This window comes from Numenius arquata, chromosome 1 (genome assembly GCF_964106895.1).
Source record: "Numenius arquata chromosome 1, bNumArq3.hap1.1, whole genome shotgun sequence".
In the NCBI taxonomy this organism is placed as follows: Eukaryota; Metazoa; Chordata; class Aves; order Charadriiformes; family Scolopacidae; genus Numenius; species Numenius arquata.
The window spans coordinates 10,442,429-10,493,925 of NC_133576.1; the positions used below are offsets into that span (position 1 = coordinate 10,442,429).

A 51,497-nucleotide genomic window follows, 5' to 3' on the forward strand; every position below is an offset into this window, starting at 1 on the left:
ACGGAGAGGAGGGAGGGGGCTGCCGGCGGAGCAGGGGTCCTGTGGTCGAGGGGCAGCCACGGAGCCCGGGCAGCTCCTCCTTGTTACCGCTGTGCTGCTTTCCTGCTGCTGTCGCCGCTCTCCTTTGGACTTTGGCCGCCGGTGTGCCGTGCTGGTTCCCAAGCTGGTGATGTGATGCCTGGGTCTCCTCCGTCTGTGGAGAAGCGGGGTTGTGAGCCGCCCAGCGGCGTGCGTCCTGCCTGCTCCCGTGCTGGGCCCCCAGCACATCCCCAGTAGCATGGGTGGTCCCCCATCCCGGTCTTCACCCGGGCTGCAAGCAGGGGGTGGCCACACAGCCTGCCCTGCTGCCTTCATCCCCTCACCCCTGGTCCTCCCCACCATCTGTGCTCTCAGGTCTCCCCTTACTTCTTCCCTGCCTGCTTGTTCAAGCCCTCACTGCTGGCCCTCTCACCTCAGAGCCCCTCCAAGACTAACACCCCAAACCACTGAAGGTCCCAATCCGGTCCAGTTTCAGCCCAAAGCAGCCCCTGGGCACTGCCTTCCAGGCCCAATCTCCAGGCAGTGCCCACTTGCGACTGGTGAGGGTCTTGCGCCAGAGAGAGGGACGGGCAGCTCTAGCCCCAGACGGGAGGAAGGGGAGGGTGGAGGAGAGCAACTGAGGGCCAAAGCTGGACCCCTCCTTGGTGTCCTCTTCAGTCGGTGTGGACTCAGGCTCCAGGGGCAGCAACTGGGAAAGGAGCATCTGGGATAAACAGAGAGGAGAGGGGGGTGAGAGCAGAGCTGCCTGTGCTCCTAGCAGTAAGCCTTGTACCCCCTTGTACACCACTCCCCACGCTTTCCTTATGGCTCGGCCAGGACATAAAATGCAGCCTGCAGACAGGCGCTGTGCCTGTGACATTGCATCCAGACACTGGGACAGGCTACACCAGCAGCTCCCGCGGGCTAAAATGATTTTGCTGCCCAAAAGAGCAGACAGGCAGCTGCTGTGAGCCTCTGCTTGCGTGCAGATGGCCCTGCTCTTGTCAAACTGTACTTAGAAGGTAACAGGCTGCAGTCCTTGCTCCTTTTGCTGATGCTGAGCACCTCCATGTGCTCAAGCTGCTGTGCGGCATTTATTTTTTTCCCAGAGGGCTGGTGGGGAGGAACAGACCTGCCCCAAATACCTGCTGCTAAAGATGAGGGGGATGCAGGGGCACAGCAGGTATGAGGAAGGGAGACTCCTCATCTGCTGGGAATTCTCTGGGTTATCTGTGCAGGCAGGCACATGCTGATTGTACTCCCCCGGGACTGCCGTCAGCCTCCGGCTGTAGGGAGACAAGGGTTGGGAGGTGCATTGGGCACAGTGGAGGCATGGCATGGCTGCCCAGGGAAGCAGCCTGCAGTAGCCGTTCCACATGTGTCGCTCACGTGGGTGCTGAGCTAAGGCTGGAGGTGCTTTGTGCAGCTCTTCTTTGGTAGCGAGTTAATTGAAGCGGACACGGGCATCTCCAGCGAGGAGTGAAAGCGGTGAGTCATAGCAGGATGAGTCTTGTGATTGTAGTTCACATCCCAACTACTTCCCTGTAGCTTTCCCAGGGTGACGTGAAGGCAAGGTGTTGGGCCTCAGGTTAGGGTTTGGGTAAGAGGAAGCTGCTATATTTGAAAGCCAAACGTACTATTGCTATAATTGCTGAGGATAAAAGATTCTCCTAAGTGAAGAAGCCCTTAGCTGGGCATCCCGACGGGGGCTCTTGGCCTTAAAGAGGGGCTACTGGGGGGTAGTACTGAGCTTAGGAGTGAAAATCTCAGCCTACCAGGATGCATTTTCCCTCTGAAACATCAGAACCAGGCACTGAACGCGATGAGGGACACGACTGTAATCTCTGCTGGCTGCTGACACAGGGCAGAGTTAGACAGGACCAGTCTCTTTAGCATTAAAAGCCTCCATAGGCAATGTGGGGAGTCCCGCGGGCAGCCTGTCCCAGGCCAGACAGCATGAAAAAGCATTTGTCTGACATCTTGTAATGCTGGTGCTCCTTAGGAGCTGGGTTATAAAGATGCAGTCACCCTAGAGCTGAGACTGTTGGACTGAAGGGGAGGGAGCAGTGAGAATAACGGCAGCCTCCGGTAGCTGGAATTTGGGACCCGCACTCATTCTAGGTTCAAACATGACCTCCCCAAACTGCCCCTCCACTCCTGAAACCTCCCTCAGCTCTCTCCCAGTCCCTCCTACCTGTAGCCTCTGTCCTGGCAAGGACACAGTCTGAACGCTGGCAGAGAGCAGAGCTAGGAAGAGGAAAAGCGAGCAAGGCCATGACTGGAGCCCCAGCATCTTCTTCTTATCCCAGGGCTTGTGGGAGGCGAGGCAGGACCTGCAGCATCCGTGTCAGATGCAGCCCCTAGCCCCTCTTTGCCTTTATAGCTTTGGTTCTGGCAGGCGCCTGGCCCCCAGTTCTCTGCTCCACTACCCCCCCGGAGCTCCTTAACCTTTCAGCCCTTTTGTCCAGGGTGATATATTTCAGGGTGAGCTCAGCGAGACCCCTTCCACTAAAGAAAAAGGACACAAAGGTGTTTACCGAGTGTCTGGGAAGACAAATGTGAGTTGAGCTGCTGCTGGCCAGGACCTGGAGGTATCTATCAGGGTCAGGAACTGGGTGACACTTTGAAACATGTCCCAAAGGCGGCTATTGAAAGCTGCGTGGTATAGTGATATTGAACATACTCCTTGTAGGCAGAGTGCCGTTAATGCAATCGGTGTTGAACTACAGCTCAGCTAGCAGTATGCACAGTGCTGGCTGCATGGGGCTGACACAAATTCAGCTCTGTGACAATACAGGCTTTCATTTTTAATATTTATATCTTGGTGAGCCGGTTGGCCTGGGAATGAAGAGCTCTTGCTGCAGAAGGTGTGTGAATTCCAGCACTAACTCTATGGGATTTGTAGCAGTGACAGGGAGCGTGGGTCTAGTACTCGCAGGCGTATAACAAGCAGGCTGGTTGTCCTGAGTCACCATCTGGAGGGCTGGGCTGAGTTTCCAGAGGAACCAGCACAGAAAAGAGCTCATCAACGCTCAGCTTGCACTTTCTCAAGCTCAGGGGCACAATGGAAGCGGGACGGTAAGGAGCAGATTCCTACCTCCTAAATCTTCTGGCCATTAGTTCCCCCTCCTTTGTTTACCTCTCCCATTTTACTGTAGTTTCTCACCAGTTGAACAAGGCAATGAGGTCACTGTTTGGAGATCAGGGTGCAGAAGTCAGCCTGGGTGTGAAGACAGAAACTAATCAGGAGGGTTTGTCAGAGCACAGGAATGGGGGGACTGTACCCCAGTACAGGATTAGTAGTGGGTGTGCTGGGTGAGTTTAATAACACCTTAAACTTCCCTTTCTTCAGTACTGTTGCACAAAGCAATTGGGTCAAAACTTGACAGGCGGTGTTCTGCTGCCTTGCTTTTGTTTATTTTATTTTAAGGAAAGAAGAAAATTAGAAAAAAAGAGTCTTTTGCAGAGATAACAAAAGTCACAGTTCAGTATTTGCCCTGTCTTTCTTTCCCTTCTTCCTCCCCAGCATTTTGCACTTGCAGATGCAGATTTGTGCTTCCCCGCCCAAGGAGCCAAAAGTTTTACGAACTTTTTTGCATCCAATCCATGAAAAGTGAGTGTGGAGCTTCAGTTTGGAGCACAGACACTGGAAGCAGGAGAGACTTTGCACAGGTGGGGGCACCCAAGTATGTTAGCTTCACCTGATATCTGCAACCCGTGGGTGGTGCTGGTTCCAGAGCAATGCTCTGGTGATCCTGTCTGGCAGTCCTCTGTCACCCTCTCACCTGGGACAGCTATCCAGGGCATGCCAGCAAACGGAAGGGCTCCATCGGCCCTGGATAACGGCCTCCACCTAGACATTTTGTGGGGAACAGGATTACTGTCATACCAGCTTTTTAAACTACAAAGCACAGGTGACTGCTGGAGAGTCACAGGATGTGCTGTTCATGTGGGTGTTCAGATGGGGCGCCTGTGCACAAATGGAGGGTGTGGGGTGGGTGCACACAGCCAGCCCCTCCGTGTGCTGGATGCGGTAGGGTATGGATGAAACTTTGCAGTGTGCAAGTTTCGGAGGGGTGGGAAAGAGAGAAGGGAGGATGGGAATTGAGCACGTGTTCATCCCACATGCAAGATGTCTCAGAGGACGTTGTTCTGTACTTCCTAGTCACATTTGACCATCCAAAAGTAGCTGAGTCAGTCTGCTACAGCATTCATGCTCCCGGCAAGACAGCTGCAGGCAGATGCATCTCAGGTTGAACGCACCAGTTCCAGGAGTCAGCTCTTTCCTGAGGAAAAGGTAAGTATGAAAGCAACAACGCTTTGCTTTTGATACAAAATGTAGCGGCGGTTTGATCTGGCGTCCCTTGAATGTGGTGTCCCCCATACTGCATAGAAGAATGCCAGAAATGTGTTTGCAAGTGCTCCAAATTCCAGCCCACTTGCACGCAGACTGAGCCCTGCAGGGATGACCAGGCTCTGAGCTCTCAAATGATGAGTCTTCTCTGTAGGTCTAGCAAAAGCTGGGGCTAGCGAGAGGGAAGGAGTCATCACTGTCCCATACCAAGCAAGAAACTTCAGAGACTGTAGAAAATTAGCAAATTTTCTTGCAAACTCTTGCAAATTTTCAAATCCAGCAAAGCCTGGATAAATTGCAGGTGCTCCAGTGACTCAGGTGCTGTGAAGTTGCAGCTACTCTGTGTCCCAGATCCTTGCTGGGACTGCAGTAGAACTGAATAGTTGCTCTGACATGTCCTGGCAATGACTGTGAAGTGAAAAGGCTTTGGCAGACAACAGGTCCCCAATTGCCCCAGTTTTTCTCAGACTCAAATAGGTTATTGTCCTTCTTTCCTCTCTGGCACTAACAAGTTTCCTCTATAAAAACCCTTCCCCCTCTGATGCTGGGGCACTGATTCTAGAGCTTGCAAGACCACCAGAAAAGTGGTCTCCTGCTGAATCACAATCAGTCTTTTGGAAAAGGTTGCTTAAGAAGGAAAGGAGCAGGGCAACTGGAGAGTCCTCCCACTAAGTATAAGGAACTAAGTATCCAGGGGGAATGCCCCTTGGCCCATGGTGATGGAAAGGGCTAGTGGTTGCTGCAAGCTCTAGAAGCAAGGACGATAGTCACATCATTCTAGTGGTACGTGTATGAGTTTGGAGCCCACCGTGGTCAGGAGCCCCTCACAGAATGGAAACACTGCTCATTTTGGCATTGAATAATCCCACTGCTTCAGAAGTGAGGGACTGGGATTACTCCTTCAGTAGCAATTCCTGGTCATTGTGGCAACCACTGAAACTCCTGCTTGGGATGAACAGAAGGGCAGCAACCGGCTGCTTAAGGCAGCGGCCACTTTGTAGCTCTTCAAACCCCTCTTGGTTTTTGCTTCATCTTTCTGCAGTAATTCCTCTGTCCATGACAGAGATTGGCAATTCTTCCAGTGCCACGAGAGGCCAGTGAGGAGAGGGGGATGCTCCACCTGTGCAGCCTGCAGAAAGGGACCAACAGGAGCTCCCACTCACTGACCTTCCACTCTCACTTGACCAGGCAGCGCTGTGCCCAGGGAAGAAAAGATGAACCTCAAAGCAGTGCAGGAGCCAACATGTCAGTCCAGTCATTGACTGCCAAACCCTCCTTCCATCTCAGAAAGGGCTGTACGGCTCTCCTGAAGGAAAAAAACGTTTAAACACTTGTAGTGGAAAAGCATGGCCTGGAGGTAAGCCAATGCTTCGGCAGTTTTATGGCCACCTTGCTTCCTCCATCCACCCATTCATATCTCCCACACCGCAGTATTGTCAACGTATTATCTCATACATACGCAAGATTTATTGCACAGACTTGTAAAGCCTTGAGCCTGGGTAGAAATCCATATAGGCTGTCCTTTTTCTTTCATTCCCATTTGTGAGTGACACACCCAGTGGGTGTTTGTGGGGTAATCATGTACAGTATGCATGATGGTGTGTCGTATTACTGTTAATTCTGTAACCGCTGTCTCTGTCAGTGAAGTAGCCTTCACTGTGTATTTTATCAGGGAGGATAAGAGAGAGGGACAATATGGCTGTAGCTTTCTGATCTTTGTATTTCACATGATGTTCTGTTCTTACTGGGGTGCTCTGGAGTTGGGGAGGGTATCTATATTGATATCTGGCTATTATACTAGTGATGGCAAGGGAGCAGATCTTTCCACTGGGTCATAGTGTAGTGTTTGGTCCATGTGTCCCAGCCTAGTAAATACACCTGTCACCCCATCATTCCCTCTACTTGTTTCTACAAGCATCTAACATGTTTATGCTCATTCAGCTATTGGCATAAAAACCCCCATATTCCCAGGTAAATGCAAAGCTATGCAATTTTGAATGCTGCTTTTTTTTTTTAAAATTGGGATCAAAATAAGCTACGGCAGCCTTTTATCGCTACTTATGCAGGCCAGAAGAGAACTGCGCTCTACTTGCTGGCGAGCCCAGGACCATGACAACTGCAGGAATGTGGTAGATCCTGAGAGACGGAGAACGTGGAAGATCTGCAGGAACCTGCTGATAGGAGGACCCTTCCGATTCCTGCCCAGCTAGTGACTAGTCTGCTTTCTAGGCAACTGAGAGGTAGGAGGAAATAATTCTGTACTAAAAACTCTAGGACAGGTGCCAATTTGCCTGTGAGATAGGAAGTTAAAGGTTGGTTATGTGATAAACACAAATTCAAATTTAGGGCACTTCACATTCACAGGGCAGTCCAAGGAGTTGAACACTGATGTGGCCTTCCTGGAAGGAAAGAGCTTAAGTGCCAGCCTTATTTGAAACATAATTGGATTGGCAGCAAATACATTCCAAAAAAGCACAGTGAGACAACCAATGTTACCAGTATACTTGGTAACTTAAGCAAATCTAAAGTTTTTATGTTTGGCGTTTTTTTGTGTGGTTTTGTTTTTTTTTTTAAGAAGTTGTATTTTTTTCCTATCCACTTCACGTATTCTCTGCTGAAGCACTCTAACCATAATCTAAGACAGCCCCTCTCTCTCTCTCCTCATCCCCCCAATCCCTCAACAACTCTTCTTTGATGAGATCTGTACAAGAAAAAGATGCAGGTAACTTCTCCTCAAAGGCCTGCCGGGCTTTGCAGGGCAAGAGCTTCAAAAAGGATCAAACCTAAAATGGCCTAAACCCAGCAAAATCGTATTAGGCCTGTGTTAAGAGAAGCTGAATGGTGTATTTATAACCACATATGAAATGGGAAAGGAATGAGCATTTTGTACTCAGAGGCTCAGTGGTTAGTTTGGCTCTTCTTAGAAAGACTTTCTTCCACATATATTTTTTTAATCAGAGCAGCTTACTTTCATTTGCAAATCCACAGCAAAAACAGTAAAAGCAGCAGCTATGGTCATCACTGTCTGTCTTTGTGAAGATATCAAAAGACAGGATTGGAATTGCTTTAGCCTAGTGTGTAGCTTCCATTTTGTCTGCATTTAAAGCACTGTCATATTATGGGGTAGTTCAGACAAGAGAAGACGACTGCTGCATAAAACAACTTTTATTTTTAGTTAGACAGTGGCAGATGGTTCCCTCAGCGCAGCCGGCGGGTTGAAGATCTGGTGATGGGGGTTGTTTTGGTGGGGGTTTCTTCCTCCTTTAATTCTGCTGATAGGTCTAAGGAGAGTAAAATGTGTCAATAACCAGCACTTCACTGCCTTGAACAGAGAAATCTACAGACAACCTAGGCCGTGCTCTGAAGCCCTACACACCTTCTTGCCCATTACCAAAGGAACATCACTGTGGGGCCAAATCTATAGCCTTTCTCCACTTTCACCTTTTGAGCATACAGGTACAATGCCTTACCATCCTCAGAGCTGTTTTCCTCATCGCTAGAGAAGGTAATAATAGCTTTTTTGGGTGGACGACGCTTTTGGGCATGCTTATGGTTTCGGAGGTTGCGAGGCTGGGGTGTGACAAAACCTTCATCTCTGTTGACTGTGCTCAGGGGATGGCGGCGTGAACCTGCAATGAAAAGAAAACACACAAAAAAAGGGAAAGGTAGCAGTCATTCTGTCTGTTAGGGTGAGGAAAAGTCCCTAGGTGTCTCTGCTGGAGAGAGGGGTCAAGGGGATGGCTGCAGTCTCACAAAAGGAGCGTACTTCCTGTTATTTTCCTCTTGGCGAGCCCTGGCATTGGAGTGCCACTACCTTCCTGGCATGTCTCTGCTGAATCCAGCCCTCGGTTATGGGAGGCAGCCAGCTTCTGCTCCAGCTCTTCAGCCAGCGCCTGATGGAGATGTAACACAGTGGGGGGGGGGAAGACAGGGAGAGAGATGTATTAATTCCGTAGCAGAATTGCCATCAGGTTCTCTGATAAATTGTTGGGGCCAAGGAGCAGCCTGCTTAATATGGAGAACTGCAGGGCTTTCCAATTACTGTGTGTAAAAAGCAGTCATTTTCCTGGCCCGGCCACTTGCCCCCTATCCTTACTTTAACCTCAGGTTTACCACCGGCTCTGCGGAATCGAGCCAGCACAGTTTGGAAACAACTGTAGACAGCTGAGTCTTGGAGCTTGTCTGCAAAGCAGTCAAAGTTGTCCTGAAGCTTGTGAAGGCCCCGTTCCGAGAGGGGGAGCAGAGTAAGGCAGTGGGACAGATCCCGATATTGACGCTCGGTTCTGGGAAAGACAAAGATTGAAATTAGCTCTTACAAAAAGGGACGCGTAAGGATGAGCAACATTGCACCAAAAACTACGGCACAGGAGGATAAAGCGTATCCTGCAGGTGTTTCTGCCCTGCAGAGCATGAGATTCAGGTTGTTCTGTTACAGGTCAGTTACAGAGTGCCATGTCATACCAACCACTTCACAACCGTCAGTGTACTCCATCAGCCACTGACTTAGCGTCTGTCAGAAAAACAGGAAGGCTTCACTGTTAAAGAACACAGCCACTTGTTCAAAAAGTGTCAGAAGTTAATGCCAACTAGGATGAAAAAATACACTCACTGAGGTGAGGGCTTTTCTTGAAGGGCCTTATTTCAACTGAATAATAAAAAAACCCCTGGCTATCTCAAACATGCAAAAACGAGCAGTCTCAAGCAGAAGCTTTATTTGATGTTCTTTGTGTCTCTTTCCTGGCCAGTTACATAAAAGAAGGCCATTTTCATTAAGTTATCAAGTGAACAAATAACAACTGCCATTTCAAAGGAAGACTGCATTCAAATTCCAGCAAAAGTTACTGGAAAAAAAAGGAATAAAAAAAAAAAAACACAAAACAGCAAACTAACATCCTTAATGTCGCTTACTGTGATGGGAGGGGAAAAAAGCTAGGCCAAACGCCCTATTATTTTAGAATCATAGAATGGTTAGAGTTGGAAGGGACCTTAAAGATCATCGAGTTCCAACCCCCCTGCCATGGGCAGGGACACCTCCACTAGAGCAGGTTGTTCAAAGCCCCATCCAGCCTGGCCTTAATATATACAAAACAGAGGGCCAGAAGTCTGTCTTGCATATATCCTCTCAGAATGCACTGTCCAAACACAGGCAGATGGAGAACAAAGCTGCAGCATTCAGGTGCTTCTGTATTTAAAGTCTGAATGATACTTGGCATATTGCTATGTCTAAAAATCCAGAAATCCCGAGGAGGGTGACGGTGACTTCAGAATCTTTTCTGATAAGCTCCTGTTTTAGCCTGGAGTGAAAGTCTTGCTCTAGCATTACTGCCAGCGTGCATTAAACTGATCATCTTTGTGGTACAGAAATATTAGGACATTTTAACAAAGGCTAGATATGGCTCACACACAGATGGTTCTTTACAAACACGAAGAGCTCACCGGTGCTCCTGGGAAGCAATTTTGGAGAGGGGGGCCACTCTCCACTCCAGCTCAGAAAACAAAATCCAAATATTTCTGGGGAACATGCAACTCCCTGAGGCAGCTGAGCAGGTCACATGCCCAGGCACTGTGTACAAATGGCCAAGATAAACAGACACAGCTTAAACCTCAAGGGCAAAGCCACAACGATGGAGAAGGAAAACCACAGGAATGGAGGAAGGCAGGGTGCACCAAAATGAAGATATCACTGAAAGTACATGACAGAGGCAGATAATTTTCTACTATCTTAAGCGGGGGGAAAAGTATACGTCTGTGTCAGTGAAATTACAGCTTGGGGAAAGGAGCAACAAAAAACCCATCCCAAAACCCAGGAAGCAAAATGGTGTCCCAGATTCATGGGATGGGTCCTACACTACATAGTCTGTAACCAGCACCATGAGCAAGGTATACACATCCTGCAGGCAGAGCAGAGCAAAGGCATAAATGTAGAGTGGCACAAGCATTTAAATAAGAGAATGGAGTCCCAGGCATAGAGTTAGTACTGAGCAGCCCATGCACGCAGAACAAGGACAGGCCTATATCAACAAGATAGTTGAGATCACCCCAGACAGGGAGACCCCAACTTCTCAGTTGAACACACCAATTTCTTAGCTGAGATGCAAGGGAATAGCCTTGTGGAGAAGGACCACCAGGGTGCATAAAACCTACACGTGGGATGTTTCCTTGCTAGGCTGTAATGCAGATCTAAATTGTCACAAAACCTTTCTCCTAAGAAAGGAGAGAGGTCAATCACAGGGTAATAAGACCAGAAGCCTTAATTTATAAATATTTATTAATGTATTTTTATGAGGAAGATAGGAAAAAAAAAAAAGGGGGGGTTGAAACCTAATCCAGGTTCTCAGCATTTGTCACTTTGCCACATGAAAAACATGATGGGAACCAGTTACGACCACCATATACAAGCTAGTTCTTGTAACAATTCCTAAGAAGCAGACTTGCTTGTCAGCAAAATTAGGATTACAACCCACCTGGCAGTCCGGAATCGCTGACAAAGTTTCTCTACCAAGCTCTCTGTCTGTTTGTCTTTTGTAATATAGGAGAAGAGATGTCTACAAAGGAAAAAAAATGAGAAAGTTGAGAGGCCAAAGAGGAAACGTGATTTCTGCCTACACCATGGGATGCCTGCATCTATCCTATCCAGTGATCAGCTGGGCAGTCCTCCAAAAGAAGTCAAGATTGCTCTGCATGCCTTCCGTCTTGGTTCAGGAGAAGCTATAAGCATATATATATTTCAAATACTAATCAGTCCCTGTTGGAGGACAGCTGCTATGACATAACATGTAATTAAAACCGCATGTTTGTGTAATAGCATCCACCCAGGATGAGACTAAGAAATTCAGCTAAAGCAAAGACCCTTGTAGGTCTGGGGTAAGAAGTGCTAATGTCTGTGCAGGGTGTCGAAGTAGAGGGACGCTGAGAAGGCTGCAATGTCGACTTCCGACCAGCTCCTTCCATTCAGTTTTAAGAGCATACAACACCTCCAGACAATCTCCTCACTTCACAGATTGCGCTGGCAGACTAGGTGTTTGACAAGCAGACCTTGAGGGGAGAGGGGTGACATGCAGTATTTTTTTTCCCCACTCAAAACCATTCCTGTGACTTTTTCATTATTAGTTTGCCGAAGGTGTGTTGCTATATTTCGGATCAATGTGAAAGCGAATGTTACTTTGCACTAAAGTGGGAACAAAGCCTAACAAAACTTCGTTGCTAACCTGGTCCCACATTTTTCCTAGCTTCTTGACGAAAAGAGAGACATGGACTTTCACACAGTTAAGTACATTTTGCATGATGTCCTCATGGATATCGCTGAGTAACTTCTATTTATGAAGTAAGAAGGTCCTGCTGGCCTCCCTTTTTCTCGTACCAGGGTTTCTGTTAACTTAAGCTCAGTTAGGTTCCCACTGGCCTTGATATAACTGCTCTAAGCACATCTTTGTTCAGTCTTTATTATGTCTACAACCACCACACCGAGCTTCTTTTCTCATGTACAGAAAAGAGACCATATCCTCAACAGTCCTCTCTCTGCATTTGTTCCAGCATCAATTCATCTTTCTGTAACTTCAGTGACAAGAACCGCGGCAGCATTCTAGGCAAGGTCTCACCGGCAATACCAATGCTTCCCTATATGTAAACCAGAAATACCTTGACTGCTAAAATAGCAAGTGGAATACATCTCTAACTTTAGCCATAGCTTTAGAGCAGGGGTTAAACAATTTCTAAACATTCAACCTCACACTTTGTTCTGCTAATTTTCATCTCAATTATTACTGTAACCCTGTCATTCCCCATGAGTTAGTCCTTTAACAGTGATGATCCTCCCACCCCCCCTATCTTTTTTACACCACTCTATTCTTCAATTTGGCAAATGTCCCTGGAGCACAAGCCCCTCCTAGCCTGTGATTTTGTCCACCATGGTTTCCGAGTTAAACCAGGTCCTCTCCACAACATAAACATTTCCTATAGTGTTACATGGGGAAATAGCTCCGTTTCAACTACAATTCCCCTTTTTCCCTATTTAAAGGATATGATGTGGTGTGCTAACTGATGATCAGGTTTTCTTTAAAATTAATTACCTTTAGACTAATTTGATACCTATCTACTTGTTAAATCAATACTGCATTTTCTCTTACTTGCTAGATACCTCCAGTTCTCTCCCCGTATGTTTTTGAAGTTAGAAAATTCCATATACAGTTGTCTTAACCACACTATAATGCAGGTGCTACACTTATTATTCTCTAGGTCTGTGGTAACACCTTCAGTTTGACATTTATTAAAAATTGTCCTAAAAATTCCAGTATTATGTCCCATTCTTTCTATACATGCCACCTTGTTTCTCTGTGATGGTTTGCTTCCACTTCAGACACTAACTTACCCTTCTACATGTGCTGTCAGTAGCCACATGCTTAATTTCCCACTAGTTCACATTACCCTCCTTACTGAAAACTGAAGCAAAACATCCATATTTTTGCAGCCATAAATTATTTTCAGTCTCTATTTCAGCCTCACTAATAGATCTTTTCTGTGCCTTGCAACTCCTACCTGTCCAAAATTCCATCCCTCTTCCTAAATGCACTAGAGTCTCATGGACAGAAAGACCAGTTGGAAAAAAAAAAAAAAAAAAAAAAATCACTGGAGATTTTACTGTTCTTCTCTTCAGCAACAGCAATACTTTTGTTTTGTCCAACACTCCCAGCTGTAATCCGCAAGGATTCGGGCAACTCAGAAAAAACCCTTTCATGCGGTTAAGTTTCAGATAGAAGGACATTTCTGTCATTTACCACTAAAGACATTCTTTGTGCTGCCTGTGAGCAACCAATACCCTCAGATTGAAATATTCTAATATGTCTCTATACTACGGAGTATGGCTTTCTTGAAAAAAACCCAACAAACAAACCCCCCCCCAAACCTAAATCTGTTACCTTAACTACAGCTTTACTAAAATTGCTTACAAAAATCCAGTAGGCCACCAAAACAACAAAGGCAGCAAAGTCTTTAAAATCTGTTGTGTTCTTCTAATATTGCATATTCATGTTCCCATGCACAAACCAAATCATATTCCTTTTCTAGAGGCAAAGTCATTTTGAATGAGCTAGTGGAAACTCTTTGTGGAGTCTCTCCTCACCCCCAAATACATGGCTTTAGAACTGATTCCCCTTAGCATGACGCCATTTCAGATGCAGACTGAAAAAGTCAGATCAAGGAGAACAACTGAAAAAAGCATTTTGTTTGTATCACTGTAGTTTCTCTTCCCTGGATCTGGCACCCCCTTTGCATAAACATAGTCTTGGTCAAAAGAAATTTCTTTAACTCCAGAATACCTCATAATAATGTGGAAGGATTCCTCCTCTACGCCACAGGTAGGATCTGAGAGACGACTGATTATGTCTGGAAGCAGGTTATAGATGGCATTATCCTGTGCAGAATACAAGGTTCTACATGAGATACAGAATTATGAAGGACAGCTCAAGTGAAGCCAAATAAGCTGCCCGCTTAAAATTACCTCCTTTCTCCCCACCCCAAATCTACTGACTGAGAACACCAGCTTTTTGAAACAAACTGTACAAAGCCAGCCAAACCTAAACTACTTGGCTGAAGCTAAGGGGTAAAAAAACCCCAACCAACTAAACAAGCTAACAGCAACTGCAACCCTTGGTTTGCAACAGTTCTGTTCTTTGGCAGACTTAGATGCAGTTTATTTGATTTCCAGTCTTGTCACAACTCAACACAAAAGCTTCCCGAGAAAGGAAACTTACACAGCAGTTCACCTCAAGCAACCGATTCCCATCTTGCCTGAAAACGCCCAATTCAGATTTCCCTTTCCCACTGCTTTTTCATGGTTTTGTCACAGACACTGCAGACGTGGGAAGTCAGTACAGTCAGGTGGCCACTCTGCTTTTAACAGAGCAAGCCAAGTTAGTAAAGCCCCAGCATCACTGCAGCTTCTCGAGCAGTAAATCTCAAACTTCTAAGGGCCTGCAGCGGCCTTCATGTTGAATGACCAGCGTACAGTGGGTAATGCTGCTACTGTTCTTACCTGCTTGGGCTGCAACCACCTCAATTTAAGTATCTCAATGTAACACAGCCAAGAACAAGTCTGAAAGGTTTCAGAGATGATGCACTGCCTGAGCCATAAGGGCAGGGAACTCTGTTGTAAGGCCTAAAGGTAAACTGCAGAAAACTGTTCCCAACCCTGTGCTAGGCTTACACAAGAAAGCAAAGGGACAAGGCACTGGTTTGGAGCCTGCCTTCCAACGTGAATGGATGAGGCCAAATTCAGCAACGTCAGGGTTGAAACAAACTCATGTTGCAAAGTTTCCTTTATCTACCCTCAATTAGGCAACAAAAAGGGACAGACAGCTGCTCTACACCACTGACACACCTTCTCCAGGACTCAACTCGTGTCATTTACCCAGCCTCCACCAGCCCTTCCGCACTCTTGTGACCTCAGATCCTCGAGCATCCACTTGCCTTGTTGGAGAGTTCACTGAAAAAGTTCTGAGCCACTCCCATGATTGCCTCCTCTGGGTCTATAAGCAGAGTTGCCATTTCGCTCACTTGGCCCTTCACCTTTACCATGTCTTTGAGGATGAGGTGAGTCATCACCAGTCCAGCCGTCTGCCTCACACTTGGGCAGGGGTCCCGCAACCTGACAGAAGCATACGGTTACCATAGAAAACAGCTGAGTATCTCTAAGGTAGCAAAACCCAGCCTACTCCACAGCCCAGGTCTGTTGTCTCCCTGCAGTGACACCTTAAAATTTGGTTATTTGCTTTCCTGGATCATTCCCACCTTCCGGAGGCCAAGTGTCACCTTTCTACAGAGCTCTCATAACCTGACCTCTCCCAGCAATGAGCGTAGCATTACCTGGCATAGAGATGCGATGTCCAAGGTTCCACCAGGTTGGGGAAACGGATGGCCAGATCTCCTGCTGCAATAATGAGGTTGGATCTCACACCGGGCAGAGTGGACTTCTCCATCATAGTGAACAGCAGGCGCAAGTGGGAGTCACAGAACTCAGAGCTGATGGGACAGGGTACAGAAAAGAAGGCATAAATACCAAAATCCCAACTCTCAGAGAGTAGCGAGACACAAATAAAAAAAACAAATAAAAAAAATCAAATCTATGAACGTTCTTTTGTGTTTGTTCTCTCTACAAGAAAGGAGCTGCAATGTTTGCTTGTGCCTTAGTACTAGGCAGGCTGGGAGGAGAACCCCAGCATGGCTAGGCATTACCTGATCATGCAGACTTTGCCAAGAGTCAGGGCTGCAGCAGCTGAGAGCGCCGGATCACTGTAGAGCCCAGGGTTGTTGCAGATCTTGAGCACCAGTGGAACAAAGGCAGAGAACAGGTGCTTCCCTAGAGAGCGAGGATGAAGCCAGCAATTATGTGAGCACTGTTTGTGCATCCCTCTTTAAGAACAATTACTCAATTTATCCCAGAACTCCCACAGACTATAGAAACCACTTTCACCACTGAAAAACCATCTCCAGTGAGGCAGAGCAAAGAAACAGACACCGGACCAAAAAATGACAGTATGTCCTTCTGAAGCAAACAGCCTTCCTCCTGAATCTGTTACCCACCATACCTGTTCTTTCACACAGGCAGACGGAGCCAGTGCTCCTCGGTGGCAGCCACACTTACCATCTAGAAGTTCTGTCTCACAAATATGGCGGATGAGCTCAGCCTCTGTGTCATCAGCTGAGGCTCCCACAAGGCCCAGCTCCTCCTCCATAGTGGTCTCATTTCCTGTGCTCTGTGCAGAAAGGAAGACTGTTAAAAAGATAACAGGCAGCAATAACCCCTTCCTTCATGAAGTACTCTTCTCTCGGGCAAGAGGTCCATACGTGTTACCAGCAGCATGACTAGAGTTGAGAACAGACTGATGGAGAGTTTTATAATCCACTTTTCCCTGAGAACTGAATGAAGCTGTGAAAGGTAGCCCAGGATTTGCCAGTCCATGTGCCACAGAACACCAATGAAAAGAAAGCCTAAGCTACTGAAGCTACTAAGCCAAGACAGAAACAGGACACATCTGGCATCAGTGCCTGAGTACGGCACAGCTTAAAGAACATGCAAATCTTAAAAGCAAGAAGTTCAAAGCAGACTTTGAGTTCCTGGTGAGCAAGATCATGGGAAACCTTATAGCAAGGCAAAAGCAACACATGGGAAGAAAAGAGACACAGGTGTTGCACGGGGACAAAATCTGCATCCAACTGCTGCTTCTTGGGAAGTCTCATAGGAACCTTCTCCTGTGTGGGAAATGGTAGTGACACTGATAATCAGGGCAGATGAGGAAATGAACTCAAACTTCTCTGGACATAGCAGTGTAGGTGTCTAACAGAGAGCGGATTCTTAGGGACACACAACGTTTTTCTCTATTCTTACCCAAGAAAGTCAGCCTCACTACACTCTGGAAAATGTTCTGAGGTAGACGTAACCAAGCAGGGTATTTCTATTGTACAGATCCTATTAAGAAGGCTACTATTAAACTTTCATCATTACTACACAAGAGAGGATAGGACCCTCAAGCCCTATGGACCAAGGTCACAGAAGCCCTTTTCCACAACTTGGGGCACAAATGGGTGTTCGTGACCGCTAGCAGCAATTGCAAAAGATTGCGCTGGTAAGAAAGGAGGTGATGAGTGGAAAGGAAATGTTTGCCTGAAGAAGGAAGATAAGCACAGCCACAGCATCACCCTTCATTCCCTCTCCTCTGTCTGTTCAAAACCCAAGACCAGTGTGAGAGTTTTACTGAACAGTCATTCAAGGACCTTAGCTCTCCCTGTTGATCCTGACCAACACACGTCCATTTCTATTCCCAAAGCATGCACTACCCCAGACCTCCGGCATCCTCAGGAGCACGTTCTCCAGAAGTTTGCTGTGACAGTAGCTGGGACACTAGAAAAGCTGCACATTGGAAAAAAAACCCCTCAGTTCTCACCCGGGGTCTCTGCTTCTTCGTGCTGCTGTCAGAATGCTTCTTGGTTGCCTTCTCCTCCTCTCTGAGGATGCGGCGTCTGCGTAGCTCTGCACTCACTGATACTTCCAAATATGCTACCTGCTGCAGTGCCACCTGTCCCACAAGGGACACCAGGTGCATCAGCAGGAATGTGGGGAGAGTGCTAGCACCATCAGAGACTCTGCTGGGAGAAACCCCTGGATCTAATGGAGAAAAATTACTACAGTTCAGTGTTGATCTAGACCTCTCCCCCATCAGTTACTGCCAATTCCCACTGTACAAGCCATCTCCATGCTCCACAAACTCCTTCACAGCCCTCGCACCCTTCCACACCAATACCTCCACTAGCCCCTCAGCTCTGTTCTTCTCTTGCAGTTATTCTAGGCCACCTAATTGCAGCACTAGAAATCATGGGTACACATTTCCTTCACCAGCTTTTTTCCTCACCAGCTTTCTGCCCATCAGCCTCCTGCAGCTTCTCCAGAGTTTGCTGACTGCACAGTTGCAGGATTTGAGCACATATCTCCTCTGCTCCTTCTGCCAGCTGGTAGATGAGCATTACCGCTGCCTCCATGAAGGGGATCCAGTGACTACTTGGCTGGGCAAAGCCTGATAAGAAGAGGGAGTGACGTATCACACATACCAGCGACAACACAGGCTGTCTCACAGCCCAACTCCATCTCCTCCAAACCTACTGCTGACTTGAGCTCACCTTTACTCAGTGTCTCACTTAGGCACCCAAAGAGCATGTGGTTCTGCGGCAGTCGAAAAGGTGCACTGTTCTTCCCCTGTGCTGGCTGCAGAGAGAACAGATGAGTTACTCTTACCACATAAGAGATTCCCCCATGCCCTTCCTGGTACTAAACCTTGCTGTGTGCACAACACTAATCAAACCCATGCTAGGCCCATGGCCGGGACATCCAGTATGGCTCTGCAACTAAACCCACAGCAGAGACACTACTGTTACTTTTGAAGACATGGTGGCAGCACCGGGTGGACTGAAAGCTTGGCCAAATGATGATCCCAGGCCAACCGAGACAGATCCACTACTTAATCTTAAAACAAAATAACTCTTTTGAAATCTCAAAATAACGCTCTTAAAATCTGAAATTATTTAGTCATTATCCACAATGAATGAGGAGGGTAATTTTTAGAACATCTTCAGTTATCAACAGTAAGTAAGATGCCCTTGCTTGAGGGTACTCCAAAACTATGAGGTTTTGTTTAAAAGCAAAATATCATCAGTAGAAATAACAGAAGATATCTCTGGATCCAACACCCACCTCACACTTAAGCTATTGCAGTCCCACCACAATTTAGGTTGGGAATAAGATAACCCAGAGAACTACTAAACCAAGTATGACAATGCCCAAGAAATCCCAGCACGTGTGTGGCTACTTGATCAAAATATACTCGACCAAAACAAGCTAGTGCTTGATGATTTACCAGCTTTCAGTAGCTGCAAACAAAATTTCTCAATATGCTACACCTCTCTGTACCGAATTGCTGGTTGTAGGGTGGAGGGGAAGAGCTACCCCAGTCATTCAATTATCTATAGTTCAGTCCCTTGTCACATACAAACTTAACTGCAGAGTTAAGTCAACCTAAAATTGAATTACAACTGCCTTCAGAAAAATTTAATAATGTTATGATACACATTAATTCATTAAGGTTCTGCAGTAACATCCCCAGTGGAAGGAGCAAACGTAGAATGACAGTGCTTTGTGAAGGAGGGCTGCTTTTATGCTGGAACTCCTGAACCAAAATGTCCTAAATGCTTGAGTCAAAAAACAAAAGAAGTTGGGTTTCTTTTTTTTCTTTTCCAAGCACATTTTTAAAAAGAAAAAAAAAAGCATGAACTGTTCCATAGACAAAGAATCCATCTGACAACCATCATGTTGTTGTAAGTACAACATGGACAGGTTTGAAAACCTTTCATGTTTTATATTCGGCTGTACAGCTGACAACTCCCAAATATCAATTAATAGGGAGGGCAAAAGAATCACACCACCAGAAAACATCAGTAGGGGAAAGGGCTTCATGGTTGAGGAAACACAAATCAGCTTAGAACTGGGAGTCTGAGGAAGAGAATTGAAAGGAAAACAGATTTTCTTGTGCACTGAACTCTTTACTAATTGAATTCAGCCTGTTGCCTAATGAAAATACTTTCATTGCATGTTCACTGATGTGTGCTAAGCTTTCCAGACAGCGCTGCTGAATGGTCTCAACCTACTTAATTTCAAAATCCGTAAAAATTTAATCACTTCTCTCTCTTCTCACACAAACCATTTCCCCTCCCCTCCCCCCCCTTCTTTGTTCCTCGATAACTGTGTTTCTGGATGACCTCAAGAGCAAGCTAAGAATCTTACCTTAGGGTTACTGGCGAGTTTGGAGATCGCACTGCATACTTCTTGAGCCAGGCGATAGTCTTCACATGCCTTCTCAGACAGTCCTACTGTCACCAAGACATCCAGGTTGCTACCTATAATCTCTGGCTTCCCTCTGTGGGATGGAAGGGATGGGGGTATTACACAAGTTGCTGCTGAAAGTTTATAGAAATATTGATAACTAAGAGAAATACTGCTTGTGCCTTGTGGAAAGCAGTGATTTGAGTAAGAGAGGGAAAAAAATAATCCATCCAATCCTATAAGCATCCAGTATAGCTATAGAAGCAGCAAGCAATGTTCTACAGAAGCCAGTATAGCCTATACTCCATTAAGAGACAAGGTTCTCCAAAGCAAACAACACTGAGCTTACTCTCTGTTTGTAAAGAAAGAAGATTCTTGACTCTTCATTCTTAACAGAAGGGAGCAAAACTTAAAAGAGCAAGACAGAAAAATGTTGCAAAACAGAAGAGTCCAGAAGCTCAGGACTGGTGAGACATGACACTTCCTCTCCTACTGTAGGAAACGAAACAACACAACAACAAAAAAACCCCAAAACCCATTTCCCCATCTCCCCCTCCTTTCTACCTTTGAACAGGTCAAGCCTGATCTGAGGAATATACAATTAACTGGGTGAAGAAGGCAAGAACAGAATCTAATGTATGTACAAAGAGAATCTACAAAGTTTACAACGGGCATCTACAGGACAAAAGAAGTATCAGGCAATGTTGTTGTTACTTCACACACACATACCCATGGACTCAACACAGGATCTCATGGGATACCCCAGAAACCTACAGTTTTCTTTAAAACCCACAATTACAGGGAAGGATATTAATTTTGAGATGACGTCCACAATTCTGCCGCAAGCTCATGGGATGGGGTGGTAGAAATACTTTGGAAGGAATATCTAATACTCAAATTGCAGAATTGGCTATATGCTCCAGAAATAGCTCCAACTCTAGAGCCAAAAACTTCAAGATCATCATTATGCAGGCCTATTTTTGACCACCTGTCTGAGGACTGAAGAACAAGAAGAAATCAGCAGATAAGCTTTTAAATGCCAAAGGGTTACTGGGCTGAGAAACTGAGGAAATGAAAGCCTTATAGTACAACTAATCTTTTTGGCCCCAGAAAGGGAAGTAGATTCATCTCCCTCCATGCTAAAGACTCAGACATCTCTACTCAGCAGCTTCCCAATGTTATTACCCAAACACAGACAAGGCTGCAGAGCCATTACATGGCAAACCCTGAGAAGGGATGGACATCCAGAACATAAAGAAAGTAATGTTGTAAAGTGTTCAGAGACCGTGCTGGTGGGACCCAGCACAACTATGTTTAATTCCAGGCTTCGTTACCCCGTGACCTGATTACTAATTTTGAAGCTGCAGAACAAAGGGTCAGCTGATGTAGCACCCACAATTCTTCGATAAAAATCAACTCCCTGTACATCCTCCCACCCACAGGATTAGACCAGGCCCTGGGCTCACCGTGCCATCATCCCCAGCAGCATCACAGCAGCACGTCGTTCTAGTGACGAGCACTGAGATTTTTCTGTGAATCGCTCCCAAAGCAGCTGGATCACAGCAGGCTTTATTTCATCTTTCTGCACAAACTCCGAGATCTGGAAAAGAAACGCAATAAAACAAGTAGGGAGAGGCAGAGGAGGATGGACTTCAAACCAACAAAGACATTAATTGCAATGACTACCATTTTAATATAACAGACATCTAAAATTACAAATACAATCCAAACCCAGGCAAGGCAAGTACTCACTATTTCTTCTAAGCACTGTATCGTTCCTAGTGATGCATCCACCATGATGAGCGAGAGAGAATGCACGAGGTTCTGGGCCCTGGCCCTTTGGAGGAGGGGAAAATAAAATACAATAATTTTTAAAAAATTAAAAGGTAAAGAAAAAGCAACTGTGACAATTAACTCTCCTATTCAGACATCTGAGGACATCTATTAGATAACAGAGCTGATCCCTGGGGACAGGAAAACTTCCCCTTCCATAAGCTGGAGTTCTCCAAGTCACCCAGCTCAAGTGCCAATGAGCATGACGTGGGCCCTTGTGCACTGCTGCTCCTCCTGGTACTCAAAGACCCAACAAGAGGCACTCATCAGCTACTTCCCAGTTTGCTCTCAACCACAAGTTAAAGTACTAGAGCATAAGAAACCAAAAATCTCTCTATGAACAAATAAGGCCAGAGCTCAAGCTACAGGAGATTAATCCCCAGGCAATACTATCAAAAAGAAATAAGCAGCAGTGTGTGCTTTTTATTGCCCTGATGGTACAAATGAGGGTGAGTTATGGTGCGTCTCACGACGGATCACACATATCTTAGCACATGTGTATCCAACAGGATTGACAAGTAAGCAAGCGTGAAGAAAAACAGAGCAAGTGCCACAGTAGAGAGGAGACATGGCTCCTCTCTAGTGTGGAAGAAACAAGAATTTGGGGGTTCTTCCCCCTTCAATTGGGGGAAGAACCCCCAAATCCTCAATAAAGATCAGCAACAAAGACCCCATTAACATTCCCTCATCTGCCATGCATAGAGATTTGTTACAGAAAGATTTAAGATCGGTCTGAATGAAATACAAATAGAAATGTATGTGAAAGCACCCAAACGTAATAATAATAACTAACCTTGTATAGCGTGAGTGATAAAGAAATGGTGTGTATTGAAAAATCAAGGACACAAACGACAGTAAGAAACCAGTAAACACTGAGGAATGTGTTGTTTTCATGAGAAGCTGAATGCCTACACTCAGATAAGGCCACAACATGCATGACTTGTCAGCAAAAAAACCCGAGCTCTGGTAACCAAAAGATAGCTCTAACTTTAGACCCCCCGCTTGGTATCATTACTCTTATTATCCCAACAGAATGAGCGACTACAGCCATAAGAAATCCAACACGAGGGAACAGACATTGGGCAACACCTTTGCTTGCCGAGGGTGAAGTGTGCAAGATACTTACACACAGGATAACCCCATAACAACAGACGACTCCCGAAGGGGTTGAAATAGCCGTCCAAAAAATCAGTTCATTGTTGCCAGTCAAGAACCTCACCTACATGACGAACATTCATAACTGACACCCCTTGCTCCCTATCACATACAGACCCTACACAAATCATTTGGGCACATGTATCTTGGTGCAGTGCTTTGTATGAGAGTGGAATTTATGAGCATGTTAAGCACAAGTGCCTGATAACAATTTCATTTAAAGTAATTCTCAGCTTCTCCTTCCATAAGGTCTCAGCTATGGAGCTTTGCTGTATTAATTTCATACACATGAACACCATGGCAAACCAAAAGCAGAAGCTCAGCAGTATGTTCCACAGGAAGATGGCTATAGTCAGATATATATAAAAACATCTTAAAACTGCACAAGTGTTATTAACAGCTCAAAGAGAAAGCATCTTTACTAGTAGACACAAACCTTATGTTTCAGCTCAGCATGAAACATGGCAACTTTGATTTCTCTTCATGTCCATACCCCATTCCCAACAGCTCCCAGAAAGAAGAAACGGGGCAGAGGAAAAAAAAAAAACAACCCTTCTAATTAGGAAGACCCATACCTCTCTGAATCCCCACTGGGGCTCAGATAGAGCTGCCTGTAGGCGTTCAGCACAGCCTCCTTGATACCAGGCTCTTTTGACCATATGAGGGGAAGCATCCTGCGGACTCCAAGTAGTGCCTGGGGCACACCAAACTGCGAGACTGTCACAAAGAACTCAATGGCTTCCTGCACCACTGCAGAGAGAACAGTTGTGTTAGTGCAGTTCTTTCCTAATCCCCATTAGAGAGACCACTAAAACAGATTCATAGGCCTACTGCTGTCACAGCAAGCCCTACAATCATCTTCAGATCACTGCTACTGTCTGCAGAGGGCTCAAGTCAGAATGGGGTTACTAGTACAAAGACATAGATGTCCTGGAGGAAACGCACAGAATAAAAGTATTACAGCTAAATGTAAATGTAATACATTTAGGAGAAGAACACAGAGGCCACGTCTGAGAAAGAACAAAATTCTCTTCAAGGAAACAGTAGCTTTGGAAAAAAAAGATCTTACGGTCACAGCAGATAAAAGCAGCTGAACATTAAGTCCCAGTGCAATGCTGTACCCAGAATAACTAAGCTATTTGATGTATAAATGGGGTAAGGAATAATGTATTTGATTCCAGCTTAACTACTCCTGAAATATACTGTCCAGCCTTCTGCTCATGAGACAAAAACATTAAGTTGAAGAGCATTCACAAGAGAGCTGTAGCAACGATTAGAAGGACTGTACAATGAACAGTTCACAGAGTCTGACCTCTGGTTAAGTGGGAGTTTACACCAGTATAAGCCCCAACTTAGAAATCTGAATAAAGATCTGATAAAGATCCCATTAGACACATGTTTGTATCTAGACAAGCTGGTATGCTTCCCCTGCTTCCAGTCACAGCAGAAGATACATATTTGCAACAGAAAAAAATTAAATTAAATCTTGAAATCTTAAAATCTTTAATTAAAAACCCTAAATCTGAGCACAAAAGTCCATTAGCACCCTCCCTCAGCAGCATACTGTCTCCAAATGGAGACAATGTCTCAAAGTGTCTCGGCAGACCAAACACCCAACTTACACTGCAGCACATGACAAAAGGGAGGTGGAAAGTTAGTAAAATCTGCACAGCCATAAAAAAAAAATAATAAACCAACCCTCCAGTGTTTAAGTACCAGGTGAGGGGCACCCTGTCTGCCTTGAACTTCACATGACCTGTAAAGACACAGAACTCTGGAGTTCGTTTTTGTATGTGCAAAGAGCTAATGACATCCAAACCCTGCTCAATACAGGTGAAGCCCCAGAAGCGTCTGCATGAAGCTAGGGCGCTGTTCTGCCCAGGCCCATCCGTACCGCAGAACCACGGGAGCAGTTGGCAAGTGGATCTGCCAGGCAGGATGGGAGAGGAGGCAGCTGTGCCCCAGCTCCCTTGGGGGCACTGGTTCAAAACCAGCACTTAAAAATTGTACAACTGGTTACAGTAGTTCTAATGTTAAATATGAATAGTTGAATTACTCTCCAACTACCTTTCACTACAGCACTGAAAAGGCCCAAGCCACGGAACCTGTTGATCAGGATCACTTTTAAGCTACAGAGTAAAGTTTAAGGAAAGGTAAGGTGAATAAGACAAGCTGCTGAGTTCCCCTCTTGTGGCCAGTAAAACACCTGAAGCTGCATCAGGGCACTAAGCAGGTAACAGAACCCAGCTTCACTGGTCATGCTTACTTTGGGAGAACCTTGGCTGAGATGATGAACAAACATCCCCTCCCACAGTATGGGGGGAGCCTCCATAAATTAAGTCGTTTTGGTCACCTGGCTTTTGAAAAACATTTTCCATCTTCGTATTTAAAAAATGGATTCCTAAAAAGCCCATTCATGCCCTACCACAACCTCTTCATGACACCCATTTAGATGGCACTTGCTGTTCCAATATCCTAGAAGTGCCTGTGACATCTGCTCAGTGAAGAGCAGCTCCTCCAACCTTTTCCCCTTGCACCAGGAGCTCCACCACTCCTGTATCTCCACTTCAGCAAGGGGAAAGATCTGGAAATGCTGAATGGGGGAGAAAGGCCCTACAGCTATTTCACACACCTGAGACAGAGTTTTCATACATCATCTTGCTGATCAGGCTCAGGGCTTCTGTGATTTTCACTGAGAAGTCATAAGCATCTTGCAGGTATTGCACCAACATCTCCTGTTTGACCAGCTCTGTCTGAGGCTGCTCTTCTGGTACAACTTCTTCAGTATTGAGACTACTGTTGCCACGTGGAGGATCTTCACTGTTCTCACCTGGGCATGAACCTGCACAGCACCAACACTTGTTTGTGAACAGCGTTGAAGGTACAAGAGAAACAGGCACGGTTCACGGCATTTTAACCCTTCTCTCCGCTCCACAGTGACACCTTCAAAGAGCTAGACTTCCACAAAAATCCAAATTCTCCCATCAGACTTAGCTACAAAGACAAAAATCTCAACATGCTGTAGAACAAGTTCTAGTACTACAACGTGATGCACCACAGAAATGCCAACTTAATACCAAGGGGTGGAGAAATGCGTGGTCCGGTTGGGGTAAACACCGCTAAAATGCTGAAGGGCTCCCCAAAGATGGATGAGGCCTTAAAAGGGAATCCAGGCAGAGCAGGAAGAAGGCAAACACTACTACTCTCTAGCAAAGTTTGTGCAAGTGTGGAGAGCTGACAAAGTTAAGAAGATTAAATTATTTAGACGGTAGCCTTTTGATAGAAATGAGCTTAAGGGGATTGGCTAGGAAACCTTATTTTGAAACAAACACCAAAGACAAAGCATGTAAAGTCTTAAAAATATGCCCAAAGGCTTGAGCCCAGATAAGCCAGGCTTTCTTTGAATCAGATACTTGGTCAAGGCTGCTAAGGGTAAGCATTATGTGCCACCACCTGTTCAGGGAGCAGAACTCCTGACAAACTCAAACAGGACAGAAGGCTGCAAGTGGGTAATACTGGCTTCGCTCCCCTCAGCAGATACTATGCGAGTTAAAGCATTAGCTAGTGGGAACATCGAGCTATTCTGACCAGAAATTAAACAATAGGACTACTGTGATCCAGCCAAGATGTCATGCCCCTAGATGAGCAAATTATTCAGAGATGGTGCAGCTCTATGAGCTGTCAAGTATAGACAGAGTGAGCCACACGGGTCAGAAGAAGGGACAGGGCAAGCCAGAGAGTTTTGGTCTAGCTCTGGCATCAGCTGGGACTTAGAGAAGAGACAGAGTGATCTGAAATAGTTACCTGTGTAAAGTCTCTTCAGAATACCCAAGATTGTTGCCTCCTCATTTTCCTCTGTAGGGCCACTGAAGGGCTCCTTCCCCTGGAAGCGACACAGGGCCTTCTGCGTAAGGTGGGCTGCGCTCCTGGACAATGACATTGCCCAAGAGAAGAGCATCAGCAACCCATCAGGGTGGGACACAAGGGAAACCATCCAACTTCGCCCTGAACACCTGGGAAGGCAGCTCCCGCCAGCATCTTCCACTAGGTGCCCATGTCAATCTCTTCCTACAGAGTAATGTTACTGGAAATCGTCCCTCTACCCTGGAGCCCAAACCTTTCTTGAACAGAGAACTAGAGATTGACACATCCCTTGGGATAAACACTATTTCAACCTACAGAGCTTTCTTACTTGTAATTCAGCTTCCTCAGCAGCCCAGTGATTTGCTCTGCTGTACTCTCCACTGTTTCCTCAACTTCCAGCACCTCCTCTTCCCCTTCCTGCAGTGGCTCAAAGAGCTGCCGTGTGGCAGCCCTAACTTCTGGCAGCATCGCTTCCCACTCTTCCTCTGGGGTGATCACTGGAGCTATTAAACAAAACAGAAGGAATGAAGAATACAGAGACTCAAATGACACCCTGAATGGGGAGGAAAACTCATATGGAACTTAGAAATTCTATTTCTACCCCATCTCTCCCTGGCCGCCACAGGCAGGCGTTATTCCACTATTCCCATTGCTGATTTCACCCAGACGGCACCAAGAACAGCCAAGAACTCTTTGGCATAAAAAAAAGAAACCACTGAGGGTAAAAAAAAAAAAAAAAAAAAAAAGACAGGTAAGAGAACACCATCATTTGCTATTTATTGCTTTGTAGGCAGCACCAGGTCCAACGCTAATCAATTTAAATTAATATCTGACCAAAATTATGGCTTAAGCAGTGCTTGAATGATTGAAAATGGAAACCTAGGAGGGTGTTCATAGGTATTTTCAGGATAAGAACGGAAAATACCTATTTAGCTAAATGGACTGTTGATCTAGATATAAAAGGAGTGTATGAATGTCCATAACACCACTGTATGAAAAAACATTTTGAGTTTAATCCCAGTTATCTGGCATCACTGTAAGATCTGAGACAAAAGCCACCACAACCTGGGAGCAAATTTAAGATGAGGAAAAATAAGCCCTGGTATGCCCTGGGAAGGGGAAAAAGGAAGAAGGGAACTTACCTGCTGTGGATCTGCCATGGTCCCTCATTTCTTGCAGCTTCTGCACCTCTTTTTTCAGTGGCTCGGCTAAGTCAGTACAGCTTAACTGAAGGTGCCAGGAAGAGAAGAACAACGAGATTACTCATCGTCCTTTTTCTAAAATGCTGGAATTCTCCTTTTTCTTCCACTCCTTGCTTTAAGCTGTCAATCCCCTCAATTAACCCTGGTTTTGAAAACTGGAACAGTAGACTCTGGCTATCACCCTGGAATGGGAACAGCTGTAGATTGCCAGCCTAAGGCTCAGAAGCTTAGGAGAAGGTGCAGCTAAACACAAAGAGCTGCAGCTCTGTGCAGAATACTCTAAAAGACTAATTCTAGTCCTAAGGAAAGAAGCCTCACAACAGATTCAAATCAAACTGCTGTAGGTTCTCCCACAATCAAACACACCACCCCTGGCCTTCAGCATACCTACCAGTTACACCAAGCTAGGGAAGAGCCAGAGAAAGCAAGACCTAAACTTGGGAAAACCACCTGCAAAGTCAAAGGCTACGTTGTCCCTCCCATAAGACACAGAAAGGCTGTTCCCCTGGCTGTAGCAGACCACAGATATTCAGCCTGTAAACAGACATCTAACATATCCATCATATTAGTCAAAATTACCTTGCAGGAGAAGGGATTGTTGGACAAAAACGCAGCCAGGAGCTGGATTGCATTTTTAACTACTACCACAGATTTGTCTTTGAGACGCCCAACAGCCAGCGATACCACAGACTGAAACTGAGTCAGAGGCAGGGCCTAGCACATAATGAGAACATAGACAAAGTTATCAGGATGGCCTAGAGACTCATGAAAAGTTATTTTACTGCAGATGTATAAATGTACTAAAAGGCACAGATTACAGATTTATATAAAAGTGCAAGTCTGAAGGGACCTCTGAATATCTTCTGGTCCAAAGTGTTGAAAGCATGGACTTAGACTAGGTTACCCAGGGTCCTGTCAAGTCAAGTCTTAGTATATCTCGCGAGGGTGACATTTTCCCATGCCAATCTCTAAAAAGAGCTTGCGTACCATACTCTTCCTTTTAGTCTGTCCCAGTAATAAACAGCAACATTTAATTTCTGTTCCCCAGTTCCCTTGCCCCTAGGATTTTTGGTCTCTTGGGAAAATGGAATTGCAGACACCACAGTACACAGAGACGATACCTTCCTCTGTTAAACTCTAGTCTCTGCAAACAGAAAGCAGGGAGACGCAAACTTCCTTAGAAAACACAACAGGGGAAGGGATGACTGAGGCAACGCCATTTCCCTGGCACAGACTTGCCTTGCACTGAACGATTCGAGTGAAAAGCTGCAGCACGCGGCTGCGCACAAAGCCATTGATGTCACAGATGTGGGCCTGCAGCATATTCAGGAACTGGTCCCGAGTACCACGGGAAACTTCCTCCAGCTGGTCACCGTTCAGCACTTGCACCAGCACTTCTGCCATAGCCGCCAGAACGGCATTTCGCATCATGTAACTCTGCAAAAAGAAGAGTTGTTTAACCAGGAACAGAGAAAAAGACATGACTTGATATGCCAAGGGGAAGGGTGGCCCAGAGTTTGGGCCTTCTAAGTCAAGGCTCCAGTCTGGGCTTTAACTTTGGGGAGCATAGCTGTGCCTGCAAGACATAATAATCCAACCCTGCTATCCAGCTAGGTGCACAGAAACCAAGAACTGATATGAGAAACACTTATGGCTTTCAAGGGCAGTTTAAGAAAAGGTAACACAATGACAAACTCATTAAGTACTGAAGAACAAAGGACAACAGCTACGATCTCGGACCAGTAAGCAGTCTCCTGTTCTCCGATATCTGGGAGTGACAACAAGACAGTAGATGTCACAGTTTCCGTTTCCTTTGTATCTTTTAGGTAAGGGCAGAACCTATTCCTAAGGGCATGGTTTTGGCTACCTGATCTTTGTGAAAGAGGTTCTGGTTTTGGACAAAAAAACTGGACAGCAGCACCTCCACTGCTTCACTTCTCCTGACAGGTAATATTGTGGAAATGTACCTCCCCATCCAAATGACGCAGGAGAACGCTTATGTTGGATAGCACCAGAGCTGGAATCCGTTCAGCCAGTTCAGTTATAAAGGTAGCATAACCCTTGATTCCAGAAGCATCACGAGCCAGATCCTGCGGACATTTGTGTCCGATTTCCCTGCACAGAAAGATGAAATAAGGAATAGGGTGCCTCAGGTTGCTAAGGATAGAAGGACAAGCCTCAAGGTATTTTTCTCACCTTAGCAATTCGCCCACCAGGCTTTTCAGACCATACTCTGTAGCCCAGAGGCTCACAGCCTGCGCAAACACTGGGGCTACATGTTCAAAGTGCTGCAGCATCTGCGTGATCTTCAGAGTGGCACCTTTTGCATGGGAGGGGGAAGAAAAAGGTCAGGGAAAGTAACTGGGAATGGCTTCAGGAAGAAGGCAGAAGAGCAGGAACTCACTGAACATGTGATCATAGTGAACCAGAGCTGCAGCAAGTAGATGCGTCACAGCCTCCCGTGTGGCCCGGTACTTCTGAAAACCGATACTTGAATTCTCCAGGATACGGTAGCAGCTTCCTGTCATTAAGCTAAAGCCACAGAACAGATGGTCAACCTCAGTATCACAACTTACACCAACATCATTCGAGCACGCTGCACTAAACAAACACTTCTCTCAAACCAGAGAGATTCTCCAGTATCCTTAAAAAACTGATCAAACAACATCTGAATTTGAGAGGCCTACACGAGGAAAGGAAGCAGTTGCTAAACACATCGCACCTGCCTCAAGACAGTTTCCTCAGTTTCCCAGTGATCTGCACCCTGCAGAGGGCTGTAATACCACATCACTGGCAGATTTAATATTTAACCCTCCCTTCCAGAAAAGGGAGCCACCCATCCCACCTCTACAATGGTCGGATGGTCACATCCAGAGGCTTCAACAGCACAATATCTAAATGGAGATTGGTGACAAGTGGAATCCCTCTAGGGTCCATATTGGGACAAGTACTGTTTAATATCTGTGAACCTCATGAGGTTCAACAAGGCCAACTGCAGGGTCCTGCACCTGGGTCAAGGCAACTCCCAGTATCAATACAGGCTGGGGGATGAAGGGATTGAGAGCAGCCCTGCTGAGAAGGACTTGGGGGTACTGGTGGATAAAAAGCTGGACATGACCCAGAAAATGTGCACTTGCAGCCCAGAAAGCAAATTGTATCCTGAGTTGCATCAAAAGCAGTACAGCCAGCACATCAAGGGAGGTGATTCTGCCCCTCTGCTCTGGCGAGACCCCACCTGGAGTACTGCATCCAGCTCTGGAGCCCTCAGCACAGGAAGGACATGGACCAGTTGCAGTGGGTCCAGAGGAGGGCCACAAAAATGACCACGGAGATGGAACACCTTTCCTGTGAGATCAGGTTGAGAGAGCTGGGGTTGTTCAGCCTGGAGAACAGAAGGCTCCAGGGAGACATTATTGGAGCCTTTCAGTACTTAAAGGGGGCTTGTAAGAAACACGGGGACAAACTTTTTAGCAGGGCTTGTTGCGACAGTACAAGGGTAGTGGTTTTAAACTGGAAGAGGGTAGATTTAGACTAGATATAAAGAAGAAATTTTTTATGATGAGGGTGCTGAAACACTGGAACAGACTACCCAGAGAGGTGGTAGATGCCCCATCCCTGGAAACATTGAAGGTGAGGTTGGATGGGGCTCTGAGCAACCTGATCTAGTTGAAGATGTCCCTGCTCATTGCAGGGGGTGTGGACTAGCTGACCTTTAAAGGTACTTTCCAACCCAAACTATTCTATGATTCTAAATCCACTCCATCCCATACCTGACAAACTCTTCTTCCACCACCAAACCACCCCAAAGCTGACGGAGATCCAGCTGCAGCAGCTGCGTAAGCAGCTGTAAAAGCGGCTCCCTCTCCTCTTCCCACAAGGATCGAGAGGTCTTGGTACGGTTCTTCTTGTTCTAGAAAGGAGATTACACGATACAATACACCAGCACCTTAACAACAGAAAAAACACCACCACCACGCTTCCCTCAAAAAAGAAAATGACTGTTAAATTCTACAGCGTTAAGAGACATACAGTGAGCTGTAAGAGAAGCTTATATGCCCACAACAAACGACTGTTGCTGTCATCTTTGACCACAGAAGAGAACTCGAGAAATTACTGGCACACTAAATACCAGCCAGACACAGAAGACTTGAAACAGAGAGGCCTGGGCATCTGAGTCCCTGCTGATGTTTAGACACATATTGTCCCTTTGTCTGTTTTCCATGTACAGTTTAACAGAAATCCCAGTACTCTACATTATGAAGGCATCATGTTTAAATAAATCCAGCTATAACATCTGATAGATACCACAGAGTTCAGCAAGCTTATATGTTTTCTACTTTTATCATCTTATTTCACACGCAACCCCTCACCTCCACCCCCAGTCCCCTCACCTACCTTCCCACCAGGATCGACCTCCAACAAACTACTCTTGCAGGTCTCCATTTCAAACGCATCCACCAGGCCAGTCAGCAAATAGCAATTCATCTTGAGAGCATTGAGGTGTGCAGTGCGGTCTGCATGGCTCAGTCCAGAATCACGCAAGATGGCAGGAAGTTCATTGGAATGTTGGGACACCACTGAAGAGAGGCAGAAAGCCATGAGCACTCCTTGCCAGGCCCCTCGGCCATCCTCTTTTGGAGACTTAGGGCAGTCATCAGATTACCAAAGACGTGTGCTCACATCTCACCAGCTGTAATATGGGCTGCCCACTACAACCCAAACCTTGGGAACGCTGTCTTATCCTATTCCCACAGCCCCCTGTCAGCTCATAGAAACACTCACTCAGAGCTGAGGCATCCCAAAGATGTACTTTCCAGGGACACAGGGAAGGGGATTTTCTGTCGGCCTGCCCTTACAGCGAACACGCACAGCTCTGCATTGTCCACCAAGATTACAGACCTGTATTACTGGAACGGGCTGAGCGTGCAACCCAGCTGGTCAAGTCACATTAGCCTTTATATCATCATTGAGCTGCCGGAGGAGAGCAACCTCTCTATTACTCCTGCTTCAGCTGGAAACAGCAGATACTCACCCTGTGTCATCAGCTCCAGGGCATCCTCCTTGACAGCAGTCCCCACAGCCTGGAAGTGGCTGCAAGGCAAATACAGTGTGTGACAGCAGCGAGTAAATGCCACCAGGGAGAGGCATGAGCACCCGGGCGCCCCAGCCTCTCCTCAACCCTCCTCCACCCCTTTGGCTCCAGCATCCCCAGCTCCACGCTCGTCCCTCTGTACTCACTGGAGCAAGCTGTAGATGGGGTCGAAGTGCTGCAGCACTGCCAGCGCCCCCCGCGCCCGGAAGGCCGTCCGGAAGGCTGCAGGGAAACACGGAGAGGGGGACGGACGCGGTGACGGCCATAAGCCGGCGGTGAGAGCGGGCCAGGCCGGGAGGGGTGGGGAGCCTTACCTGTGAGGGCGGGTGGCAGCTCGCGGACGGTCAGCACCTCCTGCACCATGTAGCGCCCAGGGCCGCCGTCCTGAAGCAGATCGGCGGGAGCAAAGGGCAGGTGGAACTCCCAGGACGACGCCATGGCCCCAGCACAAGCCGCCTCCTCCTCCTTCTCTTCCTCCTCAGGCCTGAGCACTCAAAACAGCGCGCGCGGGCCGCGCTCGCCCCGCCCCTTTTCCACGGCCTATCAGCGCCCAGCATCGCGGCCGCACGGCGGCGCCTCAGCGAATCGCCAGCTCCCCTTCCCTCTTCGACCGTTAGCGCGCCGTCACCCTCCCCTCTTTCCGCTTCCCGACGGCCATAGCGACCGGAAGGGGCGAGGCCGAAGGCACAGGGCAGGCGGCGCGGCGGGACGGCTCCTCCCCCGGTGGCGGGACCGCCCGCGGGGTCACCCCAATGGCGGCGCTGGTGCGGGTGGTGGGGCGAGCCCTACTGGGCCGGGCCGCGTCCCTGCTCCGGGCCGAGCGGAGCATTAGCGGCGGCGAGGAGCGCTGGGGGCCTGTGCGGCCCGGCCTCCCCGTGCCGCTCTCCTCCCCCCTGGCGGGGCTCACCCGGCCCTTCCGCATCAAGGAGCCCCCGAAGCCCAAGCAGGTGGATCGGTGGACGGAAAAACGGGCCTTGTTCGGGGTCTACGACAACGTGGGGATCTTAGGTAGGAATTTCCCCACTCCCCCCGCTGCAGCCCCAGGGTAGGAGGGGAGGGAGGCTGGACCCACCTTGGGGCGAGCGGCTCCTCCAGCAGCAGGAGGGAGGGAGGCAATTGGGGCTGGGCGCCCAGGGAACAGTCTCCTCCAAGGCTTCATCCTCTCTGCTCTGCCATCCTGTTCTCAGGCGACTTCCAGATCCACCCGAAGAACCTCATTGTGGGGCCCAAGTGGCTGCGAGGCTGGCGGGGGAACGAGCTGCAGAGGTGCATCCGCAAGAAGCAGGTGGTGGGAGATCGGATGTTTGTAGAGGACTACCACAAACTCAACAAGAGGATCCGGTACTTGTACAGGCGCTTCAATCGTACTGGGAAGCACCGCTAGAGGAGCAACTCTGGGTTCGGCATATGGAGATGCGGTTTCGTGGCATTGCAGTCAAAATAAAACCATCTTTCACACAGTTGGGTTCCCAGTGCTTTCTGCAACCTTTGCTGTGCGTTTCTGGCCCAGTCCCAAGGGCCTGCCACTGGTCCAGGCCTGAGCTCCTCTGTGCAGGTTCTGCCCCCTCAATCATTTCTGACATACTTGTCACAGGCATCTGTTCCAGCCTGCATCCCTGAACTAGATTTGAAGGTCCTCTATTTCTTGGCCAGGCTTCAAGCATCCTTTCGGTCTCTGTGAGCCCCAGGTTCTCACGTTCTATTTGATAATTTCACTACACTTCAGCTTAGGTTTTTCTTCATAGCCAAGTTCCCAAATTAGTGCTGAGTACCTGCCAATACATCTTCCCACTTGCCCCCTTTCCCTCCATTTATCTGTAATTATCATTGTGTGAATGATCCAAATGTTGAAATGCATTAAAACCTGTCTTAAGGACAGAATTTGTCTCTGTTTCACACTGATAACTTAACCCCATACTAACAAAAAGTAGCCTTTTGTATCTTATTTAGTCAGGATTTGCAAAAAAGTAATTCAGGCACTTAACTGGTCTCAGAAACTCTACCTTCTAATTTTCCATAACTGTTATCAGTTCCTTTAGAGGAAAAAATATGGTGAGTCAAAGCTGGCATCCCTCTAGTCCAGCATCACAAAGACCATTATATACTTCAGAAAAATCTGTAAGATGAACAGGTATTTGCCTATCTCTTCTTCCTGAGTTGTTAATTCAGCTGCTTGGTGACTGGGGAGTTATCTGCTGACTTGATGTATCCTGTTACAGACCAATGCTACTCTGTCTTTAATAAAAGCACTTGGTTGGAAGCGGCAGGGAATGAAAAGAACTTCCTTTAGGTCTAAGCCTCAGCAAGGTGAAGCCAAAGTCTCCATTCTAGCAGCTGAAGTCCGTGTTTCTCAGGAGCAGGGTGGCAAACCTGTGGGACTCTCACCAAAAGGCATTGTGGATTCAGGAAATGTGCAGAGATTGAAGTGGAGACTGAGCAAACCTCTGGAAGAGAGCAGCTGAGGGTTATTATGTACGTAGCCCACAGATGCAGCAAATCCTTATCCAAAAGTACGTCAGAAACTGGAAAAGCATCAGGGAAAAGTATCCTGTACCCTTTGTCAGCTCTTAGTCACTAAGCACCAACTTGGCAAGGGCTCTGTGGACCAGTAGTTCCATGAGCTCCATCTTCTGCTATTTGCAGTGGTTGTTGGAACAGCCCTCAAACTGCGGTGGGAAGCTTGCCAAGCTACAGGAGCTTCATCCACAACTTGTCCCTTTGCAGCTTGTCTGAAGGCACAGTTTAAAAACCTTCAGTTCTGTTGAGGCTGGTGCTGGGTTGCTCCTTAACCCTCAACAGTCCTATTGGCAAATCATCTGGCTGTAGTCACAACCCTGTATTCAGCCTTCACCTTCCTCACAGCCACAGTCTTTTGGCTGCCAGGCTATAGTTTAGAATGTGTCTCGCTCGTGCAGCTACTAGCCCACCACGTTTGATGCTAAAAACTTTTATTAACGGCCTGTATCACCTTATGGAAGGGAACTGAAATGCAGCGTGGGTGGGAACCAGTCGCTTGCCACCCTACTCACCACACCAAACGCTGTAGGGAGGAGGGACTTCTTCCAGGGCCTTCCTGCTTCCCTTTTTGTCCCGAGTTGGACAATCCTCCCCTTCCGATCCAGCAGGTCGCTCCGCATCCACAGAGGGGAAACCCCCACACAGGTGGCTGTTCCCGGGGCTGTTGCTGGAGCCTCCCTCCCCTCCCCCAGCGGAGGCTTCAGGGACTCTGTTACGCCGTACGCTGGGAGCAGGCCAGCAATGCCATGTTTTAATTGCAGGCTTCACCAGAAGCCGACAGAGGCGGGGGCTTGTGGAGGCCTTCGGCCTGTAACGGCACCAGCACCGGCCTGGGCTCCAAAGCGGAAGGAGCAGGTGACCGCGTCCAGGCCCTGCGTGACACGCAGGCTCAGCGCCAGGCGGCGGGAGGAGCCCCGGTGGCCGCCCAGGCCCTTTGGGACCGGGGCTGCGGGCACCTGGTGCGTCCCGACCGCCCCCCCCACCCCCGCCCCCGCCCCGCTACTCACCTTCCCCGCCGCAGGGGCGGGGCGCCGCCCGACTCGCGCACGCCGAGCGGGGTGGGCGGGCTCTACTCCCATTGGGCAGCCCCAAGGGAGGGGCGGGGCTTGTCCCCTCGGAAGTCCGGAGAGAGGAAGGAGACCGGGCTCGGCTCAATCGCCCCTCTTCACGGGGGAGGTTCTCTCCTCTGCGCTGATTAGCTGCGAAGGGACGCACAGGCGGTGCTGATTTGCTGTCCCGGGAGAGTCCTTCCTATCTCCACTTTTGATTGGCTAGCAGCTCTAGGGGGCGGGGGCTCGCCGCTTATAAATTTGGGTCTCCAGCTGCCGCCTCGCCGGCTCGGGGTTGTGAGGTGCCGGTGCGGAGGTGACTGCGGCGGTGTGCCCGGGGGGTCCTGATCCGGCTCAGCGATGTGAGTCTTCGCCCCATCGTTTGACGGGCTGCGGCGGGCGCGTCGCGGCCTAGGGAGGGGGGGGGTGGCTGGCTGGCTGGGTGAGAGTGGGAGGGAACGGGCCAGCGCGGAGCCCGCGTCCTGGCCGGTGGCGGGGCCGAGTGGCGCATTGCAGCAGCCGCAGGCAGGCCTGCCCGCACCGCCCCCCCCGCCCCCCTCTCCCGGGCGGTCCCTCTCCCCCGCCGGGCGCCCGTCGAGGGCCCGCCGCCTGGAGAGGGGTGTGTGTGCATAAGCCGCGCCCCACCGGCGGTCTGTGGGGCTCCGGGCCACCGCGCCCCCCTTCTTGTCGCTTCTAACCTGGCTAGTGGCTACCGCTGCGCCTAGCCGCCTGGGGGCTGCCGTCCCCCCGCTCTTCTCCCTCCGGGGTGTCCCCGTCGGCGTGGCCCCGTCCTCCTCCCGGCTCTTGCGGCACGCTGCGGGCCGTCTGCCGGTCACCTCCCCGCGGCCAGGCGGCTGTCACCCCCTTCCCCGAGGCCCCGGGAGGCCGAAGAGCCGGATAGGACCGCACCCTCCAAGCCCCCAGCCCCGGGGCTGGCCCTCTCCGCTGCTCTCCTGGCCCTGCCGTTGATCTGGGCCTGCCTGTTCCTGGGAGCCAGGCAATCCTGGGAGCCTGCCAGCACTGCCCCAGCCTGGGGACACTGGGGTTTGGGTGGATTTGGAGGGGGTAGAGGGGTTCCTCTCTCCTGAGCGGCTGACTGGATTTTCTCTTTGTCTCTGTGTGTTTTTTCACTAGGTCTGACCCAGCTCAGCAACCTACTCCTGGGGCCCCCGAGGGGGGAGCCCCTGGTGGAGGCCCCCCCGGGCCACCCCCCAATCTGAGCAGTAACCGCCGGCTGCAGCAGACACAGGCCCAAGTGGAGGAGGTGAGTAGCCCTCTGCCAGCCGTGCCAGCTTCCCGAAGGCTGCCTGGACCCTTCTCCTACTGCTCTGCAGCAGCCGTGTTCTTGACAAGCGTCTGTTGCTGAGGGGGTGGATGCTCTTGTCACGCCAGTGCCAGAAAATACTCAAAGTACGATGGCAGACTGGAGCAGAGGTGAAACTGCTTTGTGTTTAAAAGCTGTTTAATTCCACATATGACTTTTAAGGAGCAAGGCTGTTAGATTTTTGATAGCTTGCATCATGCATCTGTTATGGAAATAAAGCTATACGCCATCCAGAACAACTCTTAATCCCTGCCTCCTTCAAGGGAACCATCTGTGTGCAGGCTTAATGTGTGATGTGAGGAACCTTGCCTGACTTTCCAGGGTCAGTATCTGTAGTGTGGCTGCTGTCATGCAGTAGCGACTTTATGCCTCACTGGGGCAGCAACATGTAGCTCTAAGTTATCTTTGCAGTTATCCGGGAGTGAGCATGATTACGCTCATGAGTGGGGTGCCTTAGGCTTGCTGGATTTGAGATCTTTTAAAAACAGGTGATAATGGAAGGCTGAGGACCTGGTTTGAGTGTACTTGAACTGATAGTTTAGCAAGGTGTGTAGGATTCTTTTCCCCCCTTCAAAGTAGGCAATGACTTGAAAGCTATTTTCACCCGATGTTTTTGCCTTGTTTGGGGCTTTGGCTTGTTAGTATTTCATTGTTAGTTATTGGCCAAGTTACTTTTCTTACTACTTCAACTCTCTTTACCAATATAACTGCTGCTACTATTCTTCCTTCTGCAGGTGGTTGATATAATGCGTGTAAATGTAGACAAGGTGCTGGAACGAGACCAGAAACTGTCAGAGCTAGATGACCGGGCAGATGCACTTCAGGCTGGTGCCTCACAATTTGAAAGTAGTGCGGCAAAACTCAAAAGGAAGTACTGGTGGAAGAACTGCAAGGTGAGTTTCCTAGTGCCATGTTCTCCTTCATCAGAAGGAAATGGGGCTAGTCCTTTCCTGCAGGGCTTTAGAGGATAGTTGGGGCTTAATAACTATTTCAAACGCTTGGGGTTCTTTCACTGTGGAAAGACTTTGAGGCCTTGGCTGTCTTACCTTCAGGGTCTGTCTTATGTTTCCTGGCTGTCGGGGAAGATGTGAACTTGTCAATCTGTTCTGAGTATTACTCTCTGACAATCTCTCTCTCCAGATGATGATCATGATGGGAGTGATTTGTGCCATTGTGGTGGTGGTGATTGTAAGTAAGTACCAAAAAGCCCAGGATCAAAGGTGAAGAAGCACCAACTCTAGAGTACTTTAAACTCTTTCTTTTTGGTTTGAGATCTGAAGGGTCTTGGTTGCTTAAGTGTTAATTTCAGTTCTTGGGGAAGGGAGATGGTGGTGGTGCTGGAACTCCCACGCTTATTATGGAAATGGTATGCTTTACATAGTAATGGAAGGAATTGGGGGTGGCCATCACTGTAGAAATGGGAAATTCTGTCTGCCAGGCCAGGTAAACCTGTAAGTATGAGGGGCGTTTACCCCGGAGTGGGTGGGTTGGCAAGTCCTTTCCCTGGTGGGGGATTTGGAAGTCTCTGGGGGACCTTTGGTGTAACTTGCCCTTCTGTTCTTTCCTTTTTTTTTCCTATTGCTTTGTCTCCAGTCTACTTTTTTACTTGAATGTAGCTCCTTCAGTCTGCAGCCTACTGTCCCCTGTCACCTTGCCTGTCTCTTTTTGCTCCTGAATCTTCCCTTCCCTTCCACCTAGCTTCTTCATTGATTTCGTTATTGGTTTTAATTTGTCTTCTGTATAGGACTCTGAAGTGGTCTACTGAACATGGTTAGACTCTTCAACAGCTGCTGCAGCTTTAGGGAGGGTCATCTGAGTTTAGAGGAAAGGGAAGTAGAGGAGGAGTGGGTAGCTAATGCTCCTGCTCTTCTGCAGGGAATTTTTGTGGCTTGTTTTTTGGATGTCAGCTTGTCAAATAGTGCCTGTGTGGACTCTAGCAAAATAAGAATGCCTTAATGCGGTGCCTTTGGGGATGAAGGACTTCAGCATGTGAGATTCTTTAGTATTCTGCCTAAAAAGAGTGGCAGCATGACTTAAGCTTTTCATTGAGCTTCTGAAATAAAGGCTAGTTTGTGGTGGTCAGTGACTGCGAGCCATCTGAGCTAGATATAGTCATCTAGATTTCTCTAGCCATGGAGAGAGGAGCACTCAAAGAAACAATTTATTCTGCCTGTCCTTATTTTCAGATGACTTGCTGTCTGAACATGGCCATTTCAGTTATTATAAAGGAGAGCCTACATGATTACCTCAGTCAAATGCAACAGACTAAGGAGTTTAGTTACTACACTAGAAGGCACGTGTGGGAGTAAAATCTCCTGCCAGAAGGAACAAAGGAACAACAGTAAGGAGTCTGGTGGGGGAGGTGTCAAATATTCCTTACATCTATGCAGACACAAGCCAGGACCCTGTGGCTTTCTACCAGCTTGTAGCTTTCCAGAAGATGTTGGGGCAGTGGTAGAGTGGGAATGTTTTGCTTTTGTGTTACTGGGTTGTATGTTAAATGAAGCCCACTATGTAGCAGATGGAGGTGAAGAAGACTGGAGGTATTCCAGATGAGACTGAATGAGCCACACAGCTTTCTGATTATGAATACTTGTTCTGTTTCTGCTACTACAAAGTCCTAGCATGCAGCAGGAGTTAGAAAATACTCGGGAGTGGTTAGCTAGGGATTCGAAGGGAAATGCTGCTCTGGGCATGGGTATTGCAAAGTGACATCGAATGTCCCAGTTTGGCAGCTTAGATCTCTAGAGATCTTGCATCAAACTGAAATCTTCTGGCTTGCTATGGGTTTTCTTCAATTTAGATCCAAAACGGTCTCTGCTGGAAGTAAACTTGCAGCATGGAATGCTGTGGCTTTCTGTAAGCAATCCCCGTGTTCTCCTCCTTCAAAAATAACAAGATCTGTGAGTTGCTTGAGTGTGTTGTCAAGCCTGGGGTTAAATGAGCTGCCCTGTTCCTCAGTTTCTGCAGAGTCTTCTGAGGAAAGTGCATCATGTCTTTTCTTACAAGCTGAGCTGTAGCCTGTAATCTAGACTGGAAAGAGGGCACTTCTTTAATTTAGGAAGCTCTACCTCGGTTCTAGAATACACTGTGATCTGTCTAAGCTTGAGGATGTGAGGTGGCAGGGGAAAACATCACTGGAGTTCCCAGATCAGAGTGAAGTACAAAAGCTGGGAGGAGCAGAAGCTTTTTTGTTTCATTGAACGTGCCAGGGAAGTCCCTTTCCTCCTCACAGGGCATCTGGGAAGGGGCTAGGTTTTGCATGCTCACTTCCATGCCCCAGCATTTCATTTGCGCTGAGTTCATCTCCCTGCAATTCCATCCCTCTCCACCTTGGGTGAGGGCAGAGATGAAGATCTGGAGTGAAGCAGCCCTCGTCCCCTGAGCACTTCCCTAATTCCCTGTGGAACTGAGATGTGATGGACGGTCAGAAGTGCATCTACTGAAGAGGAGCCAGGGCCTGCTTGTACTACTTACTGCTATCATTTTAGGGGGTGGGCATACAAGCTTGAGGCCCCCAGACCAGCAATTTTCTTGAACTCTTCTAAACAAGCCTTTGATGCCCCATTCCTCCTGTTCCTCTGGGGGCTGAGGTCCCCCTAGGCTGTCTCTTCCATTTCTTTCTCTTAGATGTTGTATGTTGCCTCTTTTGTTCCCTTTCCCCTCCTTTGTGTCTCTATGCATGGGCAAGAAAAATCACCAAGGCCCTCTGAGTAAAAGCAAGGGACTCTGCTGTCCACAGCATTATAGCCACTCACGCACGTGCAATTTATTTCCTTCCTCTATAAACACAACTGTAATCTCCTCTGGCATGTTATAGTAATCAGCTCATGTACTTTAAATGGTCTCTAAGAAACACAGTTCACCACCTTATTGAGTCTGTCTGGTCTGTCAGTGGGTGGGGAGGGGCTGGAATACCAAACTTTTTTTGAAACTTTTTTTTTGGGTCACTTCCATACTCTACTTGCACCTGAAGTTCTGGCCCTCAAAGCTGAGGGTAGTCTTCCATTGCAATGATGGTAGTTCCCATTGTACTGGAACTGTGTGCTGGACTGACTCCGTGGTAAGTCTGTAACAAGATGTACGGACCAGCAGCTCTGGGGAAGAGGCTGCCCAATCCAACTCTACCCACCAAATGTCCAGCTACTGGATAATGCATGGGGGGTAGTCCCCCTTGAATGGGAGGGTGTGTTACTGGTAGCTCTAGTTCCTTGGGCTGTGCTGCTTTTGCACTTCAACGACCTGTCCTCAGATCCTTAAACCCAGAAAACAATTCTCCATTGGTGTTTGGACATGTGTTCATGATCCAAGTGTAGGATGCTGTTCACAGCGTGTCTTTGAGCATGGCTGGAAATAAAGGTAAGTGCTGCCTTGTTTTACTTCCCTATACACTTGAAACTCATTAAAAAGAAATTACAGAGCTTTGTCCAGTGCGGACTTATTTTAAAATGAGGTTCTGGTGCCCTTATATCTGCTCCTGCTGATACAAACTTCAGGCTGTAGAACAGTGCTCCCTGTCGCTTGTGGTTCCCTTACAACCAGTCTTTGTCCAGTCTTAAACATCACCAAAATCATACCGGAACAATGTACGGCCAGTGTGAATTTGGAGCCACGCAGCTAGGCTAATTCTTTTGAAGTTGAAAGCCTTCCTGGAAGAGGAGGGTGCCTGGACTGGCTGGTGGATTAAAGAAGCGTGTACAGTCTAAACTTCAGCACAGATCAGGCCTGCACAACCTGAATGAACTAGTCATGCCACAATTCCCGCCAAGTGTGTGTTGTAGCTCATTAAAAGTATAATTAGAAATTCAGGCTCTACCTTTTAAATGTAAAACTCCCATATCGACTGCATCATCTTGACACCTTCAGATTTGATGAGGCCTCAACTCTTAAATGGATGCAACTTAAACCTTCATGCTTCTAGATGCCCTAAGCCTTGTTCTGGTCTCTCCTGGGGCTTCTGTGTACCGATCGAAGAAGACTGCATGCTCTCATCAGCTGGGGGGTGTGTGTTGGTTTCTTGTCTCAGCTGGAGAGTAACCAAATGATAGTGGGGAAGACACAAAACATTTTTCTTCAGAGTAGGAACGCAGCATCAACACTTGTTTAACAGACCTAGCTTCCCTGTGAAGCGACAAGAAGTCCCTGCTCGGAAATATCCACTGGGGTTGGAAGCCTTAACTCAGTGAAGAGAAGCAATAATGGGGAAGTGCAGAGGTTTTATCTTTGTTCTGACCTCTAAGCAAGTAATTACTGAGAGATGTAAGAGATAAGGATATAGATTTTACAAAATAGGCAACTCAGCTGTGTCTGGATACAGGAGTTCAGCCCAGTGTTTCTTCCAGGTTCCCTACAGTGGTTCTAATCTAGGAAGATCCAAGTGGATGCCTTCACAAAACTTCCCCTGTTTACAGGCCAAAATAAAGTTGCACTTGTGCTGCCATACTTCTGATAATCTTTGACCTATTTTTTTGCCAGAGGTGGTTATTCAGAACACCCTTATTTGCTGCTCAGTTTTCCAGTATGAACAGCCCCATAACATCCTTCCCTTCAGTGCATAGACCTGCTAAATGATTCTTGCAAAGGCATAAATGACTCTCTTTCCATATTCTCTCCTTCTTTTACAAAAGCACTTGTATTTATTTTTTTTTTTATAAATTTGCCATAATCTCCAGATACTAAGCTTTTTTTAGTTCATTGCCTTTTAAGTATGTACGTGGAAGCTGAAAGTGCTTTCCTCTCATGTTCACAAAACCCTTTTAAATATTGAACATCAGTAAGTATAAAGAACTGCAGGACTGAACACAGCCATCCCTCTGGTGTGTTCCTGATCTCTGTGGTTTCCTCTGTCTTTTCACCAACAGCACTGCTGCCCTTTTATTTCTTGATGTAGCATATCTTCACCCCTTAGATTTTGTTGAACCCGTCCCAAGAGCCTGGTAACCCTTTCCTCAAATTCCTTCAGGGTTTGGCCTCAATCTGTGCAGACAAACTTTGCATTTCTCTGTCCACCTTCTCTAAGCACTTCAGCAAGCAGAATTTAGTTCTTCTAAATGTATTGCTTAAATTCTGAACTAGTTGTCTTCTCACTTTATAGCTTCTCTAGACACTTAGATTTATGTTATATTTCCATATACAAATGCATTTCCTGTATTACCTTAATTCTTATGAAAAAATAATTTTGGTATTTGTCAAATTCTGACTGCTACACAAGGAACAAGTTTTCAGCAGATAGCAGGGCACGCCTGCCTGTGGAGCTCTGTCCTTGCGTTCCCTGCCTTCTCAAACATCCTCTGCTTAATTTTCCTCCTTCCTGGAGGTGCTGGCCCTTTCTTCCAGTACTTTTTTCTATTCTTCCAGTACTTTTTTCTATTCTTCCAGTACTTTTTTCTATTCCCTCAGTCCCACTACACTCCAAATTTTTTTTTTAGAGGTTCTCAGTTCCTCCAAATTCATCTAATCACATGGTTGGAGCCCTTAGGAGCTTCATCATCCCTGCATTTCCCAGACTGACTGTATCCATTTACTCTGCTACCACATGACTTCCAAATGCTCTTAGTCTTCAATCAACTTGCAAATGTCTGCCACCACCATGGTCCCGCAGACACTGGGGCCCTTTATACCTTGTCTCTGTGGCTTGTTCCACATCCTGAAAGAGCTTACATCTCTTTCCTTGTATTTCAGCAGCAACAAACACTTCCATACTTCCTCTGTTATTGTTTTTAAGCTCCTAAGTACTCATCCCTCCTTTCCAATTTCCCTATCATATAAGCCTGCCTTCTTCTCATCCTCGTTCTTCTTAAGCACATGGAACTACTCACTTCTGTGCTACTTACTCCTGCAAATGAAACCACTCTAATACTCCAACTTACCCACAAAATTATTTTCCTCCTCCTCCATTTCCCTTCCCCCTTCAAGCACTTTTATTCCCACTTCTCTGCCTTCCCCCTGCATGGCAGATGCTCCCAGTCCAAAAAGACAAAACTTACTGTTCTTCAGTGTTGTATGATCTACAGTTGCACTTACGTTCCTCTCAACTTTCTCCTCTTAGACAAATTCACTCCAGCTCAGATGTTTAATTTGCCTTTTGCTGACTGAAGAATCTTTCTAAATGGACACTCTCTCCCCTTTTCTCTAGTATTTCACATTCTTACTGAAACACTCCATTTTCTGCACTCTTACTCCAGGACCGCTGGACTTGCCTCTTGTTTTCAGCCAGACCGAGCTCACTATACATCTGTTGAGCTGGTAATTTGTGGTCTTGTCATCCTACAAGAAATATAGGGATGTTCCTGGGAGGATCCTCTGATTTCTCCCAAGATGGCAATTTTTGCACTGATCCTTAGGGCAGGAAGGGCTAATCCATATACTAATTTCTGTAACAGCTTCGTGTTTGTACAGGTTTTTAACTTTGGATTTACAGCTGCCCAGAAAGGGGCCATTACTTTGAGTGTAATCAGTCAAAGCCCATTTTTTGCATTTTAACACTTCTACAGAAGAGAGAAATAACATGGTGCAATCTTCCCCAAGGAATAATATATCACCACCTTCTACAACTATATTTCCTTATGACGTTGAAGAGAATTTAGTATTTCAAGTAGTTATACCTCTGATTAATCTTCCTTCAATTACCCACTTCACTGTGCGTGATGCAGTGGGTCACATCAATTTTATGGTTATCACAAGGTACCATGTGATGTGAAGAATCGTGTCTTCCTCTTTGGATATTCTGGAAAGATTATGCTCAATGTATGAATCATTGTACGTTTATGATATACACAAACTGTTTCAGCTGTTGTACCTGCTCTTTCTCCTTTCTGGATTTGGAGGCGGTTTTGTGAAGCAAACAGCTTTATGTGTCCAGTGTCAGGTTTTAGGTAGTTTCTGGCACATGAATGACCAAAGGCAGCAGTCTGTAGTACTGAAATCACGATGAAGCACTGGGCTATGGGTGCAGCATCCTAACTCCTTTATTTGCCTTTCTTTCTTCTTTTAATTGTGACCAAAGTTAATTTTTTTTTTGTTTGTTTTAGACAGTAATGTAGCTTTTAACTTTGCCTCTTGGGCAGTGTTCTTGCAGAACATGAAAGTCCCTTCATTAGGCAACTTTGAAACTTCATTCTTTCATTACTTGCTCTCTTTTGCTTCATTTAAAATCACCTGTAAACACAGCAAGTGGATTATTTTTTTTCATGTTTGTAGAAATCCTGATTTTTTCCAGTGGAGGCCTCCCAGGGGAATACACATTTCCAGACCTCTAAGTGCCATGGTTGCAGGTCTCTCCCTCCTGCTGGGCTGCCCTCCCTTGCTGAAGGACACCCCCTGAAATCCTTCTATTCCTAGCAGAGAGAGACATCATCTTCACTTTCAGACAAAGGTCATCAGCTGAGCACTGGGATAAAAGTTTGAAAAACCATGAACATTTGTGTAATAAAGAATTTAGTGTTCGTGTCTGTGAGGAGGAAGAAAATCACTCTCTGCTGGGAAGTGAAAAGTGCATTTAGGTAATCAAGGCAAGAGCAGTACAACAAGCGTGTGTTTAACATCTCAAAGGGAAGAATTAGGCAACAGTTTATATACTGCAGTAAAATCCTCTATCTTCACAAGGGCAGTGCATCTACCTTAATTTTTAAAATATCTGAAGTTTTTCTGTTGTTATGATTAACTAGTTTTTAAATTCAGAAGAGGCTGTTTGCAATGTGATTGGCTATGTGGCACTGCAGGTCTTTGCCTAAACTATAAGCTTAAATTCTGGTATCTGTGTTTGTTTCTGGTCAAGTGGATAATCCTGTTTGTTAAGGACGTCACCCTTGCTCTCTTGATACCACATAAACTGCTGTGTAAACACCACTGCAGCAGAAGGCTGAGTATTTGTGAAAAATAGAATGGCAAGCTTACTGCAAGAAATAAGGTGTGTGCTTTTATGTGAAGATCCCCAAATTAGTTCCTGAGAAGAGGGCCATCTTTGTCCTGGCCTTGGCTGCCTATGCCGTCCATTCCAATAGGCTAAAGCTTTCTCTGAAAAGATCCCAGATTAAAGCCTGCAGCACTCCTCCTATGCTTCACAATCCTCGGCAGAGCCTCTGTGGGTGAGCCAGAGAAGGGATGAGTGGAGCAGAGCGGGCACTGCATGACCTGCGCTATTCTGATCCGCTTGATCACGGCAGCAGAGATACTGTTCAGGATGTTTTTGAGGGTGCGCATAGGTACTTTCTTTCCATAGCTCCTATGTAGAGATCAATTTATCCCAAATGCTCTGGCAAATGGTCAAATAGCTGGACATACATGCGTATGGTATATCACAAGGAAGGAGACTTCTATGCAGCTAAGATCTACCAGTGCTCATAGGTAGCTTAAAAAGGGAGACCTTATTCTGCCAGGGGTGTTTTGTCCCGACCTGAGAATGGCAGCAAGCATCAACCACCCCCCAGAGTATTGTCCATAACATAAATTGAGATTATGTCAGTGGCTGTCATCTTTTGGGACTTTACAAGTAGCCTCTCCTCTTTGGGAGGCAGGGTGGGCAGCTTGGTCTTAAGATCAAAGCTGGACATTAAGAATTAGGAAAGAGCAACCAGTTTCCAACCTTAGGGAAATCTTAAGCCTGTGGAAAGACTTGTATCCCAGCCGAGATGCCATTCCTGTCCCTTGTCATACCACAGAGGAGGCCAGTCACACCTGCCAAACCTCTTTAATTAACGACAGACCAGAACTGTGGCAGCATCCTTGCTGCAGGGAAAAGAAAGCGTGCATGCACATGTAGGTGTGCACATGTAAGGAGTGGAAGTAAACCAAGTTGACAGCTCCCCCATACATACACTAGATCAACTCTCATCCTTGGTGATCCCCAGAGCGATAGTATTTTATGAGACGAAGAATTCACCTACAGTAGTGAAAGTAAGGAACCCAGACCAACCACAGCACAGTCTTCTGCTATGGTCCAGGTAGAGCACCCCAAAAATAAGGAAATGCAGGTCCCACAGAGAAAGCATGCAACCTCTGCTCCAGTTGCCACCCATCTGAACTGTGGAATAAGCCATGTCTCACTCATGTCCCACCTCACCATCCCTGCTCAGCCCACGCGGTTCCAGGCTGTTGTAGGATGGCAGTGTGGTCACTACAGCCTCAACAGTGAAGCGGTGTGGAGCACTGAGACCTGGTGCCTCGTCTTGGAAAGCAGTGTTATCATGGCTGTTTGGAGGGGGTCCTGGTGGGGAGAGCTGCTGCCGGGAGCGGAACCAGCGTAAGGCCAAGATAAAGGTGATGGCGATGAAATCCAGAATTAGCTCTGCAAGCTCCATCACAGACAGGACAGAGGATCCGAACCAGAGACTCCACTGGTTCCCAAGCTGGGACAGCAGTGTCACTACCTGCAAGAGATGGAGAAAGGGCAGTGAGGACAGCCCTTGTTCCAGCCTTTTGCCTCCTTGCCTGGTCCCACTCACAGTGGGCCTGTGGTGCTGGGGGGTTCCTCCCACCCTGCCACAGGAAAAGAGACCAGAATGTCTCAGAGAGACCAGAATGTTCCAGCAATGCTGCTGGAACGAATGCCTGCCAATACAGAGGGACATCATGGAGGAACGGGTGGCTAGAGAGGATGTGGCAGTAAAGTGCGTACCGTGAAGGCTGGTGACTCCCCATTGGTCTTGTAGTTCCACTCTTCAAAAAAGATATTCACTTTGGCAACACCGTTTCTGTAAATGAAAGATGGGGCTCAGTAACACCAAATCCACAATCCCTGCATTTCTTCACCAAGCTTAATTGTCTTCTTTGTCCCCTTCGGCTCCCAGCCCTCCTCCCATCTCCACCCAGAGGCTTTTCCCCATCTCCACAGTTCCCTCATTCTGCACTAAATACAATCTTTGGGACTTACAGTGCACTTCTGAGACTGCGCTGTGAAACCCAATGTTTGCGGCACCCTACATTGGCTAAGTACAAACTCCTCCATGGCTCTGCTTCCCACTCTTCCACTAGCCCTTACCGTGACTCCAAACTACACGGCAGCAGTCTGGGTCTTACTATTTTCATGCCAGTGGCTGACCCTTTTCAGATTCTCCACTTGGATTCACAGTCCTTGATGAAATCTCAGTTTATCTTTACTCTGACTCCAATCCACTGGCCTTGTCCATGGGTCCCATGCCTAATCTCTTCCCATAAGTGATTTAATCTGAACTATGGCCCCCCGAAACACGCTCCACGGGTATGGTTTCTGGTTTGGATGCAACCTCTGTCAAGGGATTCTCACCTCTTAGATGTGATATTGTATTTGTTCTGTTGTGATAGCACGTAAAAAACCCAGTCCTGAAATGAAAGTGCAATAAATTGTTACATGACTGCAGTCACATCCTGTAGCTTTAGTACCGGTTGAGTAAGGACTAAATGGGAGTACAGAGCAGTTCTGGGGAGCCAGGAAACCCTCTCCTTACTTCTGAGACAGCAGAAGGCCAACGGGAGTATCCAGCTGACAGCTGGTATTCCGTCATTCTGGAAGACAAGAGGCCATGTTAGCTGTTGGAAGTGGTAGGAGCCACAAGGCCAGGTCTCTCAATCCCCAGATACACCCGGAAACTCCCTCCCAGGCTAAAGTTCTCCCCACTTCCCACTGAGCTTCTGCAGAGTCCTCAGGAGCTCACTCCCGAGCTGACACTGATGCTCCTTGGCCATTTTGGCTTCCTGATGGGAGAAGTATCATTTTGGGCTGCAGCTCAGCCATTGACTCAAGCTTCTGCCCTGGTCAGTGAATGCTTTCCAAGATCTCTAGGAATGGAGTTCCCAGTCTACCCGACCAACGATCAAACTTACTTGCAAGGTTTCCGACATTTGTGGAAACAGCCCAGCACGTCAGCTTTGAATTCAGCCAGGAGTTTGTAATAGCAATAGCCTGAGCAGCAGAGAAAGTAAATCCAGGTAAGCTCACAGTATCTGTATACAAAAGTTGATGTGTGACAGAGAAGGGACTCCAGAGAAGGTTTCCTGCCACAAGCTCAGAGAGACTAACCATCCAAGACAAGAGTGTCTTTCGGATGTCACACACCGGGAAGCTCATTGAAGACAATGAGGAGATGTACTGAGACATGAGGTGGACCAAACAGTTTTAGGTGGGCATGAGCTTTACTATTCCTCCTGTTCACTTACCCCAGGCCACATGCTTTGTGTAGTCACAGTACTCTGCTCTAGCGGGTAAGGGGTAGAAATAATATGCACAGCCACAGCGCTCTACCATGTTGAGCTGAAAGCAGGAGCGAATGCAGACCTGGAAGCATATGAGGTAGAAAAGGTTGAGCAAGGGAACCAAACCCACTGCAGCCTGTATCACATCATACTATTAACAGTGCCCATGAACAAGCGTGGCTGTTGGGGGACTGAAGCATTCCAGGAAAGTAGGGAAACAAGCTGGCACGGGATCAGTGATGAGGGGTTACCTGTTCGGTGTAGCGGGATGAGTACAGATTTTGCACTGGCACATCACTGCCATCCTCTGTGCAATCACTGTAACTGCCCCCAAGACGCACAGTCATCTCCTAGAATATCAAATGGTCATTACACATAACGGCTGGCACTTTGCTGCCTTCCTTCTACACTTCCGTGCCGCTTGCTGCTTGTCCATCATTTATCTGCTCTTTATGCTTTCCTCTGGATACCAGCTCCCCCTGCTTCCCTCCATTTTGTTGGATAAATTGCAATCAAATGCTTCTTGTCTAGTCCAGTAAGCTCCTCTTCTTCCCCTCCCTTCACTCCATGTGATTAATCCTCTCCCTTAAACACACACTGAGTCCATGACAACCCATCTGTATCTGTCTACTAAGTTAATCTTCCCCCACCGAAGTTCATATCCCTGCTGCTTACCCCTGATGCTTCCTCACCTTTCTCATGCTGATGGAGGTCTCAATACCTGGACGCACATTGAAACCCCCATCATCCATGAAGGCTGGCTCATTCTGATCATGGACCATGACCCTGGCTCCTGTCACCGAGGATAACAGAGGGATGAAATCATTCTGTTCGGTGCGCACCACCAGAGAGAGACCTGAGGGAATGTCAGAGAGCAAGGGATGTCATGGTCAGCTGTTGTGCAGGAGAAAAGAGCAAGCAGAATGGCTAGAAGTGAGTCTATAAGAGATAAAAGGAAGAGAAACATCAACAAGGGCTGCACCAAAGCTGGGCAGCAATGGAGGGTGGCTGGAGAGAGGCCAGAGACAAAGCTGGAGGCTCCAGGAGAAAACTGGATTTCTTCACTGTGGCTTAGAAAAAGCAGAACTAGGAATTGAGAGAGATTTCATGGAGAGACTCGGAGCCGGATGGAAGAAAAGCCAGAAGATTTGGCCTAGAGAGGTTTCAGGAGATTTGGGAACCCAAGCAGGTTCAGTTGCTGGATTTCCTCCTGGGAAAACAGAGCTGAGCTGTTCTCCTTACTCACCAAAGAGTGCCTCTCACCCACCGTTATTTATCCCAGGCAGTGAGGAGGTCCACAGGCTGCTGCTGTTGTCGTTAAAGGTATAGCAGTTCCCATACAAGGGATGGTGGAAGTGGGTGTAATTCCTGAGATGGGAACAGAAACATTCACATGGGGTGAGAAGGGCTGCGAGAGCAAGGGGAAGGGCTTCCTGAAAGGAGCAACTCTGTTTTCCACCTGCAGGGAGAGGGGCTTACAGCAGATGGGCAGTATTTGTTATGTAAACTCACTCCAACCAGAAAACCAATTAAAACCGTGGTGTAAAAACCTGTCCT

General features: G+C 47.3%; 5 protein-coding genes and 1 non-coding gene across 6 annotated transcripts in view; 2 read left to right on the plus strand and 4 right to left on the minus strand.

The window, feature by feature from the left end:
* Positions 1–469: 469 nt before the first annotated feature.
* LOC141471243 (C-type natriuretic peptide 2-like) lies at positions 470–2,311 on the minus strand. Its single transcript, XM_074157670.1, has 2 exons — positions 2,213–2,311; positions 470–742 (listed from the first exon to the last, which is right to left on the minus strand). The coding sequence occupies exons 1-2, from the start codon at positions 2,309–2,311 to the stop codon at positions 470–472; spliced, it is 372 nt and encodes a 123-aa protein (XP_074013771.1).
* A 5,209-nt stretch (positions 2,312–7,520) lies between these two features.
* On the minus strand, positions 7,521–33,320 carry NCAPD2 (non-SMC condensin I complex subunit D2). Its single transcript, XM_074157334.1, has 31 exons — positions 33,197–33,320; positions 33,029–33,104; positions 32,823–32,881; positions 32,186–32,367; positions 31,561–31,700; positions 30,195–30,322; positions 29,987–30,110; positions 29,758–29,905; positions 29,030–29,227; positions 28,370–28,504; positions 27,731–27,815; positions 26,917–27,091; positions 26,529–26,650; positions 25,357–25,566; positions 23,300–23,474; positions 21,489–21,573; positions 21,203–21,336; positions 19,698–19,830; positions 18,041–18,125; positions 17,776–17,937; positions 17,311–17,531; positions 16,011–16,122; positions 15,602–15,725; positions 15,233–15,388; positions 14,837–15,014; positions 13,687–13,781; positions 10,837–10,917; positions 8,469–8,655; positions 8,139–8,265; positions 7,843–8,001; positions 7,521–7,653 (listed from the first exon to the last, which is right to left on the minus strand). Exons 1-31 carry the CDS (start codon positions 33,318–33,320, stop codon positions 7,571–7,573), a joined length of 4,203 nt encoding a protein of 1,400 aa, XP_074013435.1. The 3' UTR covers positions 7,521–7,570.
* LOC141473676 (small nucleolar RNA U85) lies at positions 32,440–32,762 on the minus strand. Its single transcript, XR_012463596.1, has one exon. It is a non-coding gene; the product is annotated as a small nucleolar RNA U85 (small nucleolar RNA).
* Positions 33,321–33,574: 254 nt separating the features above from the next.
* MRPL51 (mitochondrial ribosomal protein L51) lies at positions 33,575–34,761 on the plus strand. The gene is made up of 2 exons (XM_074157631.1): positions 33,575–33,890; positions 34,070–34,761. The coding sequence occupies exons 1-2, from the start codon at positions 33,635–33,637 to the stop codon at positions 34,264–34,266; spliced, it is 453 nt and encodes a 150-aa protein (XP_074013732.1). The 5' UTR covers positions 33,575–33,634; the 3' UTR covers positions 34,267–34,761.
* A 608-nt stretch (positions 34,762–35,369) lies between these two features.
* Positions 35,370–40,792, plus strand: VAMP1 (vesicle associated membrane protein 1). The gene is given in 6 exon segments (XM_074160043.1): positions 35,370–35,392; positions 37,583–37,712; positions 38,507–38,665; positions 38,913–38,964; positions 40,576–40,628; positions 40,631–40,792. Coding segments are annotated over 6 exon segments (579 nt in total).
* A 6,652-nt stretch (positions 40,793–47,444) lies between these two features.
* The window catches only part of SCNN1A (sodium channel epithelial 1 subunit alpha), a 6,053-nt gene continuing 2,000 nt past the window's right edge, over positions 47,445–51,497 (minus strand). The window contains exons 4-12 of the mRNA XM_074160166.1: positions 51,208–51,308; positions 50,633–50,796; positions 50,192–50,290; positions 49,905–50,022; positions 49,572–49,650; positions 49,196–49,253; positions 49,015–49,070; positions 48,388–48,463; positions 47,445–48,139 (exon numbers count right to left, since the gene is read on the minus strand). Of these exons, the coding sequence (XP_074016267.1) occupies positions 47,813–48,139; positions 48,388–48,463; positions 49,015–49,070; positions 49,196–49,253; positions 49,572–49,650; positions 49,905–50,022; positions 50,192–50,290; positions 50,633–50,796; positions 51,208–51,308 (1,078 nt within the window). The 3' untranslated portion in view covers positions 47,445–47,812. The remainder of the gene's footprint in view (positions 48,140–48,387; positions 48,464–49,014; positions 49,071–49,195; positions 49,254–49,571; positions 49,651–49,904; positions 50,023–50,191; positions 50,291–50,632; positions 50,797–51,207; positions 51,309–51,497) is intronic.

What these genes read in the sequence shown, in the direction of transcription:
- LOC141471243 (XM_074157670.1), bottom strand. Translation starts at nt 2,311, where the DNA reads ATGCTGGGGCTCCAGTCATGGCCTTGCTCGCTTTTCCTCTTCCTAGCT. An exon ending in TGCCAGGACAGAGGCTACAG is followed by an intron (nt 743 to 2,212) that starts GTAGGAGGGACT and finishes TGTTTATCCCAG; the next exon opens with ATGCTCCTTTCCCAGTTGCT.
- NCAPD2 (XM_074157334.1), bottom strand. Translation starts at nt 33,320, where the DNA reads ATGGCGTCGTCCTGGGAGTTCCACCTGCCCTTTGCTCCCGCCGATCTG. An exon ending in GTGGAAGAAGAGTTTGTCAG is followed by an intron (nt 30,323 to 31,560) that starts GTATGGGATGGA and finishes CTGTGGCTTTAG; the next exon opens with CTTAATGACAGGAAGCTGCT. An exon ending in CGAAGAAGCAGAGACCCCGG is followed by an intron (nt 16,123 to 17,310) that starts GTGAGAACTGAG and finishes CTTTCTGCACAG; the next exon opens with AGCACAGGAAATGAGACCAC.
- MRPL51 (XM_074157631.1), top strand. Translation starts at nt 33,635, where the DNA reads ATGGCGGCGCTGGTGCGGGTGGTGGGGCGAGCCCTACTGGGCCGGGCC. An exon ending in CGACAACGTGGGGATCTTAG is followed by an intron (nt 33,891 to 34,069) that starts GTAGGAATTTCC and finishes TCCTGTTCTCAG; the next exon opens with GCGACTTCCAGATCCACCCG.